The following is a 72,089-nucleotide window of genomic DNA, read 5'->3' on the forward strand; positions in this document are numbered from 1 at the left end:
CGGCACACGCCTGCAGGGGGTTTATGATGCAGTGAATGATAAATTGAATGAAGTTCTGTTCATCTGAGTTTTAGCCACGTTTTTACGCATATTGGCTATTTGTCACAGGAGATTGGCAATTTGAGTTGGGAAATTGCACAAGTAGCGCAGGATATGGCATGACTAACTTTTTTAAACACTACAGCTGAGAACAGGTGGGCAGAAAACAGGAAGATCAGGACTGAGTCGTGCTATTTAATTGTATTCGTCTGTCAGTGCACCAGTTGTTACACCTGATAATAAGGACAAAAGCAATATGGTTACTTCAACGTCATGTTCTTTGTTGCGACAGACAAGCTTTCACTGAAAGTGTGAAGGATAAGTTCACCTTCTACTCAGCCCTGTGACAATGAAAAGACTCGAAGCTAAGCCCTTCTTTGGAATAACTCCAAAAACATAACCTTGATTGTAATTGTGCCACCTTGAAGTCAATGAGTGTCATTTCCTGTTCCCAATTTTGGTGAATTGTGGCCTTACTGATTTTGCTCCAAGAACAGTCTGGACAGAATAATGTGGAGGACTTTGCACTTTTGACGCCATTATATACTATAGAGCATGATGTCCAGATTTAAAGGCGACATCAATAATTCAGCATCGTTTCATTTTCCAGAAAAGCTGGCTATTAGTGTTCTTTTGATTGACAAATTGTTTCGGCTCACAAAATATAACCTACTTTCTGTTTTTTGTAGCAAGTAATGGTATCAGATGTCATGTTGAACTGATGCGAGCCAGAGTTTCGCATTTTTTCAAGGTGATTAGGAAAACAAACACTTAAGAGTTGTTTACGTTTGTATGTTGACTTACATGAACGGCCGTGTCAGTCTCATCCCTGCTTGTCAATACTTTTCTACAAAAAAACAAAACACCCAGTTGTTATTTTTCAGGCTTTGCTGCAGGAGGATTACCAGGATTTTAAGAAATACTGAATTCACGAGAGTCCAAACTACCCCCAGAGCGATTTGACCAGAGACAATACAGAAAATCTGTGAATGATTTCACATGATTTATTCATTTAATGGTTTAATTATTTTGTATTATTCTTTCTGCCAGTTCTGTTTTCTTGACATCATGGCTGCAGCGCTGCCTCAAAGCCTTTCCTCAGGGACGCTAAAGCCTTTATCTGTTTGTCCTAACAGTAGCAGGAACTAATCAGACGGAGGACTTTCCTGTTTTGAATCTCTGAGAAACATTGGATTTACGGGTAATAATTGATGCTGAACCACTGCTGTGTGAACCCATTAACTCGATTTTCGTTTTTTTTCTACAGGTGCCATCGTGACAACCGCTCACACAAACCGAAAAATGTCTGAATGCGTTTGAGTTGGATCTTGCAGAATCCTGTCCGTCACGAGGCTTTTTACTTTGCTCGCTGGGACTTTAGACTGCAGCGCGAGGGGCCATAATTTTACATCCTCGCCCGGTTGATTGGCACCTCATTCTACTGTGTTTCACAGCTGCCATAATATCGGAAAAAATAGCTGATGAGATCTGACATCACGTTGTTAGAGTTTGCAAAGTGGAAGCGTTTCAATCTGTGCCGTCCGGTGCGGTGCGGTTTAGAAACAAGCCTGCAGGTATTTTTTTTCCCTCAGCCGTGTGTTTGCACTGTTTTTCTTATTCTAAGTGCACGAGGCACCATGTATATTAAATGAAATCTGACCTCGCCTGACAGTCATGTCTTCCTTTTTTCCGAGCCTCGGCTTCATCGTGCATGACCACAGACTATGCATGACATCTGTAGAGTGACTGACGGCTCGAAATCAGCAAGGTGATATAAAAACCTGTTTGTAGCTCACCGGTCGGACCTTGAATGATACATGATTCACACATGCACTGGGAGCCAGGTGGTTTCTCCACATCTGAGAAAGGCCATCAGTATGAATGAGGAGGCCGGCTTTTACATGTGTTTGCCCCGCGGTTACCTTTTGGGCTGTTCGTGAAAATCGCTGTGCGCTCTCATGTAGCATTAGAGAATCTCTTTTAAAGGAGCGTCCCTGTTGTTGGAAACAACAGAGGTTTTGACTGATAGCATGCAGGACATGTTAGCTTCATTATGTATCCACCCACTTGTGAATATTTGATAAGCACAATGTCAGCGGAGAGGTGATCCCTTTAGCTGAGACGCTCCCGGAGGACTGAGACCAGAATGCAAACAGCAGGCAGTCGGAGTCTGAGCTGATGGAGTCAGACACTCGCTGTGGCTGGATATTAACCAGAAATGGTTACACTGTGTTCTGCCTTGAACTCAAACAGAAACAGGATGCTGTCGGTGCTTTTAGAGAGCGGATCCAATATAAGATAGTGATTAGTCTTAAGTGACTCACCGAGAGACTAACAACACAGGCAGGCTCCCCTTTGACAATTTCCTTTTGTGAATGCAATTTCCTAAATATATTCTCTATTATCCTATCAATGTGTTATGCCTTTGTGTGTCGGAATAAAGTGCTGTCACTGTGCAAAACATAATGTATGCTAAATTATTCAAAAAAAAAAAAAAAGAAGTCAATAGGAGAGAAATCTTTTGTTCCAAAGATACCGTGTCCTATCAAGCTCCCATTTCACATTTTGCGCCGTCGCATCCTCTTTGCTTCATATGTTTGAGTTAAAACAGAATAGATTACAGAAACATACACACGAGGCTCCTTCATCTGCATTCAGAAACCTCTCCGAGAGGATATATTTTACTAAAGACATGTTTGAATCAATAATATACAACTGAGGCAGGGCTACACTTAAATTGAGTGAAATAGAAGGAACTACTTAAGGCCCATTACCCAGCAGGCAAATTACACTACTTAGACTTTTGAAGGAAACATTTGAAGTTCTCCGCGTAGTGCAATTTCAATTTGCATGCAAAGCTACCGGTAAATTTAAATGAAAGCGTGATGCAATATCTATTTGCTCTATGTCAGTTATTTGGTTCTGTACCCATGACATCGATTGCATGTCTGCCCATCCGGCAGAGCGACCCCTCCTCCATTTCTCCTCCTGAGGTTTCTTTAATTTCTTCCCATTAAAGAATTTTTCCGAGCGTTTTCCCTCATCTGAATTGAAGGTCTAAGGAAATAGACTGTCACATGTTATACAGCTCACAAAGTCCCTTAAGGAATAAGTTCACCCATAAATTAAAGTGTCGTCGTTATTTACACACCCTGAAGGAAACTGAAAGTCGAATTACGTTTCGTTGTCCACAAAACATTTCTGGAGCTTCACAGCAGAAATGTGTTGCAGCAAACTCAGAAACAAATTAACAAGATGTTGATTACTAATAAAAACAGAAAGGAAACATACAATGGCTCCACAGCTCATCAGTGTAATCCAAGTCTCTGGTGTCCCCAGAACACCAAACTTGACATTTATTTACATTACCAGTCAAAGGTTTGGACACACCTTCTCATTTAATGACTTTTCTTGATTTTCATGACTATTTACATTGTAGAACATTTTAAAACAAGTCTCCATCTAATTCATTTGTTAAGGAGAATCCTGCATCTTTGTTTTGCTGTGCAACTCCTGAAATGTTTTGTGGACTAAACCTGACTCTCCATCTGCATTTCTGGGTGATCTTATCCTTTAACAACTGTTGGATCGACTGTCGATCCTCTGACTTTTCCTCTAACACCAATGCAGGTTAAAATTTTTACAGAATTAGTCAATCTATAGTATGCATATGCTCATAATATTCCCTTAGCTCCACCGTGAGCTCACAATGTACGGATTTAATTGAAAAAAATGTATACGATAAATTGCTGGAAACTGCTTTGGAAATTTATAATAACAATCTTTTAACCCTTTCATGACCTTCCCATCAGCCTTAGCTGGGCTTTGTGTCAAGTGCAAATGGCTAATTAGCATGATATCATAAGTGTTGAACGTCAGCATGTTAACATTATAACTGTGAGCAGTGTTCACATGCCGATGTTAAAATTAAGCACAAAGCAGCACTGTGCCAGAGCCTCACAGGGGTGCTAGCATGACTGCTGGCTCTTCATAGTGTTCATTTTAAAGACAAAGATATGAAGAATTAAAAACACAGGATACGGACGGCAGCAGCAGCAGCAGTGTGATCTTTTCTCCTCTTTCATGCTCTTGCCTAGTCACTAAACTGACAACGTTTCTACTCACCGCACAGCGGTAATGATACAGACAGTACATCTGATCTCAAATCCCCTCAACAGTCACTCTAAAAATCCCCTAAATCTATTTGGTATCTGAATACAAATATGAAATGCTTCTCAGACTTGCGGTATGGCTTTTTCCTCGCAAAAAAGAGAATTTCCAAGCTGTTAAAATAACAGTTCCTTGTGTCTTTCAGCCCCTGAGCACCAGACCTCAGTCACTGCAGTTCAGCTTGTTAAACACAGGTGTAGCTAATGACAAGAATAATGGCTACTGACCTGTTTAAATTGAGTGGAGCAATCATTTATTGTATTAGTTACACCTGTGCTTTTATGACAACTGAAATTGTCTGCTGTGATGCATAAAGGCCTTTGAGTCACAGTTAGGTGGTTAAATTTAAATGTTGTTCTTTTAAAAAAGGGGGCAAGATTGTCATTTTTATTCAGATTAACAAAGTTCATTTTCTTTCTTTTTAGTTTTTTTTCCCCCCAGTTTTGTTGGACTACACAGAGGCCTGAGTGAAATTCCATCCCAAACCCATCTTTTTAGAATCAAATACTCATCACTTGAACAGACTTGAAAGGTTCACGATAAGAGCTGCTAATTTCATCCTTTGACTATGTTTGCTTTTGAAGCCCACCATTGAAAACGGAAGCAGTGTACAAAGCCAGCATTTATACCTCTGTGATGAAAGCAAATGACATTACACATAGAATAAGTGCCAAAAAAAAACAGTTTCGGGGTGCCTCGGCTCATCAGGTGAGAAGCTGTAGTGTCTAGTTGAGGAGGTTTTGGCGTCTGGTGGTGCATGGGAGGCATCCAAATTTCAGGAAAGCCTGGGGCGAACCTCCAAACAAGCTGGAGGGAGAAAATATCCCAGCTACCACGGCGATGCCTCAGGATGCCCAAGAATGCCCTCACACACTTGTTGTATTTTTTTCCTTTCATCCCTTTAACGTGCTGCTATTTTCAATTGTAGACTAACCCTGAACAAATAACATTTTCACAGTATTCATAATGTAGTACAGATATACTGACATGATGCTCTCTTTAAACTTCAAATGGTCATTGTCATTAATTTGAGCTTGTGTATGACCAGCAGTGATGAAGGAAGTATTCAGATCATTTATGTTATTAAAACTGGCAAAACCACAACAACCTGATGAATGTATCACCAATCACGAAATGTATTTAAAGGTCCACATTATAAGAAAGTTTATTCATAAAACAACAGATTCTAAACTCTCCATTTCCGATGTAACCATCTTAATAAATATTGGGTTAAGTTGGAGTTGCAGGAGGCTTCCTGGAGGTGTGCCTTTAATCTGCATCCTTTCTAAAGATCAGCAGGGGTGACTGCACTGGTTTCAAAAATAACACTGATTGTATGTAAGCTTATGAGAAAATGACCCTACTTCTCACTTGATTTATTACCTCTGCAAACAGTTTCCTAACAAGTTCAAGGTCTCAGTCATCTGAGGTTTATTTAGTTAATTATGGTCACTACAGTCATTGAAATAGGGTACACTTTTGGGTGGAGCTATCTTCTGAAGTCACTACCCAAATCCTAGAGTTGCATCATCAGAAGTTCAAAATGCTTGGTCGTCACATGAACCACAGAGACGTCAGTTCCAGGATGTTCACTGCGTACGATTTAACTCACTGAATACAAATTAATTTGATTATTTTCTGCTCTTTTTAAAGAGCATTTAGAAACTGTCTGGACTTGAGATTCTGCTGGACTTCTAGCATTTGCATTTAACTTCCGGGAGCTATTGAGATGCTCTGTGATCCGCCATTGCTTTTGGGATATCAGTCAGATGCAGGTCAGCTCAGTTCCAGATCAGGATATCATTTCCAGCTCCACCGTCTTGTTCAAATATGGGCTCTTCAGGCTCCAAAAAACCCAAGAAGGACACAAACATAATGTCAAAATCAAGGAAGAACTCAGTGGATCAAGCAGCGCGTCACATCACAGTGGGTTTACACTTGGATAAAAGACTCATGGTAGCTGCAGGTGTAGTTCAGGGAACTTGGGAGTTTGGATAATTCCCAGAACACTCACTTACCTGGGTCAGCCTGCCCCTCGTAATGAGCATGAAGTGTGAGCACGAGGTGAGAGAGGAGTGACTCACATCTATCACACATACTTATGAGCTGTCGCTGATGGAAACCTTTCCTCATTGCGCCCTTATAACGCAATAGAGAAGAAAGAAGGCTGCACATACTGTATGACTCTATTATCAGAGTATATTTTCTATCCCATGTACCGTATGTGTACGTGATAGCTTCACTGACATGTACTGTGATAAATGTGACGCAGCTGCTGTGAAATGAATTTATATTACATATTATATATATTTTCATTTACTTAGCTAAAGACCTCAGAGATAGAGTGTGATAATGCTGCATGAAAATCACCATATTAGCATATTATCGCTTGGGCCAATATTTTATTGTTGAAGTCATGAATTATTTATAGCATCTCACCAAGTTTTAAATAGATACATGAATTGTCTTTTTACTGACAGACAAACATAGACAGATCCTTTTCTCAAACCACACAAATGCATCGTGACATAACTCATCTATCTCTTAATCTGTGAGCAAGTTTCCCTCCCATTACTAATTCATTGATTCATCAGGCAGAATAAGCACCTCTGAGAGAATTTTGTATTGATTTTTAAATACATTAATTTTGTTATAGGATGAGTGGAACGTGAATTCTCTGTTGACGGACATGCGGCTATGAATTCTAATTCTGCCCTCTTCGTATCTGCATGCAAGAATGTCGGGCCCCGAGGCACTCCTGTCTCTTAACAACCACACTGTGCAATAGTCATTAAGAGGTACAGTTCTGGCGTGCTTTATCTGTCCTGGAGGCTTCTCAGACAAGATTTTCACTTTTGACACCCACAACGGCAGCAGGATCCCAGTCCTGACAGGATATTCAACCCGTAGGTTAAATCCTGACGTTTAATCACTCATTATAATTTAAATACTGCTCCTAATTAAAGGTGGAGAATCAGTTAATAAATGTATGTAGTAAGGGTGGCAATATTACCAAATCCCATGAAAACACAGTCTGTCCTCATCAGAAATATGACAATATAGGGCAAAAACACAAGCAGCTTATTGGGAGCATTTGTTGTTAGGCAGTAACCTCGAGCAGCTGTATTCATTAATACAGGAAAAGGAGGAAGTGAGGAGAAGTAGTATAAAAAGCAAAAAGGGCATATAGGGAGGAGGCCAGAGGCAACTCAGGTAATGTAGGTACATTGGTAATGAAGTAACAGAAGTAACATAGTGATTCTGACCCAATCTATGATGTTTTACGAAACCTAACCAAGTAGTTTTAGTGACTAAACCTAGCCAAGTAGTCGCAGTGATTAAACCTAACCAAATTGTTTTAGAGACTAAAACCAGCCAAATTATTTAGTGACTAAACCCAGTCAAGAGGTATTGTTCCCTAAACCTAACCAAGTAGTTTTGCTGCCTAAACCTAACCAGGTAGTTGTGTTACCTGAACTTAATCAAGAAGTATTGTTGACTAAACCTAACCAAATGTGAACATATGACAAAGGTCCGGTACGTGTGTTGCTGTTATGCTGCAAACAGTCTTGTTTATAAATGTTGTTTTTGGAGACGCTGACAATTGATCTATTCAGCTGTTTATCTATGAGGATGTTTTGAAAACACCAGAACAAACAATATGGTTGTAATGCTAACCTCTCTGTGGCTCTCAACCTCAAGTCCACTGTATTGTAATGGAGATGTAAATCTTTAAAAAATAGCCAATTAATTTACAGTAAACTTTCATTTCTTTCTTTCTTTTTTTGTATGAGGAATCTACTCCAAGCAGATCACAGTACACATGTTCACCGTAATGAAGACCCATGCAATCCAGGGCGTGTGAGTGTGATCCATTGATGTGTTGGAGGTCTAGGAATGAGCCAGAGTAGGCAACACAGAAAAAAAAAAAAAAAAAAAAACCTCTTCACAAATAAATAGTCTTTTCCTGTTTCTACCTCACAGCAACGTTCCATCTATTTGCATGTAGCTCTCCTGTATAACAAACCATTCGTATGTCAACATCAAAGCGGAGCCGTGGAGGGCTGCAGCGACTTCATCAGCCCTGTTTACTCTTTGATGACACACTAATTGAACACAACGTTGAAACAACAGTGGGCTGTAACCTGCTCCGGCAAATCACATAAATCTGTTATCATCCGGGGGAAACTGGAGAGAATTGCGTCTGAGACTTTGTTGCTGAAGTTGGAGTAATAAAAGCAGCAGCAGTCGGAGTTTCTGGGACTCAGTTTGGGAAATGAAGCCTCACTTGTGGTGGTTCAGTGTTTTCCCATCTGTGGAATGAGGTGCAACATCAGCACTAAGCTACCTTCCTGCACACTCACAGATGATTTAACAGCCAGCTCTTAAGCGCAGCCATGGATTAATAGAGCTTGACACAAAGCCTTTTCACTGGCTTTATCTGTTTCTTCTAAGCTCAGGGGAATTGAGCACTGGTGCTTTTCCCAGCGTGACACCAGTATCATTTGTGCTGTTTCACAGTACTTTTTCCCCCCTCAAACTTAGGGGTTTATGCTGTGTTGGCAAGCGTTGCCACTGACTATTGGCAATCTCTCTCCTCCGAGATTCAGATCAAAGAAGAATTGGCTCTTCTGCCCAAAGATTAGCCTAAATCAAGACCCAGTTTTTTTTTTCTTTTTTTGCAAAGCCTCTGTGGGTCATCTAAATTTGTCGAAGACCGTCAGATACAAGTGTTGGTGCTGATGCTCCATTGGATTATGGGAGGTTATCGAGGCTGACCTTGTAATCTGTTTGTTTACAAACACACTATGTAGGGACCCTAAGAGACAAATTGAGGTTTTGAAATTTGACACTCTTTGCAGTTATAAATATAAACGGTAAATTGGGAGAACATTCGGGGGGTTTGTGGTCTTTAAAGAAAATCTGGGGATGTGTGTTCAATCCATGTGCACCTGATGCCCTGTGTTTCCCATCAGGCTGTCAGCAGTCATGGTGATCAGATCCTTTAAGCCCTTTGACCATATAGCAAGGATGTTTTTCTTCTTTTTTTGTTATTTTTATGTGAGCCAGCACCTTTTTTCATTCACTCCCAATGAGGAGAGAGCGTATGCGGCTTCGCACGTATGACACCCAGCACTTTTTCAGACCACTCACTTATTTGGAACACAGTCTCACTCCCAGTTTGTCAGATATGGGAATGGGGTCACTAGGCGCATTAAAAAAAAAAAAAAAAAAAAAATGTAGACCTGCTTATTTTTTGGAAAAGTGGTAATAGAGTTAAGTTATCTAATAAACATGCAGTGTTATTTCTCTAACCTCACAAGCTATTCAGTCAATCTACAACAATGCAATGAAGTAATAAGCACAATATATCTCTCTAAAACAATTATGCAGTAGAAGTAAAAAGTATAAAGTTGCATATGCTGGATATACTTTAAAGTAGAAGAGCCTCAAAGTGCAGAGCTTGTAGTACTGTCCACTACTGGCCCTCAATGACCAAAGGATGATACGTGAAAAGGGTACTTGATTTCATTTTTTAGTCAGGTGTGTTGTACGCAGTCACAGGTAAAAACATCACATCAACCTGTTGTTGTCTGTCAGTGCGTTTGTGTTTTAAGTGCTGACTTAAAAAAGCCCCGACACTGAAGCTCCCGCAGGGATTTGACTTGAGAGCAACTCGTTGTAATAATAAATGTAAGTTAACTGGGGCTTTCTTTTTCCAAACACTTCTGGTCTCAACCTGCAGATGACCTTCCAAACTACAAAGTCAGACGAAAAGAAAGAAAAAAAAAAAAAAAACCCAGATCCATATTGAAGTTTTCACAAGAAAAGCCAGCCGGCCGGATGGATCTCTGCTGCTCAGAATGTGAATTAAGGCGCGTCGAAGGAGCCGGTGGAAAACGCTGCAGAGATTAAGCGCAGATTCTTCTGAGATGAAACGGAGGATTGTGCTCCTGTTAATTGTCTCCCGCAGGAAAAGAGTCAGCTTTTCTCTCCTTTCATTTTAAATCGCAGAATTCTTGTGACTTCCTCTGTGTTTGTATTTGGAAGTGATTTCCCAGTGAAATCTTGCAGAGTGACTAAACGTAGCTTCGGTGACCTGCGGCGTTCACCCGTACCTCTCGCAGTAGGTCGAAACAAATCACACGTGGTGGCTGCTGTCACTGTGTTTGCGCCATGACATGCACTTTGCTAATAGATCTGTATCTGTATTAATCATAACACTGTAAATGTTTCCAAACATTTCCTTTGAGCCGTGACCTCATGTCCCGTTAGCGGTCCTCTACCATCTGGTGACCCTGGCGGTTTAATCTTCCTTGCATGACACAGTCGGTCAGAAAATAGCCGGTTTATTTGTTTGGATTGAGCTGTGGGATGGTATACAGCACGGCGGTTTTTGTGGTGAAACTGAGAACAAATCCTCCTCTTTAATAATCCATGTTGAGATCAAAGGTAGAAATGGCAGCCGTGTTTCATAGAGACGCTCCTCTCACAGTAAAAAAAAAAAATAAAAAAAAATGTTTGTCTTTTTTCTCCAGCCTCCTTTTTTTTCCAGTGCTGTTCCTATGTTGTAGAAGCTCTCTGTGGACTTTTAGGTCTTATATTGACAGAAAAAAAAATACTGCCCGTTGCACGACTGACAGCGGAGGAATTTTTTTGACCTCAAAACAATTCTCTGCCAAACACACGATACGGAAACCTAGTGTGGATCATAAATGCCTGCAGCTAAAAGAAGGAGCCTCGGGGATCATCGACAAGCTGTCACCAAAATACAACGGAACAAGAAGGATTTTACACCAATTACTTAGAGTACCTGCTATAACCGGCTGGATAGTGCGGGATCTGTGGGAATCAGTCATCAAATCCACAGACATTTGTTCTAATTTTAAGACAAAGAAGAAGCGAGGAGGACACTTTCTGCTTGAGTGAAGCACAAGTGTCCTTATTATAACTGCAGTATCAGCGCTATCAAATTTTACGTCAAGTCTGACTTACTTCTTTTTTTTTTTTTTTTTAACCCAAATGTTTGATCCGATTTTCTTTTGGATTCATTAAAAGGTCACAGTGATGACAGTGTCATTCACTCCTACAAAAAGTCTGTCCATCCCTCCAAAAGATACTGAAATGAACCGTAAAAAAAGAGCTTGAAATTGAAATACTTGATACTTACTACTTGTTCTCCAAAAAAAAAACAAAAAAACAGAAAAATGGCACTTTCTTTCTCCGAGGTCAAAACTGCGGGTGCTCAAGTCCCCTCGAGGTCTATTTGTGCTCATGCAGGGTTGACTGTCTGCCTCAGCCGCCTGCAGAGGCCTCAGCGTCTCACAGGCTGATGGTGAACCACTTACAGTTTAATTGGTGTATACTTTGTTTGTTAGGATAATTTGCTCACTTCTCTTTCATTTGATCGCCTGAAATTTGCAGCCTCCGACTACACTGACTTTATTGTAGGGATTAACAGTGTCCCCACATGCAGCAGTGACTCACCATCAACACTCAACTAATCTGTGCAATGTTGTGTACTCAACCACCCTCCAGTGTACAGATGCATCTCACGAGTGACTCAGAGAGGTGACCTGTTATCAGCCACTGTGACACAGGTACGTCACTCCTCCTTCTCTATTCGATGTGGCAGCATTTTCTGAGCTCCGGTTCTCCCGGAAGCCAAAAAAACAAAAAAACAAAACAAAAAACCCCCCACAAAAATGCTAATCAGGCCCTTCAAGGCAGCGGTTCAGACGAAATGACCATCTCACGTCTCAAATGTTTTGAATGACTAAATTACAGGTGACTTCATTATGACGAAGCTATAAGAAATGAAAGGTGTCTGTAACTGAATTAGCAGAGCCACTTTGTTAGCTGTGATCTTCGATGGTACTGCGAGGATCGGGACAAACGTGTGGTGGAAATGGAAACTCTTCAGCTTTTGCCTCCTCCTCTTCCTCCTCCTCGTCAATTTTTGTACTCAGACAACTTTTCTGCTGGACCTCGGGGCCCCTGGGAACACCCAGGCTCCCTCTGCCTCATTATTGAGGGATCTGGATCATCATACCCTGGGCTCCGATGGATCGTTACTCTCTTCTGTTTTTTTTTTGGCCCGTCCTGTTCCAGGTCACCGCTGTGGAGTCGAGGTCGTACGACTCGGGGCAACACTTGGTTGACGCCTCGGCCTCCTCAGTCGTCCTGCTGGATCCGCACACTTCACATATAAATTACTGTCTCAGATTGCGGTCGATGATTTTGTTGTTCTGTTCTGTGCATGCAGCATCTATTGCGTGTCTGTCTGTCCTGGGAGAGGGATCCCTCCTCTGTGGCTCTTTTTTTCCCACTATTAAAAGTGTTTTTTTTCTCAATATGGCAAGTTTCCCCCACTGTAGAAATGTAACTCTGAGTTTTGGCTATATAAATATAATTGATTTGATTTGATTTGAAGTGCACTTATCTGTGATAAATGATTGATAAAGACCACATTATTTATATTTATTGTCTAATTTGACTGAAAGTGTGGCTAATTACGTCTTATCAGTGTATTTTAAAATAAAGTGCGACCCTTATGATTTATTTGGTCAACATTCCTTTTCTGTGTCCTAACGATGTGATGATTACAGGACGGCTGTGGACTGGAGTGGCTGAGCTCTCCCAGAATTGCCAATTTGGAGCGCCTGCTGGTGACCACATGAGCACACACACACACACACACACACACACACACACACACATACACAATGATCCGAGAGAGATGAGAGAGGCAATGTTTGTGTGTGTGTGTGACAGAGAGAGAGAGAGAGGGTAAGAAAGAAGGCGAGAGAACATCAATCTTGCCCAACATGATTTGCTGAGTGGATGAAAGCACTCCATCTGTCTTATGCTGTTTATTGGGAGAAAATTGGTTGAATTTAGCACAGTTGTTCCACAAACAGAGAGAAAAAAAAAAAAGATTAGGAGATGTCCTTGTCCACACCTGTATATGGGCAAAGGTATTTCAGCCTGAGGAAATCAAGAAAAAAACAAAAAAAAAACCCCAAAACCTTAGATATGACACTTTATAGATTATTACCTGGAATGTGTCTGTGAGTGTTTGGACGGCGGCACATTATATTTTGCTTTTGTTGTTCACATAACAACAAGGTTAAAGTGCTGACTCGCAGCGCTAAGTAAGTAATGTATTTTAGAAGCATTTTTGTCACATTTGTTGAATTTTGCCTTCCACCCCAGCAACATCAGTGAATCAAATGCTCAGACTAGAATAACAAAGAAAAAAAAAAAAGTCCATCAATCATTTCACCCGGCCTGAATGAAATGATTGGATGTCCTACCTGCGTAAGAGTACTATGTCCATTGTTACATGTTTGGTATTCTCCTATATGTGACCGGATGTCATCCGGATTCAATGGTAGCAGTTAATGTCTCTGCAGAACGACAGACTTGTCCGAGTTTGACATATCACGTTCACATTCAACGAAAACTTAAGCCGAACCGTGATGTTTTCCTAACCCTTACCAAGTGGATTACATGCCTTAACCTAAGCAGACCATATGCACAGTGTTGTGACAAGAGCCAAAATGAAACCTAAACAGATAGAAACATACAGACACATTAAGTTTCACTAAGCGAACATTTATCTAGTGATTTAGTTGAGGATAAATCTTGTGGTGATGATGATTCTGTGCTCCTCTTGGACGCAGGCCTGAAGGTAGGTGGTGGGCTTATTAAATTGGATTTTTTTTTTCCGATGGTTTCTCCGACATTACCAACCTCAGTTTTTAATTGGATTGTGGAGTTTCACAAAAGTACTTTTTTTTTAAAGTAGTCCTTGGTTTTGACCAGCACACCAGGGCACTGACAAGGTTCCAACTCCTACAATGTTCGTACCTTGTGAGGCAGCCAATCATACTTCGTTTTAGCAAAACGGGCAGGCACTTCCAATTTCTAAGTGTCTTTTCATATGGTTTTGTGAAACAAACTGGATCAAGTTAACAATATTCGGCCAATACAAGTCTCTTAAATGAAAATGGAAAAAGTCAGCAACCTCATTTCAGCTCTTGTTGCTCTTTATTCATTTCAGATCCCATGTGCTGAGCTGCAGAGCCAACACCACAGAAAACATCAGTCCAAATACTTACAGACTGAGCTGTATAATTGTTGACACGCAGCAACCAACCCTCATGCACTTAAATTACTTTTAGTCAAGATTGGAAGTGTAAAGAGCAATTGGGACATTTTTGCCTCCTCTTTGTGAAAGTTAATAAGTCAGCATGCAAGTGAGGTCACAGTGTCCAAATCGGTCTTACTGAACTTATTGGAGTCTGCTGTGTCAGCGCACTTAGACGAATTAACAAGACAAAGGTTGTGCCCTGCCAAGGCCCTAATCTGTGCCCACTCTCTGCCCTCGGCTGTGTGTGCCGGTCCATGACTGCTAAACGGCTTGCTCACAAAGTATTTTCGCCCTTGGAGCATTGAGGGAGCTTTCCACAGATTTTCTCTTGCTCTCAGAGTGAAACAGTGCAGATGAAGATGTTGTAACTGGGCGGTTTAGCGCACCAAGACAACCAACAGTGAAAAACCCAAAGATAAACATAATTAATGGTTTGGATAGACTGAAATAACTGTCATGTCTGTAAAATGAGATATAGCATGTTAATTTGTGAGGTTTAGATGTACTGGTAGGTGGATTTTCTTGCCTTTGGATCGCGCCAGTCTAGCTGTTCCCCCCTCTTCACAGTCTTTATGCTAAGCTAAGCTAACAGGCAGCAGACAGTACCTCCGTATTAACCTTCATGTCACTATTAGGATAAATTAATATGCCGCAAATTACAGATACTTCCTCGAACATCCAATATTAAGAATTGGCAACTTGTTGAAGTCATACAACAAATATTTGGTAACATATCACCAGGAGAACCGCAAACAGTAGCTGCCGTTAGCTAGTTAGCTCAGTTTGCCGTGCAGCTAGCGGTCTGAAGTGGGATGCTAAACATTGAAAGACAACACATAGACGTCATAACTTCAAAACTGTTGTTCCTCCACATTCTTTTGCTAAGTTTAGTGAAGTCTTGAATGTTTTCATTCACAAAGTGGCACGGCAGGCTTTTTTTTTTTTGCATGATAAATGATAACTATTGTTTAATGAATTTTCTAAGTGATGTACTGCTTAATAGTTTCAGCACTGATCTTCATCTTGAATCCTGGCCAGGGACAAAAAAGTCACTACTGATGATGATAATCAGGGATGATGATGATTAATATAATTAAAATAATTGATGATTGAAAGCTCGACGAAGCTTAAAGTCTAGCACTAACTCATGTGCTTGTCTGTCCATAAAGCTGTGAGCTACTCGATGTGGTCAGAACGTCCCATGATTAGCAGCATAATTACAGGTTGATAACTGTGCATCTTGTTTTGCAGCAGCTGTTTTGAAAATAAAAAAAGAGGACAGCGTTCTGTGAGGAGTTCGTCCAAGTGATCACAGACACAACAAATGTTTTGGCAGTTGGATTTCTCTTTCTGCATCACTCTGCTGGGATTTTGCCCCGGCCAAGTTTCTCTCTGCCCGGTTTCTTTGTCTAGTTTCTGCTGCTTAAGCACGTTTACACTCCAGCAGACACGGCGGTGGCTGGTCGTTGTTCACGACGAGCACACAGACTCGGCTTTTTAATTCCTCCTGGCGTAATTTAATGCACTGCTTCAGACAGCAGGACCAGAACGACTAGCCGCACTGTCAGTCGGCCTGACGGAGGGAGATGTGTTCTTTTTTTCTCTTTTGCCTGGCTTCATCATTTTGCAGGATATGAGACAGCACTCATCTTTGGTTGTTAGTTAAAATGAGGAAGGGATGTCATAAAGCTCATAGCAGGTGGCAGCCAGCCAGAGTCCCAGCAGAGTGAAATGTAGAGGTGTGACACTGCCTCTCTCGCTGGAAAAGAAAGGGAAAAAAAAAGGAAAGTTTACAATGAAATCAGGCAGCTTTAAACTCACTGCCTCTTTTCTCGTAAACAGAGTGGGCCGAACCACATCAACCTTGACTTCAATACACATCAGGGGTATTAATTACATTCTGTGCGTGCCAGATATCTCGCTGCTGTTTCTCATCACAAATTGAAATCTCAACTATTTAAAAGGTACCGTGATGATTTTTTTTTTTTTGACCGCTGGCGGTGCTGGAGAGCAATTCTCTGATGTGTGGCTCCTCAAACAGATGTGATTCATATTTCTGCAGGCTGCGGTATGAAAATGTGTAGAGGTGGATGTCTGGCTTTAGAGGAAGTAAAGATTACATTTGAGGACATATGAGTCAGCAACAAAATGAAAAGTTCAGCCCAAAAAATGAAATGTCAGTCATCATCAACTCCCAGGTGAAAATTTCAGGAGCTTCGAGGCAAAAGAGCACCGCAGCATTCTCCTCAACACCTGAAGAAGATTGGGACTATATTACCTACTGTGGCTAAAAATCAATATGGTGTTGTTTCGGGGGTTTGACAGAGGGTGACGTGGGAAAATGGGGCTCGGGCCGACTGTGCAAAGTTCAGTTCGGTTACCACTAACATTACATATGATACCTTACAGTTATATTGTTCTGAATCACATTGTTTTCCTGTGGCTTGGTAGCAAATGTTCTATCGGGAGGGCTGGGATTGGTTGTTGCTGGGATCATCAGATATAGCCGGTGGCCATGGCAGTGCCCTGCTGCTGCTCATTCAAAATACAGAGTAACAACAACTCTGAGCAGCAGACGAAGCTGCAGGAGCTCCCTGTCTGAAAGCACCTTGAGGCTGAGGCTGTCAAACATGGCTGCATGCATGTTTTGCAGTTGCCGTCCCAGGTGCGGGTGGTGGAACTTTTAATACGCTACATCCAGTTCCCTCCCGGAGAAGAATAAAGACATTAATGCACTTAGGTTTTCATATGATCTCCTGCTCATAGTGTCCTAGAGTAAACAGCAACTACTCTTCCAGAAGTCCGAGCCCCCCGCCGTGCCATACCTCCGGGTCAGGTATTAAATAGACATCAGAGGAGGACCTGGCTCCAGACTAACATGGCTACATGTGTGCCTCTCTGCCTGCAGGGGAAACACTCAGTCCACTAACATCAGTCTTTACCGGACACATCAGAGCACAGAGCAGCTGGAGGCGCCGAGAAGGAGCAGAGACCCGAGCAAAGCCAACTAACTCCAGGGAAAAGGCATTAATCTTACTCTTATTTTTTGCATTACATTCTATTTTTCTTTTACCTATTTTATATTTATAATTTTTTGGGGGGGATGTTAAAGTAAGAGAAATGATCAGTACCTCACACATCAACCATTTCCTGCCCGCTGCTGTATGATAACATCAAGGTCCAGCTCAGTCTGCAGGATGTGGGAAGTTAACATCGCTGTAAAACATGGATACGTCCATATATGCATGTCATACGCCTACGTGTCTTACTGACTTGATGGTCAGTAGTTAGCAAATTTTGCACGTGTTTGTGTGGGTTTCCTCTAGATACTCTAGTTTACACCCAACATCAAAACATGCACAAAAAGGTTGATTCCCTTGACCAAAGGCTCTGGCTAAGATCTGGAGTTAGTTCCTGGGCTAACTCGTGCCCACTGGTTAAATGCAGAGCACCAGTTTCACTATGTTGCATAGTGTTTGGTATGCAATCAAATAAAGATTCTTCTTCACATCATGCCTACATTACATGTTTATGATTACTGTCAAATTGTGAGATGGAGGGGATGCTAGTTAAGTTAAAGGGGAGAAGACTGCCAAGCCACTGACCACTGTTTGAGACTGTGTTTCAACATTAGTGCGTGTGACATCAATGGATATTGTTAATGAGACATTCGGACAATTTACAGCCATGTTTATTTTGACATAAAAACCCAACAAGAGACAGGTCCAGCTGTGTTTGTGACACAAAAACATGGTCTTTTTCCTCACCCCTAACCCTAACCAAATTCGTTTTGATGTGTAAACCTACACAAACTGTACAACAATGGCGCACGTGTCGCTGTTACTCTGACCCAGTTATGTCGTTTTGGGAGATGCTGAGAATCTACCTATTGAGTCATTTATGTACGACTATGTGTTAAATGATCCATTTATGACTATATAAACATGAGCCCCATGATACTGACTCAATGATATCACTTCTGCTAACATTGCTGCTGAGGATAACTGGTGAACTGAAGCTTTATTCAGCTTCAGATCCTTTTTAACCTTTTTTTCAAGCTTGAAAATATATCTTAGACAGCCAGGTGCAGGTTGGTCGGCCAGAGTGAGCTTAAGACGGCAACCCTATTTTCTAAATTCAGTCTGAAGAAACACTCCCTGCCACAGATTTAACTGTGGAAGCAGTTGAATATGGTTGAATATTCGAAATAGGAGGTGTCAGAGGTGACAGTGAGACTCACAGTGTCTCTGATCCAGGCGGAGGTTAAGTGGGATGAACCTAAATCACTGCCTGCATTCATGTCCAACCATGTGATGGCATTTGTTACTGAGGTTTTAGTAATACGATTGGTTCGGCGTGTGGACATGTTTCTGTGTTAGTGTGTGTTTGCAGTAAACGGGTGTTTTGTTCTGGTTCCAGCAGCAGCTCCGGGACTCCAGCAGAGGCTCATGCACACTGGGGAAAAGTCATTTGATGGATTCCGAGCCCTCCCAGGAATAACAATGCCGTTTCCTCTCCTCACATCATTGAGCCTATTTTGGTTTTTTATTTAGAGATGAAAATAATGACATGCAGCAGAGTTATTTACTCAATATCTATCTTTAATAGCCTGTCCGCCTTGTCCTTCCATTACAATGAAAAATCGAGTGCTTGACCCGTGATTTTTTTGCGATTTTGTGCTGCACTGGCAGGAGCACAAACAAACAAATGGGCGTTTATTTCAGTTATATTGGCCACTTATCTGAACACAAAGATAACACAATGTGTGTCAATAGGCACACTGATTCCTCTGTCTTAATTACAGAATTCCATTAGGAGCCAGAATGATCCTCAACACAAGTCTTCAAAGAGCGGAATGCAAATGAATGCAGAGACTAAGGGAGAGGAAACGGTGTTATTATAGTGGAGAGGAACGAATGCTGAGATTATGAGAGCTTTACTCGTCCAGGCCTCAAACTGTGTCTGTGAGAAAGGCTTCTCTGACGACAAGACTCACAGTGTAGCGCCATGTCCTTGCATTCATTTCCATAGCTATCTGGAATACTTCACAGAGAGGGGGGTGAGCTCTCCTCTTAGCCAAACACAGGAGCTTCATGCTCCTGCATAATTCACTGTCGTGTGCAGTAATCCACAGGGAAGCCGGAGAGAAACCGCAGAGCTTTTACCGGTTAGAAAGGCTGGAAGCTTTGGGGTCATGTGTCACTAATGACTGAGAGAATGGACGCGGACCAACGATTCTCTGATTGGTGAAAACCAACTCTATAATTTACAATGCAAATTACATTAACTCATTACTTGAATTGAATGTGTATAAGTGTGTGAGATGACACATCCTCCAAGTAACATAAAACAAGAGTTACTCTTCCAAATCTAACACAAGATAGACTGTGACGATCCAACGAGGAATAAAGAAATCAGCTTGCATTCTTATATAAATGTGCATTGTTCCTGCTTAAACTGTGTAAATGCGACTTAGCAGGTATATAAAGCAAGTCTTTACATGGATTTATACTCATACGATGAGGGATTATGCCATAGCTGACGTGCATCTCCTCAAAGTCTTACTATACATTAGGGCTACAGAGACATCACCATGATTACAACATGAAGCACGTTCCATAATTTATCTTCACACTCGCCTAACATTTCAAGAAGAACACGGCGGACTATACAGAAATCAAATCCTAAAATGCAGACATCCACACGAGGTTCCCCTCAAAGTATAAATCCAGCCTAAACGTCGCTGTACTGCGCAGCTGTACTGACACAGTCCAGTGGTGCTATGAGCTGAGTGCTGTGTCAACATGTTAACATGCTCACACTGACAATGCTAACACAGCGACGCTCAACAGGTAGTGTCCGTATACAGTAGTCGAATCAGTGCGAATAAAGGCTGATGGGAAATTTGGCAACATTTTTGTGTTCCCAATTTCATGGGAATTTGAATGAATATTTATCATAATGTTTTAGTCTAGACCACTCACCAACAAACATTTAATATTTTCCATCCATAGAGCCATGCAGACAGATCATATATCCAATTATGCCCACATTTTGCCAGATTTATAGCCATTTGATGCACTTTGCACCTAAAGGTCATGTTTCTGTATAAGCCAAGAGCTGAGTAGATGTGCCACAACTGATTTTTAGTGTAATGTACTTACTTGAGTCTTTAAAACGAATAGAGAGAGCAGTTTTTTACGCTGTATCTTTTACACAGCAGAATTTTGCAGCAGCACCGCACAGCTGGATGCACAAACAAAGTGTTATCATCTGTTTCACCTCTTCCGTCATCAGCTCTTCTTCTCAGCGAGCCGTGGCGTCAAGTCAGAGTTTACACCAACTGGAGCGTCAGTAAGAAAATTCCTCTAAGTGTGTGTCGTTCCCACCTTCAGACAACCTCAAAAGTGAAACCAGCTGTGAGTAACATGTGCTATCACAAGCCGGGAGAGTGAAAAATGAAACACGCGATCCGCTTGTTTATATATTTGTGCTTTCTTAAAACACAGAAAGAGCGGCGGCTGTCTGACAGCTGACATGTAAATACTGCCTTATTTTGCCGATGCAAATGGTCCGTGGACTCTTGCTAAGACGGGTGATAAATCCCAACGCAGCTCCTTTTTTTTTAAAACAAACCATTTACAGCTTTTTAGCTGTCACATACATAGTCCTTCTGGAGATTTGTTAGCACGTATGCTATCAATCCAAGAGATCAAAAAAATGAAAATAAAAGTAGGGTGACAGTTTCTCCACTGGGTCTGTCATGTTGTAATTATGGACTGAATGCATTAAAGATGTATCCATGAGGCAGTTTTGCAAAATATCATAAATCCTGCACAGATCTCAGGAGAAAAAAATTGGATGTTTTTCCATTGGCAGCTTTGGAAAATCTGCTTCTTTTTTTTTTTTAAAATCGCGGAGCATATTTATCCATACTAGTGCGCTGACACAATGCTGCTCACACACAGTCAAACAAAGGAAGTAACATATCGAGCCTCCGCCGTCTGAGGAGGATCATTATTTCTTTTGGTTTGAACTCTATGTAAACTCCGTGACTCACGCTCCCTCGCGTTCACTCCAATTTTCCAGCTCTCTGTCTCTCACTTCCACACACAAACACACACACTCTCCATCACACATACGTGCTCACCACATCTGTAGTCACGTCCGTGTTGTGTGTGTGTGTGTTTGTGACCAGACAGCGCAGACTCCAGTGTTCGCAGAACGATACAAATCTGAGATTCCTCGCGTCTGGCTGTGTGGGTGATGAGCGTTCAGCTCGAACCGACCGCTCCTCTCCTCCCGTTCTTACAGTGTGTGCCCTTCTCTCTTCTTCCATGTGTTAGTCTGTCATTTCCTCTGCTTGGTCCCTGCAGGAGTCAGGCTGTCTGCTCCTTAAATAGGCTTGACCTCAGTGCAGACTCTGGGGCTGCTTCAGTCTTTAACTCTGCACATGCCTCCCCGTATACATTATAGTGCGGTGGTTTCTGTGGGGGTGGGTGATTCTCTCCGCCTGAAGCCACACTCGCTGAGGCAACGGGTTGAGTATCTTTTTATGCCTCCTGAATGTTAAATTTTTAATTTCAAATCATTTCTTCACCATACGCTGTCAAGCGCTCGCTCTAAATGCTCATGTTGTATTCAATCACGAGTTCAGAGACAATGGAGGTTCACGCTCAACAACAAATCCACTTCATAACATCGCTATCATTCCACCAGGGAAATTTTAATAATGCATAATGGATACAGAAGAATAACAGAAACACATAAATAATAATAAAAATGGTAATAGCATGAAAACAAACCCAAGCCCTGTCAGGGACTAGTCCTTGAATGCAAGCGCTAATTTCTCATCACAAGCGGTACTTCCCCAAGAGAAACTACACAGAGAGATCAGCATGTAAAGACATACGGACCAGCACATCTATAAGAAATCAGAGTGGCTCCGGTGTTGGGTGGTGATACTTTTTTTTTGAATGATAGCAATCATACCACTGTGCAGTGCATGTGTAATCAATGACATGTCAATCCGAATCAATTGCTGCTCATTCTTTTGCAAAGCACCCTGAAGAGCAGCCACTGTTGTGGCTTGGTGAGCCTGTGGCTTAAGAACCGGTCAGTACAGAGAGTGGACTGGTGGATGCCATCATGTCCTTGGCACGTACCTATCAGCTGTGCACTCGAGACGAAACCACTTGTGTAAAACCCGGTTGTTGGTGGTTTACAAAGATAGCATATGAAATCTTTCTAGGTGTGTACTTTTTTTTTTTTTGTGTAGACACGTTTTATATAGTAACATTTGAATGGTTGTTTACTAGAAATGAATTCAAATACAACCAGAAGTTGAAATTAAAAAGTTAATTAAATAAAAAAAAAAACAAACAACAAAACTTTCAACTTTTTGAAAACCTCAAAAACAAAAAGGAGGCACGGTGCAGGAGAGAAGGGCACACCAGGAGCACCGGTCCATGAGAACAATGCTTTCTTCTTCCTCTTCTTCTTGGCCAGTCACTTGATACCAGCTGATCACATCTGCTGCTCACATCTATCCAACAGCACAGCGACACACCTTGTTAGCCTATCATCTAGCTGCACACCCCTCCTCCATGTCCCCATCACTGCCCAACCTTCGCTGATTCACTGGTCTCAGCAGAGTCGTCAGCCACCACCATCACTCAAATCGACTCCATGGGGGGGATTTTTCTCCGTGCTGCTCAGGGCAGACGACCCTTCGATCACAAAATCTTCCCGTAGACTTAATTATCCCGTATCAGCTGCTGTAATAAACATGCTATGTTTATGCTATGCCTCAATTGCTATGCTAACATGCTGATACAGCTAAAAAGGTAACATTAAGATATGATATTGCACAAATACAACACTGCAATGTGTTGTGGTGATGGCACTTACACTGCTGAGGACATCAGCATTCAGACAGCGTCTGAGGGAGAAATGAAACAATCATAAAACAAATAGTCTGACCTTTATTCCAACTCAATAATAAACTATTTATGTTAGATTTTGAGCAAAACACAAGTTGCCATCAGCTATTTTTATATATATAATCACACACTGTGAAATTGTTTGTAAGTGCTTCAGACGTACTCACTTTTGAAGGATACCTGAGTCCTGAAATCAATACGGCGTCTCAAGAGGAAAAAACATCTCTAAATGAAGGAGTTCCAATAATAACACCACAACTCTGGGGAGACTGAGCTTATTAAATACAAGAAGATTCATTTTTTTTAAACGCCTGATTTATGATGCAGGGTTTGCCAGGAGATGGAAGTGGAGGTGGACTCAACGCCGGCTGCACTGCTGCGGCTGGCTACGTGCTCACTGCCACTCCTGCTGCTCAATATAATGCCCTTTCATCAGTAATCTTGCCTGCCAAACAGTCCGCTCATGAGCTTCAGGATGACCTTATAGAGAGAATAATCAGGTTTACGGCTCATATCCTGCTCCTGTTGCTGGCAATGTACAGCGTTGATCATAGATCTCTCATTCTGATCTCCTGCCACAGAGAACAGCCAGAGGAAGGGTATCTGCAGGCAGTGCAGCAGCTTCTTATTAGTGTTATTTACTTTGAAAGGTAGAGCTCTGTGGCGGCCGTAATAAGATCATACTTTTGGGTCATTTTTGTCGGCTTTATTGCCAAGGCGCGTCTTAACGTGGTTACATGAGACTGCAGAAAATGGACTCCAAATGGTCTCAGCATGGAGTAATAACTAAATAAAAAAACAAAAACAAAAATAAATAACTTTCCAGTGGCCAAATCAATGTATCAATGAGACACAAACGCTCCTTGTGTTCCATTATGGTCACGCGCCCTGGTGTGAGTGCTTTCTAACAGCATGTTCTATCGAGTGTGCATCGAGTAAAAGCCCGATAGCTTATTTTCTGGTTTCACATATCACTTTAACCCAAACAAAATCAGGGAAGAGCTATGTATATAGAAAAGCCCCATCACCTCATCACATCTGCAGCGAACAGAGCCATTACATCATGATGAAAATCTTCTTTTTAGCTTTAATCGCTCTCTTAGCCCGCTGTTTTCATGGCACGTTGCTATTAAACTGTAGTAGCCAACAACATGAACCTCTTCAGGTCCCACCTGTTCAAAAATGTGTCACTACCACAGTTAAACCTCGGATTATTTTCAATGCCAACGGGGGAGCTCGGCTTCAGCTCATTCACATGTGATGGAGCGTAAGTGCGCGTAGGAAAAAAAAAAAAAGAGTGTTTACTTCATGAATTTTAAATGCTGCTGAAATGACTGGACATAAGCTCGGCAAAGACAGATCCTGTTAGGCAGCCTCCAGTGAGGTGAATCAGAAAGTTAGCTCATGAGTTACATCTGCTCCATAAGCTTATCACCGCTGGTAGGGATTGCCATAGAATTATATGCAAGACGCAGTGTTTACTTCGGCTGTGCCCCATTGATAAGGCAGAGGGGTGAGAGCGGCGGGGAGAAAAACTAAAAGCTCCAGAGAGACCAATAGTTTGTGGAGCGGGGCGGGAAAAAAGAAAAAGAGAAAAAAAAGAAAAAAGGCCTGCAGCTCAGGACCACACCATTACAAACGACACGGAGCAAAGCTGCGGACCGAGACCCCGAAGGGCAAGGAGGAGCTGAGCGATGACACTATATAATAATGAGTTTTAATGAAATATGTATGTGTCAAATAGGAAGGCCGTAATATAAAGCTAACCCAAGTTTCTGAGGATAATTGGGTCCTGGATATGAGAGCAAAATACCCTCAGAACAAAAAAAAAAAAAAGGAGCTTTTGATTTCCAGTGTCGGACGAAGTATTGAGATAATTTACTTAAGCGACAAGCTCTGATTCATGCATTGACACACACACACACACACACACACACACACACACACACACACTTTCTCTCCGTCTGCCTCTACGGCAAATTTCAGCTTCATAGATAGAAAGTTGTGGGTGCTATAGACCGAATCGCTGTTAGTTCTCAGTGAACAACAATCACTTCTGCATGAGCTCTGCCGGTGTTTCTGTGTTTTGGGTGTGCTGGAGGCGTGGCTGAGGGCGGTGACTGAGCAATAACGACATCACAACCTTACGGACGTCCTGACTAGAGGTGTACGAATCGTGACTCATCCGGGGCTTTAAAATAACCGCGAGTTGCGAATCTCTAGTATCATTAACTCGAATCACTTGATTGACAGTCCTACTACAATCAAATCTAAAATGATAAACCGCTTCACACAGAGCCGTATACATAGCAAGCTTGCAGCCCACTAGCTCATGAGCCTTCGATGCCGGAAACGCCCGTAGCTTGCGAGCCTGCGCCGTAAACACAGCAGCAGACTCGGAGCTCAGGACTCGGGTCAGAGCAGGGAAGTGCAAACAGCCGACTACATTTTGAATCAGTAGCAGGCGAGCGAGTGAAGTCTCTGGGTTAGACTTCCTCCAGTCAAAAGTATTTCTTGGTCCATCATCATTTATTAACTCTACTTTCATCGAAGGGAAACACTGCAGAAAACTCTGCTGTCACAGTAATTCCAGTAACATGGCAGACTCCAAAATAGCAGATCCAAAATAGTGAGTGCGTGTCTGCAGTGAGTGAATCCACAGAACTTCCTGTTACGTTAGTGGTTAAGAGACAATGGGCTAGGACTGAGTTTCAAAAAAAAAAACCATCATTGTGAAACATTCTGTGTATTATGTGTGCAGTTGTCATAATGGACCAATTGTCCGGCGTCTGAATCCGGCTCTACGCGCGCTCGCCATCTACTCCGACCGCATGCCTACAAGGGCTGTGCGGTACCAAAACGTAATAAAGACGAACCGCTGAGCAGAAATCCTGGTGACCGTTATTAATTATCTGATTTTTAATTTTTTTTTTAGCCATTTTAGTGAAGCAGAGTGGGGTGATAATTTGTCACTCACAGCGCCTACATTTGAGACTTCTCAATAGATGACGCTGTGTGGAAATAATTACAGTTCTCAAAAGCCGTTTTATATTCAGTCTTCGGTGGTTAATTACATTTCCGAGGTGTTGCTTACTACCTGGGGTGACGGGTGTTCAGCGGAAACTCTGCTTTCCCCCTGAACACAGACAAAGCTTCGAGATGGAACGTGGGTCCTGGAAGGTGGCATTAGCGACCCCGCTGAAACGAAATGGTGTCAGCCTCTGTCTTACCACATGACTGAATTTAATTTGTTTGATCCCCACGTCCTCAAACCAGTGGAGCAATCAAAAGGTGCTGCTGATGAAGCTCAAGGGCGTCCAAGAGGGCTGTTATGAACTGCGAGCGCCTATAATGAGACTGAGGGATTTTTGTTTGCCGGGGAAAAACAATAGTGTTCAAATGAGTGGTTTGCACATCAGCCAGATGACAATAAGGATAATGAACTGGAACTAAAAAAGAAACAGAACTGGGAGAGGAAATTGGGAAGAATGTAATCTCTAATTACAGCGAGTTTGTTTCTTTCGTGCGTTGTTCTAAAATATAAGTTTGTTGTTTCTTCGATGCTTGAGGAGGTTGGACTGTAATTGGCAAGAAAGCTGAAATCTATAACTACACAAGAACTAAACACAAAGTAAACAGAGGTTTTTGTCTAAAAATGCAATTTATTCTTATACAGAATATGCAGTGGCACTTGCAGACCTTTGACTGTGACAGAGCTCTCACTTCCCTCTAAAGAAACAGACTCAATAATAAACACATTGTGCTTTTGCGTCTCCACGCAGAGAAATGCCAAATAAGCTGAGGATCCAACATATTCTATGGCGATGAGGAAAATGCTGCCAAAAGAGAGACTGTTGTGTGTTTTTTTTGTTAATATTAAATCCATTAACGTGATTGTTGGAGCTCGACCGCACAGGAAACATTTGAGGAGCGCATCGCTGCTTTTTATTTTGAGAAACCTGCTCAGCCAGAAACTCTGGCAGCGTCCTTTTTTTTTTTTTTTTTTTTTTTTTTACTGTCACCAAGCAACAGTGGCATCAGCGGCTGTCAGTCATTTAGTCACCGTAACGGATGACATTAGCTGTCCAAATGTCCTTTAACAGCTAACTAAAAAAAACAAAAAAAAAGAAGGAAAACTAACTCCCAACACTTGAAGCCTGGAGCTGATTTTGACAGCTGATTAAACGAGCCGTGCAGAACGAGGCCCGCCTCTGTTTTCATCTGGCAGCAGAGAAAAAGACAAGGTTGACGCCTGGACACAAAAACATGCGTACACGTTTTTCCCTCACATACTTTAAAATGATATGCATAAAAAGTGGAACGTGTGAGGAGAATGTGTGCATCTCATGCATATTCAGGCCAGACGTATGCACAGCTCTGCAGAGTGACCCAAGAACGGAACGTTACGTACGGAGAAAGGTGTTTCTTTTGTTTTTTGCAGATTAAGCATCATTTTGAAAAATCAATCAAATGCTCGTTTAAAAACTTGATTTTCAATGAAACGCTTTGCTGTTTTCATTCTGTGCTTTACATTGGAATGATTGTTTTGTTTACCTGTGTTGACATCATTTTCATCCCATTCCTTATTGAGAAGGGCTCTGTAACGAATCAATATTTGATTATCTTCCTGATGTTTGATAATGATGATTGAGATGGCGGTTTTGCGCCCACGTGAGATGAATTCAAAAGGATCCAGCGCCACTGTACAAAGAGCCACATCAGTGCGCAATCGCAGCTTTTCTGCCGTCGTTGGAGAAACTGTGGCTGTTGGCAAAACTGCACGTCTTGTTTTTCCTCCTCGTTTCATTGACAGGTCTAATGAATACCGAAGCAGGTTGAGGTATTGATATGCAAACAAGTGATTAAAGGAATTGCTACATCCATTTTATGGCCAATTATGGGAAGGAAAGTAAAGGCCTGCGTATGCACCATTCTCAGCCATGACTGAGAATTATGAAACAAGACACTGCAGGCTGTACATGTGGCTATATGATGTCATCATGACCACCCATGACTTAACATTCTCTTATTATGTACAATAAAATAAATCGTAGACTCCTGGGGTCTGTCCTGATTGATTAATGTTACAAAAATAATGTGTCTGAGTGTTTCTGTCGTGCGTTGAATGCGTCTGCAGCAGTGAACAAATCGCTCCAAACTTTTGGAACACTTCTGTATTGATTTTCACAGAGATGATGTGCTTCGTGATTGCAGCTTGTTAGACTGTGATAATATAAATTGAAGTTTTTGTGCTTCATAAATAATCATAATTGTGTTCCCATCCTTAATTACTGTATGGATTTTATTTCATTGTTTTCTTTTCTAAGAAAATGAGCGCAGATGGTAGAAGCTGCATCTTCGTCATGCTTTGATGGAGATCTGTTTTAGCCATGAACACAGCAGATAGACAGGATTATTAAAAGGTACGGTATTAAAAGAAGACTCCTGTAAACACAGCACTGTAATAATAGCCAAGATGTTCACATCACTCGCATGTAAACAGATGCAGGTTTAACAACAGTGTAAACATTAAGCGACAGCGCTGCGCAGGAGGAAAAGCTTTATCTTCACTTCCCTGGAAGAATCGGTTTTGTTGCCTGGGTGCACAGCTTTTCTCAGCTTCCATCACAATAACAATTTACGAACAATAAAAGTGCATTGTGTGTAAAGACGGCACAGTGTGAGATGGTGCACAGACAGAGTTTTGAGAGAAGGGGTGTGTTGGAAGTTTCCTAACTAGTTTCATAAAGTACACGGCGATCGCTGCAAATTGCGTCGAAGAGGGAACGTCGGATTTCAACAGAACAAATGTCGTCTGGGATCCACCCACAGATACGCAACCGCTGCACTTTCTCTCTGCAGGTACGAATCCACCAACTCCATGAACTTTGAAACAGTTCATGAACAATGTTACCACCCCTGACCCCTCACAGGAGCTGCAGAGGGCCCTCCGTAGGCATTAGGTGGCGCTGGGACACCCACCTCACACGTCCTTAGGAGGTAATAATTAATGTCGCTCTGCCTGCTGCTCTCATCCTCACCCACACAATCAGACTGCCCTGGTTACATAACTGCTGAGATAACTGTTGCACTCGTTGAAAAAGCCTCAACAGGGAGAATTTACTAAATCATATTTTAATATGCACAGTGCGCAACAGATGCCTCTACTTATAACAGTGGAGTTACTAGTTAACTGTAATGTGTAACGAACCTACATTAAGATTTACATGAGCAGCTGAACTTCTTTTGTATTATTTTATTGAATTGTGCGGTTAATTAATCTCAAATGTTTCCCACAGAGGTAAAGGTGCGTTTCATTTAGTCGCCTGTTGCAGTAACTTCAGGGAGAGAATCAGAAAGTGAGGAAGAATTAAGGGAAGGTCACTAGATGTATAAAAAAAAACTTGTGTCATCAACACATTATGTTTTTTTTTTTGTGAAAATTTATGCCAGGGGCACGTCAGATGGATTTTCATTAGCAGTGGTGGTTGTTTAACAATGAAGACAACAACTCCCATGATGCCGCTCTACTTCTGCCTTTTGTTTTGTTTGGAAGGAGACACTCCTCGCAGCAGAAATGTCATATCGTCCATTTGAATAGATGCTGAACAGACTCTTTTATCGATTAGCAGTTGCTGTTGTTTCTGTGTTATGTCTAGGAGCAAATCCTCTGAGTTTGGTGTTGTTACACTTAATTTCTCGGTACTGAGAGCTTCATCAGGATATCTATGATGATTATTAATGTCAATAAGCTTAATTGCTAGTGAAGTGGACAGTGTGTGGGAGTCGTTTTCCTGATTATGTCGGCCTTCAGTCTTCTTCTACTCAACTCAACGTCGACCTTTAAGGTGTGCAAAAGCTGCAAGTAATGGGTTAAATTCTGCAAAACCCTGAATTTACATTTAGTGATGCTACAGCATAGTGCATTGGCAATATCTGTCATAATGCTGTTGGCAGAGTTTAGAGTTAAAATGCCTGTCATCTTCCAAAAAACAAGACAGTGGATGTAAAGATGGAGATTTAATTCCACAGTGAACCAGACAAGTGTGACTCATCAAGCCTGGCTGAGGTCAATGTTTGGATTAAAATCTATGGAACGAAAGGGAAAACCAATGGTTCGCTCACTTGCATAGACGTCTCACATCATGCAGATTTCATTTGTGATTGAACTAAGTATCATGTTGCTCTCATTGACTAATACTGAATACAGAATAGCAGGTAGCAGTAAGTAAAGCAATCTCGCCGTCCTCCTTTAAAGAAAGAGCAGCAGTGACTAAACAAATGCCACTAAAATGTCACAAATTGTGAATGAGACATGGTGTCACAGTGAGAGGCAACAGGGGCGGACACCCAGATGTAAACAAAGAAGACAGGCTGATACAGTTCAGGGATTTATTCTGTGGAGGCTTCTGGAATAATGAGGCAGGCAGGGATCGTAACCAGAAGCCCAAACAGGCAAACAATCCGAAAGGTGCAGGCAGGAACTCCAAGGTCAGGCAGTGGTTCACACTGGCAGGTAGCACGTTTCCAGGTCTCAGGAAACAGATAACAGAATACATAGGCTGGAATGCAAAGACGAGACTGAGTAACCTTGACAATCTGGCAGAATACGTGAGGAAGTGAACCAGTATATGTACTGCCGGGCTGATGAGGGAACATGGGATGCAGGCGAGCGGGTGGTGTGCTGGGGGGGAAGGTCAGGCGACTGAGGCTGGAGGGAAGGGGGGTGTGCAGGGCAGGAGGGAGAAGGGTGACTGAGGCCAGTCATTATAGTTAGTTTTTATTTTAATTTAGTGTAGTTTTATGATCTTTTTTTTTCTTTTATGATAGTGTACTTGTTGACCAAAGTCTCTTTACACCTCGTTTGAGTTTTAGTTTACTCTTAGATAATCATACGAACCCTAACTGGGAAGAGAGAAAAGTTTAGAGGGCATGGAGGAGGATGGCAGTGAACGGGTCTGAGGTATTCAACATGAAACAGTGGCAAAAAATTTGCTTACTTTTATATTTGGATGTGGAGGGAATAAGTTACAGTCGAAAAGGCTGCCAAGGGAGAATTTCAGGACAATTTCCAGCCGTGCATGATCTTTTGTTCCTAAACCTAACCGGTTTTCAAACATGAATGTGAACCTAAACAAACGTTAAAGGGATATTCCGGCGTAAGTTTAATCGATGGTCTAACACACCGTGACACAGAATGAGACCCCCCCTCAAGAGGTCAAGTTTTCTGACCACTAGCTTACGTAGTTTTGAACTTTGATGATTGCATTTCCATTAAGTAATAATCATGCATTTTCATCCATGAGCTGTGGAACTCTACTGCACTTAGTAATCGACTCGCAGGGCTTCCCCAAAACGAGCATGGATTAAACTTACGTCGGAATATCCCTTTAAGCTGCAACATACAGAATGTAATGTAATGATTCGACGAAGGTTTGCATAAATGCACACTGTGCCCTGGTGATTTGGTTGACCATTCATGTGACTGGACCGTGACTTTGGTTGACGGATGAGATTTGAAATGGATTTTTTTGGGGAGGTCGGCCCCAAAAATCTAATAACTCGTTGACCCTGAGCTGTTTGTGTGACAGAGGAAGGAAACCATTAGCCACCAAACAAATGTCAAGACTATTATTCTCCTGTGAACACGCTCTAAGAGTCAATCCGACAAGTGCTTACTCTGTCCTTTCTTTGCAGTCAAATCTCAAATATGAACACTTCACCATTTATTTTTCTCGAGGTGATTCATCACCTAGAATGAACTTTCAGTACAGTTTCAGTAAAACCTCACTCTGATGAGCTTGATTTTTCAGCGTGGTGACAAAAATACAAAGTTGGAGCTGCCGATGTCTTTGTTACAGTTTGTGTTGACAGGATCCCCGGGCTACGGCAAAGCAGAGCCGAGGAAGAAGGTCATGTCTGTCTGTTCTGCTCTCCCTCCTGAACTGAGCCTCTCCCGGGAAGAGCAAGTCTCTCTAGTTTTTTTTCGAGATGTGTCAGTATGGGGTCTGTGTGAGGGGAAAATGGATTTCCTTCATGTGCTCAGCGAATATTTGCATCAAAGGAAGCTTATACCGCTACTGGGGGGGAAGGGGGGGGCGCGCAGTGATGTCTGTTAATGCTGCCACTAAGGCAATCACCCATGACAAATTCTCCACAGACAGAGGAAGTCACAGATGCTGGGAAACTTTCAGGCTGATTCTGGGAACTTGTCAACCCGAACTGTCATCAGTGCTGACAAGGTCCATGCCACACAGACACTGTGTCTACACCAGCTGGTACCGAATCGTCACTGCCAAGCCAAACTATTCCTGTAATTTCTGCACATATTTCATACGAATCGCTTCCCGCCAGCCCTTGATTGCAGTTTGATGTCAGGGTGAGAGATCCACGTTACATATTTTAGCTTGATGTCTGACTATCCTGAAAGTGTTACATAATGTACACTGCAGCCAGGAAGTATTAGGACACTGGTTATTCTTTATGTCGTTTGGCTGTGCTCCACTTTGAAATTAAACGATGACAATGAGGGTAAAGTAAAGCCGACTGTAAGCTTTAAGGGGTTTGAAGGCTTCACATCCCTGCCTCCTAGAAATTACATTTACATAAAGCTAACGCGCGAAAAGCAAATATGTTTAGCAGTAACTGGATTCCATTTTGTATTTACATAATGAGGAAATGTTGTTTAAGCTGCTGTAAGCGTTATTTTCTCATTAAAATAAGTGTTAAATAGCTCTTTATTCCAACAGTAATCACAGTTACAGAGTGTTTGGTCAGTTTGTCACGGCTCTGCTCCTCCTGCAGTGGAAGAGAAGAGACGTTCTCTGCAATCACTGCTCACTTTACAGCAGGATCTTGCCGTTTAATGGCAACTTAAACACGGTGAGCAAAGAAATAGTTTGAAGAGAAAGAAAGAGGCAAAGAGATAAAGAAAGGAGTCGTGCAAGTGTGGTGACGAAGAGAGGAGGGAGGGGACTGCTACCTGCAAACCGGACAGGAAGTCAGCTAAGACGAAGACAGATTAAATCTCTCTTTATTCTATATAAAGGTTTTGTTTGTTTGTCCCTGTTCACAATCAGCTATAAAACTGTGGGTGCATTTTTTTAAGCATCACAACTTAGAGTGATTCTTTTCGTTTATGGAGTTTGATCCGTTTGGTCTGATACCATTATGGAAATTGTAAAAGAGCTGTGTGATTAAATGACTTTCTACCTCCAGGTCAAGTTAGCAGGGGGCTAAATGGGTAGTTGGAAGTCTTGAGTGCACATGTTCTGCGGGCAGCACCTTGCGGATGTGATGAGAAAAATCTGGGTAAATCTAAACCCCGGGAAGCTGAACTTTTTTGGGCTCATGCACCACCGAGCAGCTTTCATAGGACTAAACAGGCCTCGGCCTCTGATGCTGCATCCAATTCTCACTATATGTCCATGAGATGCAAAGGGGAGTGATGAAGAGCTGTCTGTGTCTGATGACGTTCCATCCATCTCCATTCCTAAAGGACAATATGTGACAGGATTCAAAATCCTCAGCAGAGCCTGAGCACTAATGAATCTTGTACAGAAAGTCACCTCCAGTTTGAATGGTCATTTACAATCCTAGAATTTAAATGAATTGCAAATGATGTTCAGACTTCTCCAAAAAAAGATGTTGTAAAACAAAAGAAAAGTAAGTATTTGACATTTAATATTTGGCTTCATTTGTTAAATCGGCGTTCCTGAATTGTAGCCTGACTGACGATCAAATATTTGCCATTATTTGATTGGCAAATTTGCAGAATAAGTCCCTGTTTCCATTAAAGAATTTAAGCAGATGTCATGTTTCTTTTTTTTTACTGCAGAAGTTTATACAATAATGGTGGATGTACGGTACCTGCTGTGCTGTATATGGCTTTAATGCAGTATGGAACTGGGGCATTGCACGAGTGTTGACAGAACTGACAGTCGATGATTTGGATACGTATTATGATGCCTGTACGTTCATGTTTCCCTGTTTAATGACCTTCTCTCCCCTAGAACTTCCCTTCTGCGTATAAAAAAAATACAATTCCTACACTGTTCATCTTATTTGGACGTACGGACACAATACCCATCAAACTGAAGTGGAGAGTCATCGCTTTTATCTCATGGAAGCTGTTTAATTGTAAATGCAAAGTGTTGGATTACAGAGCCAAAAAATAAAATATCTGTCACTGTCCTAATTCTTTCCGACGACACTATAGAATGACGATAAAAAGGAGAATGCGTGTGTGTTATACGGACGCCCCGGCACATCTTTCCTCTGGGAAATTTGCATTTAGACTGTAGGCTGTGTGGTGCAGCTCACATTCGCCGCCCTGCAAGAGCAATGCAGCAAGCCGACTGTAAACGATGTCAGCAGCAGATTAATGACAACCATCAGGATGAACTAATTAGCAGCACCACAGTAAAGCAACCTACCGATGCTATTGACTACCCCCCCCTCTCTTTTCCTCTGCGGGTGAGGAGAGAGGGGGGGTTGGAGTCTGTCCGGGTCTGATTAACGAACAGGAGAAAATATTGAAGCCTTATCTCTCCTTTCTCTGAGAGAAGTCATCACGGAAAATGATAACAGCCTCCGTGTGAGGAATCCCAAGTAGGAATGGCCTCAAAAAGTGGTACACAAACAAACAGCGGAAAATTGAGAAAAATATTTACCAAAAATGTCGGGTTGGCGAGGGCAGGAAAGCTGCTGAAAGCACAGCTGCAGAAGGAAAACTGACACATAATAACATGTATTTCTGCGATGACGGACACATTCACTAGCGTGAGTAATCGTGTGTCCTTGAAAATGCATCATTGATGATTTGAGGAAAAACAGGCCGCACCAAATATCGAAAATGTTGTTCAGCATCTTCTTTTCTAGACAATTTTGGTAATTAATAATGATAATAACTTTATTTATATAGCAATTGAGATCAAAGTTAAAAGTGCTTCACAAAAAAGCAAAGTACACAGTTCAAGAAATAAAACATAAAACATACACAGAAAATAATTTAAATACAAAAACCAGCAGGCACTGAAACTGAGTTTGCGTGCCTGCGGCAGGAGGTTCACAGCCGAGGGGCAAAAGCCCCGTCACCTTTAATGACTAGCTGAGACTTTGAGGCCATTAGCAGCACCCTGCCAGAGGATCTCAAGCAGAGACCAGACTCATAGGGAGCAGATCACAGATATAAGCAGAGACTGACTACTCAGGGCTTTAACAACAAGCAGTAAAATCTTAAAACTCTGAAATCCACTCGCAGGGCAGAAAGGGCCAGTGTGATGTAGTTGCTTCTCTCAGTACATGCTAAAAGCCTGGAGCCCAGGCTAGAGGACAGGCTGTTAGCTGGTGCTGAAGCCGGAGGGGTTATTATAGTTATTATCTCTGATTTTGACTGAGTCATTTAACTGCAGGAAATCTTTGGACATATAATGAGTGGAGATACAGAACAAGACCGCTGGTGGACCTGGTGAAGGAGACGGGCGAGAGATGAGGAGGCATCTCCAAGCAGAGAGGAGCCAGTCTAGCAACACGTCAAGGCCGGAAAACAGATTTAAGTGTAATAGAGGCTCATAAGGAAAAAAGTAATTTGTGTGGATGCAATTTTTCATATAAAGATACCACTTTAGAGATTAAGACACAGTTTTTCACTTAACACAGTGGGCTTCTTTTACAGGAGGCAGACGGTGGCATGTTTTAAAAAAAAAAAACTGCAGTGAAAAATGCCAGTAGGCAGAGAGCAGCTAATGATGGCTGAAATATCCAGACCCACTGTCTGGAGCTCAGACAATGCTAAAAACCTAGAGGGAATGCAGTCTGAAGGGAGTGTGGATGATTCTGAAAGTAAAACATGTTCTCGTCACTTTTGTACGGCCTGTGTGAGTCGATCACACACAAAACTTGTGCCAGTGTTTGTATTTTTAATGTCAGGAGGTTAGTGATGAAACTGTAATCACTGTGGCGACTGGCGACACCTCTGCATTTATGCTTGGAAATTGCATATTACCTTTCTTGGCTTAAGTAATGTTGAGGCGATCCAATAGATAACTTACAAATCGGGGGCGTGGTGGTAGGTGTAAATCTTGTCATGGTCAACATCTCACAATTAACGCCCCAAACCAGTGAATTAAGGCATCATTGTGATCGTCTGTGTAGCCAGACATCTGATATCTTGAGGTTTTATGCCATTCTGCTCGCCTATTGTTGACTAACTAGATCTTCAGCTGTCTGTAAACGTGGAAAGTTGCTTTCAGTCTAAGTCAGCCTGCGGGTGTAGTGGAGTTTAGTGCGACTGCCTGGCACTGGAGGTGAGCGGAAATGTTGAATTAAAGAACGGCTCAAGAGGCAGAAGAAAAAAGGAACAAAATAGCAAGGAAAGACATGAAAGAGTAAAAATCCAAGGGGTGAGGTAACAGAAATAAACACCTGAAATGCCACAGCCTCCCGGCAACCGTGTTGTGCCTCAGCGCCTTCAGTGAACGATAGTTCATGAACTCGTTCATATTTTAGGCGAACGTGAACTGAACGTACTGTATTCTGCCTGATGAACGTTACTGTGAACGTGTGCATGCTGGCGCTCTCTCACAGTTTTACTTCGTTCAAGAGAGTGCCAGATTTCCACAGAGCCTTTCAGGTGAAAACCCTGCTAAAACACCAAGTAAACAGGCCTTAATGTGCAGCGGAAAAACACCTAATCTGGCAACACCAGCCACCACAGAGTCGCACCGCAGCAGGTGTCATCAGAATGCAAAGCATGAAGGCAGCAGCACTACCTCAGACTCTGCCTCCACCATTAATACAGCATCTTCGTATGATTACTTAAAACCATTTTAGGAAAAGGTCAGTGATGATCCAGGTGGGAAAAATCTGACCTTTTTGTGTAAACTTCACCCGCCAGGTTTCAAGAAGCAACTCCGTATATCAGCATCAACAGAAGACCAGTGATGGCACATTGAACGAAAGAGTGGTATTCAGTCACATTAAACTCTAATTGCCACAGGTAAATAACAAATATATGACATGCAGAAAAGATTTAAATGTGAGTAACACAGCGGCTTTGATGAAACTTTTCCTCCCAGGGATGAGTTCACGCTCCCCCTCCTTCACTGACCAGCAGTTTCTGATCACACTAAGAAGTGAAGTCTTCTCAGCCCTCCCTTTCCTCTTCAGCCCTGATTGCCAATGACCAGAATGACACCAGCAAGGAAAAAAAACAAACAAAAAAAAACCGAGGAAAATCACAGTTAGAAAACATCACAGGGAATGTAACCTAGGTTAATTCACATCGCACAAAACAAACACAAAAAACCCGGTGAGGGGCTCACGTCTCATTTAACGCCTCGCAGGTTACATAAGAAATAATCCAACTAATTGAGGGCTCCACCCTGTGACCAGCCAGGCACGGCCAGCATCATTTCAGTGATTGCTGCAGGAAATGTTGGAAATCTGGCCATGTGAAAAAGATTTGGTAGAATGAACCTTTTCGCACTGAGCAACAAGTACAAAACACGTCTAAAACATCTCTATATAACACACGAGCCTGCATAAAACACGATGACATGTTGTGACTGCAGCAAGGCTTTATAACACACCACAGCTGCAGCTGTTATCTGCCAGAATATCCAGCGAATGCTCTCTGTTCAAAATGATTAGTTTGCGGAGTGCAAACACAAGGATGTAAGATGGCAAATGAGCCTTGCATAAATGTTAATAAATTAGCTGGTACAGTAGGCAGAGCTGCTGTAGTAATCCAGTCCGCTCCCCCGATGGTTTTTCTCTCAGCGTGGACTTTCCAGAGGCCTCGCGGGTGTTTTTATCTGACATGAGTTCTCGGCTGTGTCCGCACGTTCATGCTTAGCTTGAAACTGCGGAAGGTTGTGCAAGAATAGTTTGTTTCCAACATGATTAAAAAATGTAGTTAGAAAACATTAGTCGTTAGCATAGTTCTGTATTCCTATCACATACGGAGTGATTGAAGTCTATAATTTTCTCTCTCTCTCTCTCTCTCTTTTAGACTACTGAACATTTGGTTATAACACAAACTGACTTTGTTCCGGTCTGCTGAGTATCATACACACTCCCACCAGATCATCAAACACATCCAGACAGTACTAAGGTCGGGGTGGCATCCTACCATCAACAAGGCCTTTCTTCCAAAATAAAAGCATAGGGAAAGCATAATGCAGTGCAAACACACCCAGAAACACACAAACTCCATTTTGAGGGTAACATGTTTTCTGTAATGCAGACATGCGTCGGGGGTTCATATCACCCATATCTGCCTCTGCAATTTGAGCAAACCAGGAGCATATGGTGCTCTCAGTCAACTATCTAATTAAAACATATATTATGGTATATTAATATTCTCTCTGTGAGCACATCACATGATGCTCCCATATGATGAACCCATGTGTCTTGACGGATAACAGATGGAACTGCTCACAGAGAAAATCATAATTATTCTTGAGCTGCGTTAAGTCAGTTTGAATCTCTTGGTCATACAAAGTAAACAGGAAAGTAATGTCAAGAACAGCCATGAAATGTTTTACAGATATTTGTGGTTCCCAGAGGATGAACCCGACTGATTTTGATGCTCCCCTGATTCTTCTCTGTGTTGAGATTGACAACTTTGGTCTTGAATTAAATATCTCTACAGTTCTTGGATGGACTGTGCAGATATTCATGGTCCCCAGAGGATGAATGCTATTGACTTTGCTGATCCTTCAACTTTTTATGTGTCTCCACCACCAGGCTGTGAAAGTCTGCTGTGATCACAACATCACCTCAGTGGATAAAGCCGCTGACTTTTGCTCCGGTCCAAATCCAAAGCATCAGTTTTTAGGAATGACACTCAAAACTCTACTTTCCACACAAATAGCACCTTTAACAAAAGTGTTTAATTACTTTGTTAACTTAATTATCTCTGCCTGGTTAATTTAGTGAAGTTCATCTCCCTTCATAGCACTCCTCAGTGTTCACGATATTCAAGATTGTAGTTTAATAAAACCATAAATTCAGTAAAAGTAAGCCAGAAAGAAATTCATTTACGAAGAAACCAATTTTCAACCGAAGGAGAGGTCGAAAACTCCAGCAACACTGGACTACTTCTGGGAAATTTCGATCACTGAAAGGATGAAAAGAGTGATTTTCAGAAACCTGCTGCCAGTAAAAAAAAAAATCTACCCATAAACTATCCAACGCCATGCTAACTTTAATCTTGTCACGAACAACTCACAGAAACAAGTTGACACACACCCACTCTCTGGGGCTTGTTGAAAGTCATTTCGACTCCAAGCAGGAAATCACTGACTGGAGTCGAAGTAGATGAGGCTCGCTGAGTTAAAGTGAGTGCAACAAAAGGCAAATTACAGCACTTCATCACAAAAAAAAACTCCTAGAACACACCGAACGTCATAAATCAGCGTAGGCGTATCCGAGGGATATTTCAGCTCCTCTGAAGTTAATCGCCATCCATCAACATCTTCAAGGGATGAATTTAAGCTGTCAGCGTGGTCAAGATTCAGGAAACAGGGAATGCATTTCGAATTCCAACGGGGCGGGAAGTTCGCACCCCAACAGAAGAGCCATTATTGAAAGCCATTACCTTGAAGGATTACTGCTTTTGGAAAAACCTACATGCCAGATAATGTGTTCTCGGCTGACACGCTGAGGAAATAACCGGTTACAGGTGCGATATCGTGACCTTTTCTGTGTTGCTGCGTCTCGCTGATAACGGCTCAACTGCGATCCACCAGTCGGCATCGCTGCTGGTCACACAACAATATGGCTGTCAGTGTGACTGCGTGCGACAGCAGAGAGCATAGAGGATACCAGAGACGTCGCTGACACTATTGATTACCGCGTTGATGGAAACAGGTTGACTGACTTGACCGAATGCCAGCGTCTCCAGGCCTGAGTGGAGGCTCATGCAAGCTCGAGTCCATCACACGCCACTCTCCCCGCTCAACAGGGGGACATGTAACCTTCCGCTAACAGATGAGGTTGATGCGAGCTGAAAACATATACAGCGCGTGCCTGTTACACTGCCGGCGACTCTGCGACACCTCTCTTGGAACAAACGTAAGCCACGGCTGAAAAATGAGCGCGCGCTTGTACGTTTGCTCTTCTCCAAAATACGACACTGATCGAGCGCCTCCGCCCTGACGTCCATATACTTGCTGCTTCTAACCTTTTCTTTAACTCTTCCAGCAGTGAATTAACCTTTGCTTTCAAGCCTCTTTTCCACTGTAGTCTTTGTTAGCACATTTAAAATGCACCCGCCTCAAGATTGTGTGGTGCAAACACGCAAAGGATAGATAACGCAGACTGTACTGACCTTTTTGGAGCTGATTTCAAGAGATCAGTGGATTACTTTCTCTTGGCACTAAGCCACATCACAAATCACTAACTTGAATGAGCCAGTGTACAGCATCACTGGGTTACGCCAGCTGCTCACAAATCCATTGCTGTGTTTGCACAATCGCTCCTAGTGACTCATTTCTCTGGTGTTTAAAAGAAGACTAGCAGAGTAGTCTAACGTATGAGAACACAAGTCAAAACTGAACACAATTTGGGTCTCGATTTGAAACTGTCATTCAGATTCTTCAACGAGAATGGCAAACAGTAGATCACTTACAGTTCCCTTTATCTGCATCAAACTGTAATCACTGACAGATAACCATCTGCTTGTAGACCAAAGTTGTCAGCGGTCCTCGACTGATTCCCCCGATGATGCAGTCTCTGCCCGCTAGATCCACGATTCCAGGTTAAAGCTGCGCTATGTCATCAGTTTAAAATGCGGTGTCTATGTTTGAAAGTCAGTCCTAATGAATGGGGTGCAGCATGTTACCAGAGGAACTGCTGACTTCTGCTCACACCTCTTTGCTGTCGCTATCAATAGCTGAGGCTACTAGCTGCTGTTAGCTGGTTTGCTCAGTTAGCTCTGCAGCTAGTTGGCCTAAAGCAATTTTTTTTTTTTTTAAATGAGCCGTATTTTAGAATTACTTAAAAAAGCAAATAAGTTCCTTTTCAGAAAGTGCAGATGGTTGAATTTTACTCTTACAAGGGAAAATAAGAGTAAAGATATAATATTTATTGACATATTGTGAGTTTTTTAAAACAAATATATTAGATGATAAAAACTAAGAAAGCTTATGTAACCTAACACACTCACATTAATCTCCCAGCTGAAACCATCCAATGGGACCAAAGCCTCTTGAGGTCGGCTACAAAGAGGTATTATGAGACAGGATGGACCAGGGCTAGCTGGTTAGCATGGGTAACTTAAGTAGACATCTCTGTACATCAGTCCATAAATGTCCTTCCATTTGTCAAAACTGTTATTTCTTAACAATCTGAGAAAGTTGCAATTCTTGTTTTAAAGGAACTGGTCATATCACAGAGTTTAATGCTGTAGTTTTTTCTATCAGTGATGAACAACGGTCATTTTATTGGGTAATAATTATTTGGGTGAAGCATTTTAAATCCGAGTTTGGTTTCTTAACAACAGTGAAATGTTCAGAGATTTGGTGAAGTTATAGGAGAATAAAGAAAACAGTGATTATATTGTATTGCTGTGTTTTCTTTTTAGTGCAGTAAAAGATAAAATGATGAATCTCTCTGTGCATGATAAAAAACAAGACTTTTACTACCTTTGCAAGTGCAAAACTAAAATAAGAGCCCACACAGTTAATGCTGTGCCCTGAAACATACTTCCAGAATGCATTGCGGGATCAGTTTGTTTTGACTTCGGTCCTTATAAGAGGGTATTTTCCTAATTTCCATTATGATTGTCTAACCTCCTTCTCCAGCTACTTTAATGTCTCTCTTTACTTTATTCCTTTGTGTTCATCTTTTTATATCAGCTTTAGCAATCAAGAGTTTCCAGTGCCCATGGGATCACATGCTGCATATTCGTACAAGGCCACTTTTCTTGTCATTGGCCACTTGCCTAAGAAAAGTGTCCTCTCTTACACAGCAGTACAATTTCATAATTGTGTTTTTTTCAAGTCAGAGTGCCCCTTCATCCGCTATCGATGCATATATGTAATACATTCAGAAATCTAATATCCAGGGGTCGGGAGAATGAGTTTCTGGTCTCACAGTATTTTTTTCTCTCTAGTTTTTGTTCCTGTTCTTCTTTCTCAGAGGACAATTAAACTAATAGGTATGTTCAAGGTAAACGGTGAATTAAAGGTCACTGTAGCTGCACTTTTAAAACAGTGTACTCAAGTAAGTATATATATTGGCTGCTTCATCATACTAAAATAGATGTCACAAGGCTTCATGTGTTTTTCACACATCCCCTAAGACAAATTCTCACATTAGCCGTAGACCGCTTTGCTTTGAAAAGATGTTTTGCAGCATTCGACTTCATATTAAATCATTCCCTCTTTGTTTCTCTCAGAGTAAAATGCTGCTCGAGTGTCATCAGTGTCAGAATGAGAATTCCAGATTGGTCTTGAGTGCTGACAGGCCCTGCAGTGTCAGACCAGCATTAGAAATACTGAATTAAACAGGTTAATCAAAGAGAAACAGTACAGTGACAGTCCGTCATGTAGAAAGTCAACCCCCCCCCTCCCAGCTGCTTTTAACCTGATCACTGTCAGTCATCACACGTGATCGGGTGCACATACACACACATCAGTACAATGTTGAGTCGTTGCATGTGTGTGAGTGTGGGAGAAAAGGCAGATAACACAGGAGCAATGAGAGACAAAGGAAAGGTCAGAGGGAGCAGACTAAAAGCAGAAAAGTCTGGGAGGAAAGTGTCATCTAATGCTTGTAAAATTACTTCACAAGTAAGGCAAGAAAAAAAAAAAAAGAAACATCCTAGCAGGGAACTCTGCATCACGTCATACCACAACTATGTTTCCAGAGTTGATTCCATGTTTGAAAAAAAATCAATCAAGCTCTGTGGGAGAGCGGGAGATGCTGGCACGTGGAAAAAAAAAGACCTGTGCACTCCAGAGCTTCATGATGATACAAAAACTCCAAAAGGCAACAAATATGATATGTATTAGTATGTAATCAGGCTTTAATTACTCATCACTCACTGCCTCAATTGTTGAACTGATTTTTAAAACTACAGACACAGTGGTCTGTTGTGGATGGAGTGAATGTGGAGATCAGCCTGGATTGATGATCATGCTGGTCCAGCCCTCCAAAATGGAGCTAAATGAAGCATAAACAAGTGGCCCTATACAGGAATGTCAGGGACGTCAAACACGCAATTGATTAAATTTCACAAATGCACATATTCTTGCGGACGATTGGCATTAAACAGGTTGAAATTCATGTCAAGTTTGTCGTGTTAAGAAAGTAAATCTGATTTGGGAGCACTTGAACGAGCAGACGTCATAATCTTGCATGAAGTCCGGGGGTTTTAAAATATTTGCTTTCTACAACATCTGTACATGAACACAACAGTATTGGCCATCATATTATTGCAGATGGCACCAGTGTCACAACCTCATACATGGTGCTAACCCTATCTTCCACCTCATTACAAAAAAAAAAGGCACATTACCTCCCGCAGTGACTCTGAGGTTAATATATAATCTAAATCCTGAGGTGCTGATTTGATCCTGTGACCTCGACTTAAGACACCAATTACATTTTTTGGCACGAGGCTCGTGAGCTGCGCATATCTAACGACTGGCGTATGATAACACATTTCAAAATGGCCACCCGACGTAAGTGAACTACTGAGTCGTTTTCGGATCTTATCCCTTTCTTTTCCTGCCGTGTGCATTAGAGGCGCTTCCCCTCCATCCTGCTGCTGGCACAACATCTCAGATGTGCCTGTGAAGACGGCACACACAGACACTCTGTACCTCCGTGTTACCGGCTGTAAACTCTGTCTCGCTGCCTCCCACCACCTTGCCGCCTCTCTCTCTCTTCCTCTTTCTCTCTCACACACACACACACACGCACACACACACACACACACACCTTATTCCCAGCTCCGTGCGGCGCTCCGAGCAGCCTGCTGTCACTCCCCCCCCACCACCACAGAGCAGCACTCTCGTTCCCCCGCCTGGCCCTGCAGCGCTGAGTGCCCGAGCTTTCAGTCCTGCCTGTCAGAAGGAGTGAAAATGGAGACGCCAGGGTGGTAATGGAACCAGCTCTCACTTCGAGCATACATGACCAGCGCGCAAGACTTGTCCCCTGGACCCGGCTCTCTCTGAAGCCTCATGTTTATGCAGCGCATGTTCTTGTTTGTATGTTCTGTTCTTTCTCTAAAACTGACGTTGGAGGACTCTTCTCGCTCTCTTTTCCTTTCAAAAACAAAACACTAAATCAAACCGGCGGGAGCAGAGGGCGCTGTTAGCACGGTCCCTCATCTTATTTAAGCTGTGATTTACATAGCACAAGTGTTGGATAGCTTTCTGTTGGGCAATTTAACGTAGCATTTTGTCTTTGTTGTAAAAACAATTTTTTGAGACCATTACCAGTAAGGGCCATCAGATGACAAGCTGCCACTGTGTTGGTGGTTGATGCACTGACTGTGGGCACAGAGCATGATTACTCTTGAAGTGGGAGCGCTTCACACATCAGCCACAACCCTCCCAAGAGAGGCCATCTCTGAGCTTCCAGTGGTCGCTGAAGCACTGCTGAAGCACTTCTGAAGTGGCGGGTGGGGGGGCTACTCCATGTATCTGCTGCCCTCACAACTCACAAACATTAGCATCATATAGTGGAGAAGCCGTTTCATCATGGAGGCCGCACATTCTATACGGTCTGACTACAAAGGCTGCCCGTGCTCGAGATCCATGAGGGACAAACATGTCAAACTAAGCCAGCTTCTATTAACTAGTGCAGAATATCTCATCTGTGTGCTGCCTGTGTGAGCGAGCACGCTGGGGTCTGATTTGTTATCACTTCATGTGCAGACTCTGGTTACATCACGAGGTGCATCGAGTGTTTACAAAATCCTCGGAAAAGAGAAACAGTTGACGTGCTGTGCCTGGAGACCGAGCCACACCACTGTCTTGCATATTTAAACAAATCCGCGTCCATATCTAATACTCTGTAGAAAATTGTGTTTGCTGGTTTATGCAAAGTGGCAAAGCCGACGATGGACCTCACCTGGATCTCCACTATGATCTCCTGTTTTGCTTCACATTCTGTTTACTGATATGTAAATATATAATCACACAGTATCTGAGATGGCGATCAAAAGTGCGTGAAAATCAACACTGGGGACAAAATGTCTAAAAAAAATCCCATTGGATTCAGTGCAGAGACATGAGATGGATTATAACTGTATTTTTTTTTATTGTCTGTGTTTTTGATATCACATTTTCAGTAACATAAAAAACCTGAAAGGTTGATCGCGTGATTACTTGAAAAAAGTTGCTCAACGATCATTTTAATTTTAATTTTGCCTACTTAAATTCAGGAGGAGCTTTCAGTGTTTCTGCATATCTTTCATCAGCAGGCAAAGTTTGCTTAATTATCATTGAGGGTGACCAAGTTCCTTTACATTTACATTTAGGACTTTCATCAAATGCTTTTTGTCCAAAGCGACTGACAGTAATTCCTACATACATTCATACACTGATGGCTGTGGCTGCCATGTGAGGTGAAGACCAGCACATCAGGAACAGTTTGGGGTTCAGTATCTTGGCCAAGGACACTTGGAAGTGCAGACCAGGGGAATCGAACCAGCCACCTTCTGATAACAGGGCACTGGCTCTACCCCTGAGCCACAGCAGATTAATTTTTTTTTTTTTTATCTTTAAGGCCTTTATTAGCTATCCATGCAGAGGAGTACTTAGATGCACGTGATGGAGCATTGTCCTGCGCAATAATCATCGTCTTTTTGAAAGAAGACTTCTTCCTGTAGCACCGCTTGAAGAACATGTCTTCTAAAAACTGGCAGAAGGTTTGGGAGTTGATTTTGAGTTCATCTCCAACCCAACAAGGTCCAACCAGCTCATCTTTAATAATACCAGCCCACACCAGTACCCCACCTCCACCTTGCTGGTGTCTGACTCAAAGTGAAGCTCTGTGCCTGTTACTGATCCAGACAGGGGCCCATTCATCTGGTCAAGAGTCACTCTCATGTCATCAGTCCATAAAAATCTTTAAAAAATCTGTCTTCAGATATTTCTTGGCCCAGTCTAGATGCTTCAGCTTATGTGTCTTGTTCAGTGGTGGTTGGGTTTCAGCCATGTCTCTGAGCACTGAACATCTTGTACTTCTGGGTACTCCAGGTAGGTTGCAGTTATGGAACATGACAGAACTGGATGATAAAGGGTTTCTGGTAGCTTCACGCTTGATTCTTGATTCTCAAATCCTTGGCAGTTAATTTGCGTCTTTTTTTCTCAATGCGTTTCTTGTGACTCTGTTGACTATTTGCAACAAAACGTTTGATGGTTCTGTGATCACGCCCCAACATCTTAGCAATTTCAAGAGTGCTGCATCCCTCTGAGAGACTTATTGTAATTTTTCACTTGTCAGAGTCAGTTTAATCTCTTTTTTGGCCCATTTTATCTGAGGAGAAGAAGCTGCCTAATAATTATGCACACCTTGATATGGGGTGTTGGCCTCCTTAGGCCACACCCTCCCTCATTACACAGATACACATCACCTGCTATACTTAAATCCATTAAGCATTCAAGTTTATACAGCTTGGAGCTAGAAAATATGCATAAAAATGATGATATGGTCTTGCCTAGTAATTGTGCACACCGTGTATATAGAAATGTACATTATATTTAGGGAAAATAATCCTTCCAGCTCATGTTTTTCAAATGCAACTGAGGTGAAAGCAAAATTATGAAACTAACCATTTATGTGAATCATCAGGACACAGCAGCGTGGTTACCAAAGCCATTTAGATTTCAGATCCTGCAGCACCGAGATGAGAGCGCTGAGGCTCACAAACGGCCAGCAGAGTTTGAGAGCCACCGTCCATTTAAAGGCTTTTAAACTAGTTTGGATTTGCTCCAAAAAGTATCCAGCGCAGCGAAAACTTGTCACCACTGGTGCGAGCAGAGCACCGTCTTGATTGCTCTCTATCATTTTAGAAGCAGGACATACACACAGCCGTACAGCACAGCTGACAGGCTGCACGAATGGATCCTCAGAAAAGAGTTACATGTTCTCTGAACTGCTTCTTTATTTTGTCAGCTTTTAACCCTGTGGGGACAAACGCTTCCTACTGAAGAAGACATTTTCTAAAAATGAGGTCCATGTTTCCATGTTTCCAGACACTCAGACAAAGCCACTCAGGAAAACACAGACACGTGAACTAATCTCTTCAAAATGATGCAGAATTTTACTGGGTGTCTTACTATCCAGGTGAGAGACATTCATCAGCTCTAGACACGACTTTCATCTTAATCATGTCTGAGGAACACTGAGCCACTTCATTAAAAACATTTCAAGCTCGGCAATAATTAAAGGAGGTTATGTTTTCACCTTTGTTGGTTTGTTTGTTGGTTTGTTTGGAACTTGGATGGATTTTGGTCTGGATCCAGATTAACAGACAGATCCAGGATTTTTTCTCACTCTCTTTAAAATTGTCACACAGGGCATTTTTTGTTAATTTATCTACAGAAGACAGCATGGAACTTAATTTTGTGATCTTGAATTATGTGTAAGCTGCTGTGGGTGCTTGAAAATGTAGAGTGATAATATGGAGTTTGATTTTGGATCAGGCTTCGCTGGATTAAAGGGGATTGTTGGGCTTTGGTCGACATTTTCGTGTTACTGAGTGCCGTTCAAGTTTCAAAGTGAATTGTGGTTACTAGCCAGACGTTTAAGAGGTGATAATGCATCTGTCCCTCTCAGACACATATTTAATCTTTACTTCAACCATTATTTGGTCATAGAGGAAATAAACCTTAGAAACATTTGGAATCTTGTTTCACATTATGACAAGGTAAATAGCACATTGTTCCTCATCTAACGTTAGACTTGTTGTTTGATTTGCATCAGCTGCAATTCCATTACTTCAGTGGCCAACAGTGAGGCTCTGAAAACCCGCTAGACATGATATTTATGCTGATGTTACCTTTAGAGATTAAAGCACTGGGTTATTGTAAGTACACTTCTGGTGTATGTGCTCGGTATTTGATCAAGATGTGCCAGATCTTCACTACAAAGCATGAACCACAAGTCACAAGTTTATTTTAACTAAATATTAGGTGTTGTTTAAAATATAGAATTAGGAAATGTTCCAATCACCACAAAAATGACTGATGTTGTTTAAAGATATATTCCAACCATCTGTGATATGTTCCGTGTTTAGTTTAGTTTCCATGCATCATCATCATGTAGTTACGGTGTCTGGAGTGCTTCTAGAAAAACACAGCCATTAACCTGAAGGCAGTGGCAGCTGCATGTAGGCTGAACATCTGAATTTGCATGAAGGAATTTCTACGGTTCTCATCCTCGACCTGCATGTGGCGTATGACTGAAAACACCTGACACCGTCATGGCGGAGCATGTAATCTCACAGAGGGCATGACATCACCTGCCGCAGAGCTGTGGGCTGCCGGTGGAGTGTCGACGGCGGCGATGACGCACATAGCTGTAATGTGGCTACAAGCCCGGAGCCAGCAGCCGAGCAGATTAAATCCCACTTCATGTGGGATTTGTTTTTCAGGGACAATGTGCTAAAATAAGTGCTAACAAAGGCAATCTGCTCCTTGGAAATGTACGTGGGATGACACGTCACCGGGATGGTGGTTTCTGCTCCGTTTACAAGTTGTCATCACAACAAAACTGACCATGTGTGAAAGTGTTTAAGAACAGCTCCCCTGACCACACTTAACTCTAACACGCAGCGATATATCCCAGGCCCGCTGAGAACATATGAGACTATATCTAAATTGGTGGGAAGCCCAATCCCCCAGAAAACAACGTACTCGGTCGATCCCTTGTAGTGACTCAGGTTTCTTTACTGACAACACAATACCCAGTCTTTTTGGGCACCTGGAGAAAGCATTACTGTGTACTTTAACAACAAATCTGTCATGAATCATCCTCCCTGACACCTGCTGTGATACCTAACCGGCTGCTGTGAGTGTGTTTTTCTTATTTCCTGTCTTTTTTTTTGGATGACTGCAGTGTTGGTTGAGTTTGGTTGTCTTTTCTATTTGTTCTCCCCTCTTGCACCCCGTCTCTGTGCGCTTGTTCCTTATCAGCAATCAGCAGCCCTACCAACCATCAACTCATCACCTCCCGAGTGTCACAAGTCTGCACCGAGTGTGTGTCAGGCCACATTTGTTTGTCTAAGCGCTTTTTCTCCAGCTCCATTATCTGCTTGGCTTAGCTGAGCCAAAACAGACAAGGCCAAAAAGCCAAAAAAAAAGAATAGATATTGGAGTTAACACCTTAACTATAATTAATGCAAATGTTGTTCTGTTTTCAGCCAGTTTTAGACAGTTGAAAGGTAATTATGTACTTTTTTGTTTTGTTTCACGCCCCTCCAAAATGGCAAAAATAAAACTATTAATTAAATCCAAAACATGCCTTCCACCTCTCTTTGTATTTTTCTCTGATGAGTTAAAGACATTTAAATGCTTTATTCAAGCTGAAAAAGCAAAGACTCCTTAACATTTAGCACTTTGTCTTTCTTTGGCTCTGTAAAACACAAACACACTATCTTGATCGTCTCGCAGCGACATGCTTAATGGGGCCTACAGTTCGTACGTGGTTCAGTGATGACTATCAGCCAGTGACATCCCATCCTCAACCTTTCTCATGCTAATTACCTCTCCAGAGCGGGGGAGATGGATTTGGTGTGTTTCTGCGCACACTGGCATGAGCTCAGGGTCTTGGTGGTGAATAATGGCTTTCTAATGGCAATATTAACCTTCCGAACAGACAAAAGTACTTAATGTCTCCTATGATTAAGCCATGAGAGCTGTGATGTCAGAGGTCAGATGCTCCAGGCGATGAGTGGAATTATCAAGACAATGTGCGGGTGATGATTTAAGCACAGAAAGAATCGAGGCCAGTTTGAACAGTGTTCTGATCTAAACTGCAGAGTGATACTTCCCCCCCCAACAGTAGCTCATTGCATCAGCCGACAGTTAGTGATGTAGTGAGTTATGAGAGCACAGTTTCCTACTTTTCCTTACTCATTTTGGGATGAAAAAAATCTATTTAGGTTCATCTTTATGCCCTAAATGCACTCCTAACATATAGTGTAGGTGCCATACATTCAAATTGACACGTTCTGTTGCATATTGCTCATGTTGCAATTATGTCTTAGTTTTATGTTGTGACAAGGCTTTGGCTATGAGGTTTGGGCACAAAATAAAGAACACATTGGTTTCATTTAGTATGTTTCATTCTTGTGTGTCATGTGTTTGTTTGTTTTTTGTTTTAAACTTCCTCTCTTTGTCTTTTTTACCGTCAAGGTTTATAAAGAGGACCCAAACACAAGACACCAAGGCAGGCGAGCTTTAATGATCTGAAGCGGTAGTCCAAACAGCAAATGCAGGCAACAAAATGCAAGAGTGAAACTGAACATGGGATGAAAACCAGGAAGACATGAGGAACACGAGCAGGTAAAACACAAGGAGCAAAACAGGACCGGATTGTAGAAGAACCGACAAAGAGTGAGGAGAAACACTGACTTAAATACACAAGGACTCATTAACTAATGTAACAGGTGAACAGGACAAAAAGGCGGGAAAAGGACAAAGACAGGAAGCATAAAAAAAAGACACATGAGGACAAAACCTACAAAATAAAACAGGAAGAGCTAAAACCAGAAACCCCAAAAAAGAAAATATCACGTTCAGTCCCAGCTCAGCTTGGCTGGAAACTGTCCTAATAACTCGCCACATATACCTGGTTGTGTTGCCACTAACACGGTTGTCACGCCACCATCATCCCCTCCTCCAACAGACAGGAAAATGTTCACACTCACTTACATGCAACATGAATGTGACATGATATATAGCAGAGACATATTATACTTCATGTCATACATATTTGTACGATATTTTTTTTCCTCTGCACATTGCACAATCAATTATGCCATCATTTACGATAACTGGACCATTGTGTGACACTAAGCGTCATAGTTGGTTTTGGTCAGTGCTGTGTCACTTCAAATCATTTCCATAAATCAGAACAGCAGAATATAAATCCTGCGTTGGTGCAGGCACTGATGATGAGCATGATTTCTGTGTCGTCTGTGCTCGACTTAAAGACGTGGCTTGTACAGTCACGCTGCGTTCAAGTCGAGTTGCAAATGCTCAGGTGGACGACAATCATTTCTGAAAGTTTTAAAAGTTTTTTTTTTTATCACAAATAATTAGCATTCAATCAAATAGAACAGAATTACATAGCATACTACAGGGAGATAGAGAGCTTCCACATGGAGCTAATCTACCTAGCAAAAAAAACAGACGCACACCCTCAGAGAATATAGAAAAAAAAAAAAATTAGATCAGAGCTTAATTAATTTAGAAAATTAATTAGAACTATAAATGGTGGAATAATTGAATTGGCCAAATCAAACAGGGAAGGCAAACAGAGCAGGTAACAAACAGAATGGTAAGATGTGTGACGGCGGGTAGTGACGGAGGAATGAAAAAAGAATACCGAGGAGGTGAGATCCACACGATCAGCACAGACACAGCCAGTCAACATGCACATCATACAGACAGCAGACACAGATTGAGTGTCAAGATGCAGCAAACACTGCGTCTCCAGCGACGTGTTTCTGCATCACCGTCATCAAGAAAGAGGACTGTATTACACTGATGCTCTCTTCATGCCTCAAGGAACGAGGCCACAACAACAATCCAAAACAACAACTGGTGGGCAGGCGGATGTGGGGTGTCCTCAAATAGCAAAGAGGAGGAGTAGGAAGTAAAATTACAAAAAATGTGCACAGCATTGAAATTTCATCAAGACTTCCTATATGACTCGCTCAGAGGTTGATCACAAACAGATTTTTGACACATATTTGTTCAACGGCCAGTGAGACATAAAGTGTTTTTGTAGCAGATTCAAACAAAATGCTGGATTTTCAGACGGTACAGGAAGCGTAGCGCGACAGCTGTTGCAAAGATGACTGGATGAAATTTAAAGAAGGTTTAACATGATGAAAAAAATAAAGAAAAGAGGAAGCTCGATGGAGGAGCGGTAACTGAGAATGCTCAGGTGCATCCTTTTTCCAACGCCTTTCTCCTCCTGTCTCTTCCTCTCCTCCTCCACATGATTTAAAATGGGACAGACTAAGATGCGAGGAGGGGAGGCGAGGAAACAAATCGAGGCTGCACAAAATGTGAAACGAGACGAGAGCTGGGTCCAGAGAGGGCCTTAAGGAGGAGGGCTGTTCAGCTGGACGCGACCTGCAACCTCACTGCTAGATGCAACTAAATCCGACACACTGGACCTTTAAGTTTATGTTTATGTCTGTGTTCCTCTCATTTGTAAGAAGCGAATGGGGCTCATTCGAAACACATGAAGTCAAATTAATTGCATGCACTGATTGGGAATTAGCGTCTATCATAACTTAAACTGTTCCGATAACGTTAGTAGTGTCAACATTGCCTCCAATTCTGCCTGAAGTGCAGGGTCAGGCATCTATAAGTACATGAGGCATACAAAAGCATCGGTGCATCACCATTAAATGCAAAATAAAACTCTGAAACAAAGCTCTCGGGGGCTCAGGCAGCGTCTCTGCTGTGCAGTGATTGCTGCGGGCCTGTAGCACGCTAAGAGCCAACAGAAGTTATCAACCTGTGTTTTCTAAAGGCAAAAGGGCTTCTTCAGGGATTATACGTCTCTGTGTGTCAGGTTATGTTACATCAGTGTTGTAAACAAACGCAAATCTGATCCTGAGTAGCCACTTATCCCGCAGGACATCTCACGCAGTTTTCAAAAAAAAAACAAAAACAAAAACCCACAAACACTACAGACAACAAATGGAATTGTGATGCGTAAATAAGCTCCCACTGCTCATCGCTCGCCTTCACAGTTGAGCCAACACAAGAGTTAGAAATTAACCTACATGTTTCCATTATTTGTTGTTTGAAAATGTGACATCAGTGCGCCATTTCCTGTTTGTTTTTCATCTCTCTGGGGAATCAGACGGAGAGACAAATTGAATCCTTTTTGTATATTCATAAAACGCTGTTCTCACAGGCTCAGAGTGTCAGTGCGACTATTTAATATCTGTGCTCTTACTGAGACATTGTGATGCAGTGAGATGAATAAAATTAATCTACAAAGGTAATTTATCCTGTGCTCAGCCCTTTGAAATTCACTTGTCAGGTCAAGAATGTGCTGCTTTCAAAAAATTCATCATGAGGTCGTGAAAAGGAAGCCCACTTTAGATTCATGAAAGAGAAACTACAATCAGATCCCCTCAGTTGTGAGACTGCGAGCAGATGTGTGGAGCCAGAGATGACATTTTACATAAACAAATAAATTGAATTTCTTGCACGCTGCATCTTTCTGTCTTTTCTGAGAGATAAAGACACATTTCCTCTCATGCACAAATGTCAATGGAAAAATAATATTCAATCTGAAAGACTTACAGTCAACAAAGGGATTTATTGTGCTCCGGCTCAGGGAAGAAATGGCGGATATGAGAATCTGCTGCTTTAGCAGCCAGCTTCATTGAACTGATTCACTGTTTCTTTGACACACAGGCAGACGGTACAGGAGCTGCTCGCAAGCCCAAAGCAGACCAACCGTGCAGCTCCCCAACATGTCTCTCAATATTTTTGCTGCACATAATAAACACGCTTCAAACTCGCTGGAAGGAACAGATTTGGAAATAGAGTTAGATTAGTGGTTTGCCACTGTCATATCTGTCTGTTAATTGTGAAGCTAAAGCTAGGAGATGGCTAGCTTAGCTTGAGTCAGACCAGCTGTATTACCATCTAGTCTGCATGCCAAGCTATCTGTATCTGTCCTGGCTGCAGCTGACTGAAAGTGTTTCCTTTTTCTTCTGTTTCTTTTTGTTCCTGTCATGGATAAGTCACCTCTCTGATCAAGATTATTTCCAGCAGCAGCAGACGGCTGTTTTTATTAAAAAAAAAGGGGAGAACTCCCTGCACAGTACCTGCCCGGCACCAAATGGCACCCAGACACAATTAGCTGGTGAACATAATGGAAACAGAGCTAGAAAAAAAAAAAAAAAAAAAAAAAAACACAGAACACTGAACTTGCATTCATTAGGTAAACACAAAAACACAAGTGATTAATGCTGGTGTTACTCTGTGTCTGCTGGATGTAGATACAGGCAGCTGCTTGCGTCACCAGATCAACTTAATAGGGAGAAATTTGTGTTTACAGCTTGTTGTTGAAACTATAAATGCAGGTTTAATCCACTCTACATCCTTAAAGCTGAGGTTTTTTTGTTGAAATATATTAATACGGGCCTCAAAACATTCATTCTTTTTACAGTTGTTCTTAATTTTCAGGCAAACAGTACCATTTTTCCCTTGGAGTCTAACTTTAATTATTTAGAAAAGTAGTTCTGATTCGTTAACAATGCCCCTGATCAACTTGAATAACGGAATGAAATAGCTTCAGGAAATACAGGCTGTTTTGTGGGCAGACTGGAGCAGCGAGTCTCCGATCGCATGCAAAGTTTCCCGACTACCAAATCTTAACGATCCACAGGAACACACGCGCGCGCGCACGCGCGCACACACACACACACACACACACACACACACACACACACACACACACACACACACACACTCTTCTCTGAGAGGTATTGAGCTTGACAGAGAGCCAGGAGACACAACTGTGATTTCTTTGTGTGCAGTTCCAGACTCCCCAAAACAGACCACCATCCCTGACTGTAACAATAACAACAGCAATAAAATGGTTTTAATTAATTTCCTTGGTTTGACGCACAACAACAGGCACTGACACAACGAGGGAGCAGAAGAAGCTGGAAACTACGAAGAACAGAAATGATCAAAATGTGACTAAAACTAATAGTCTTGTTACTGTTCACATCTGCAGAGTTAAAGCATGCAGTGACTTTGTTGTTGCACACACCTCTGAATGTCCCTCTGACTTCATCAGTCTGCTCTGACATCAACTTCTCTGCTCTTTCATTCACACATGATGAGTTAAAATAATCTGAAACCAAAATCCATTATGATACTGTTGTATTAAAGCTGGGTCAGTAATTCTCCAAGACTCTTGTTATGTTCTCTTAAATTCATGCACCAAATATCTGTTGTGAGGCTGCTACAGATTTTGTGTCTTGCGTTTCTCCCCACCAGAGCAGGAAATGCGGTGTGCACTGATGAATGGCGGCGTGTTCGGGCGTCTGGTATTGACATGAAGTCGGCTCAGCCACAGAGCAGGAAAATGGAAAATAAGGGGGTGGAGGGTCAATGAATTATTAATGCCCTGCTCTGCCCACTATATGGCCTATGTGTCATGTTGATGGTCTGCCTTAACAGTTCCTGTTTCATGCTGCAACACGTTCCCGAGAACATCAGTTCACAGTGTCCTGCTCCTCCTTTTATTCTTTTTTTTTTCACCCGCAATATTGGATATTACCCTTATCCAGGCACCATACAATATCTACATTCAGCGCTAAGGTCAGAGTAGTTTTTCAAATATTAGCCAACACTCAAGTATATCACAGAGCCACCAACACACCAAAGCAATGACCTTTCCTGTGCTAAATTACTTTAATTCAATTTTCCAGTCAGTCAATCATTACAAGGAAAACAAAAGTGACTGCATTGAGCCACAAGTTGCACATCGCCTCCCTCCCCCCCACCCCCGACCCCCGCCCTGCTGTTACAAATGTGACTCCAGGCACCTTTTCCCACGGAGCAATAACAGAGGGGCAGAGGAGAGGAAGAGATTTCGATGCAGTAATTAAACTTTGCAGCACTACACTTTCATGCCACAAGTTCGGGATGTACAGGGACATCCAGGCGCTGGAAGACGGTCTAATGTCTGGGCAGCAGATGTCTGAAATGCCGATTTCAGTCTGAGGCTTAGATGCCACACATCACAGTATGACAAGCAGCACAAGACTCTGCAAGTGAGCAAGCTGTGAGGTGACTGAGGTGAAGTTAAGACAAACATTTTCACCACCATTCCGTAACCACTAAAAACAATTCCAACCATCCGCAAATGAACGTAAACTGTCCAAAAATCAAAAACTTGGTCCCTATACGTTGTGATTTTCATGTGTAGATCTTAGTTAAACGTTGTCAACGTATCAGCAGTCAAAATAACGTTGCCTCCAAACTGACCTCAGAACATCTATTTATTGTAAAGATGTTGGGTTGTCACATTACTGCAGTTCACCGGGTGGTGCTTCATGTTCCTCCGAACAGAAACCCTCAGTCCTGCTGTGTGTTTAGCTCTTTCAGTCACGTTAGCTGAGTTCTGTGACCCATCGGATGCTAAGGGGTAAGTATCTCTCCTCCTGATGGTTCCAATGCAGATCTTTTGTTCACAGTGTTGCATTATGAAGAAGCTTTAGTTTTGGAGCGTCCCTCGTCAGTAGTGAGGTTGTGTGTTTGATTAGCCATCTAATGGCAGTAACCTTAGCAACAACACGGTAAAACTCAGTTATACATAGATACAAAAAATACCTTTCATTCCAGATGCATCCCAGCAGAGTTTGTTTGTCCCTCAGACTTTTTCTATTGCTCCCCGTGACAAAGGGCCATTGTAAGTCTCAAGCCCTGAAGATCACTATTCTGACATTATACAGACAGCCAACAAAGCATAATATGTGGTGTTGGTAATTGGTAATAAGCCAGACGAATGCTCACCGATAGCTGTGGTCAAAGCCTGTGAACTGTGGGTCTCTATAAATGGATGTAAATAGGAGTTTAGTGGAGTGTATTCGAAAGGTAGCAGGAAGGAGAGAATGAATAATTCACACGGTCTCTCTCCCTCATCTTTTCATTCTCTACTGGCATTTGACATTACACACGCGTACGCACACACACACACACACACACACACACACACACACACACACACACACACACACACACACACACACACTTTGGTCTAGAAATATCATGACAACAATTGAATGACTTGCCACGAGGACACTGGGACTCACATTCACGTCCCTCCACGGCAAAAATGTAATAACTTTGTTGAATCCTCATCTTTTCCTTGACCACCATCATCAGGTCTCATCTTTGGCGAAATTCATCTTTAGCGTGGACGTTATGTCAAAAAAGCCTACAGCGTAAAGTCCTGAAGTTTGCATGCTAACCAGCTAGCCATAGCCTGAGGACCGAGTCGAGCTGGCTAACTTCCTGTTTAGCGCCTGGCTAACTAAAATGGGGATGAAATAATAAGCGTAAGCCACTCAAGAATTTCCAAATTCTGTTGGACCTAAAGGCTCTAATTATGACGGTCAAAGGATCATATACAATGTTAGCTTATGGGAGAAAGTCTTTTTGGGCTGCAGTGCATCAGGTGACGATGTAATGACACAGTTTGGCGTGACGCTTCTCCTGGGGGATGGATGACAACTAGCATGGTAGCCAGTCGCTACAGCCAAAGATATCTACAGCAAAAAGAAAGTAGGAAGTTCAGTATAATAAGCAGCAGCAGGCAGTTATGCTGCCCTCATATAGTTGGTTTTCATTTAAGCTGACTTTCATTTAAGTTTGGTACAAACATGCCAATAAAATATTGCTTTTTTGTCCAAAGTGCCTAATGGAAGTACTCGGTGTATTGTTTGCGTCCTCTGACAGCCACTTATCTGGCAAAGGCTTTTAAGATGACAACATTGATTTCAAATTCATTTTCACGGTATTGTGCACTGTAGAGACACGGAGGAATCAACTTCTCCCCTCTTGTGAAAAGTAAGTCATTCAGGGTCGGTCAGCCCAAGAGAGCAGGCAGGAGTGCACACGAGGCTAACTGCATGCAGTCCTCTGTTTTCAGTGTTGTTATACTACACACACTGCTCGGCATCCTGCATAAAAGCTGCTGAAAGCTTCAGAGATGTTTGTGAGCACCAACCATGCCTTTTTAAAAAATGATGGCTTGAGTGTTTGTTGTGGGAAACCAGACACGTCTTATTTGTCACCTCCATGTTTGTTGTCAAACACTCAGCACATTGTGTGCGCTTGTGCCCGTTGTCAATTTCCCATGTTTGGGTTTGATCCCGTCTTTTCATGTCTTTGTGTTCTTTGCCACCGGGAGGATTCTCAGTGGCCTTGTCAACCGAGTGGCGGGCCAGTGTTACAAATGCAAAGTGTAAAAAGGCAAATCAAAGTGAAAAAACAGCGTGAGGCAGCCGGAACATGATGTTATGATCTCTGCCTGTCTTCACACATGATTGCTTACACGCACATCACATCAATGCAACGGTCAGACAGTACATGGATCGCACAAAGACAAACAGCGAAAACAAAGACAGCGCAGGTGAGAGAGAGGTTTAGAGGAAGAGAAAAGGTAAAGAATTAAAAGGACAGAGGCCCTGGAGAAAATTGCAGCATAATGCTACGAAATTACAGAGATGCTCTGAAGCAAGGTACCAGTGCTTGTAAAATAACAACAACATGCCAGCAGGCCCGCCTTCAGCTCCTCATCATAACACAACTTTCCTTCCCAAGCGGATCCTGTGATTTAAAAAACTAATGAAAGCATTAATACTTTTTCTTGTGCCATGTAGTGAAGCAGGAGAACAATGTCTGGAAATAATCATGGAAATAAAGACCGGTACACTCATTTCTGTCAGCTGGAAGTACTTCCAGTAACTCAGAGCTACCAGAACTTCGTAATGATGAGGTCCATGCAGAGCTTTTAGAAAATGCTAAATGCAAAACAAAAACTTCAAAGGTGCGATAAAATAACAGGAGTGTTTATCCCTGTAATTTTATTTATGCAAGTACAATTGACTTTTATTGAACATTTGTGTTTAATTACAAAAGAAGCATAAAAAGTAAACAAGTAATCGTTCAAGAAAATGGTTACAGAATACGTGGCCTGTTGTTGGATTCACTGTCTGAGTTATAATCCCAGTCGGTCCCTTCTCTCTCTTCAGAGACGATGAATGAACACAACTAGAGAAAGGAAGAAAAAAAAAAGCGGACTAGAGGAGAAATCTGCAAAACTCAGCTTAATGAAACCCGTGGACGTCCCAGGCTTCACATTTTGCCTCATTATTTTGATACAAGGCTTAAATATGTTCCGACTGAATGTTGATTTAGTATGTAAGAATGCCCCCAATGTGACGCTATTTCTTCAACTGAAAATGTTTCAGTGAGGATACGGCTGCATTAAAAACATTTCAGGACATTATTATTTCAATGCAACTGTTATCTTATTTTTTAAAGTGGAATATTCAGAGGCGTGTGCAGCCTCATCTGAACTCCAGTGTTTAATTATTCTCTGTGTGAGAGCTGACGTATCCCAGAAAACCTCTCATCCCAGCTGGTTGGGAAGTTGGTTTAAAAAAAACAAAAAAAAAACAGTTTGTTTTGAATCTAATCTGTATTTTCTTTATTTCGCCTATGCACCTCTAGTTATAACAGTACTTTGGCACAAACCATGCATGGGAATCATACAATTTTAACCAGACGGTGATCGAAGAAGTCGAGAAATAATGAGTGATTAGAGTGAATCCTGTAGGGACGTTGCCATCCATCTATTGGCTGCTGAAATGTTCCACTTAAAACAACAAATGTGAAACACGGGGTGGTTCTAGAGATTTCCAAACAGCAGAGTACATATAGCGAGTAACGGCATGCACCAAGGGTGTGTTTGAATTCAGGTAAATCACTAAACGCAGCACTCACTACACACTAGAGTTCTCTTTCTTCTCTCCCCCTGCCCCCCTCTGTAACGTTGCATTCATTAAGCTCGAGTCGATTGTGAACGTCACAGTATACAAACACCCGACGATAATGTTCCACTTTTTAATCCTGAATGTTTGAAAGTAACGTCTGAGCTCTCCTCCCGTCGGTTAACGACTCCGAGTCAGAGCATAATCCGATGTGACTCAGTGTGTTTATTCCTCCAGATGGTTTGGCTCTTCACCCGACTCTCTCCTCCTGGGAGCAGCTGAGCAGTGGCTATTCCCCCGACGCTCCACCCAACTGTCCCCACACATCAGTAGGCAATCATCTTTTGTTGTGTTTGGACAGAGAGACTCTCTCTCTAGGTGCCATTTTGCATGAGAAGAAGCATTAACGTCTTTTTCAATATGGAAATCAAAAAGAAAAAAAAAATTGCTCACACATTACACTCATGTGTCAGGTAATTAGCTTAACATTGCCATCACAAACTGAAAATCCTTTCAAGGCATTTAAAGGAAAAAAAACAAGGTGTTATCATGTAAATAAAAATAGCAAGTCAAGAAAGGGAAAACACATTCTGTTGTAGAGAAATTTCAAATTGAGGAATAACTCAGAGTGGAGAAGGTGAATCAAGTAGCTTTCTGGAAAAAAAAACAACAAAAAAACTTGTTAACAGGAAGGTCAGAAAGAAGGTCATTCATCCGTCATGCGATGCCAGGAGGGAGAAGAGTTCAGACTATATGGAGCGATAACAGGTAGGAGGGCAGCTAAGTGGCCTCTGAAGGCAGAACAGCACCTGTGAGGTTGTGGAGGTTTTGATACGAGCAGCCACAGTGGAGGCTGCAGGAGGAGAGCGACGACGGACAGTTAATGATGGCTGAGTTGAGGCACAGCTCCCCGGATGACTTGTTGGTGTTGAAGGGGATCTTTTGGGAGGATGGCAAAGAGATGATGGGCTAGAAAAACGAGCTGAGCATTGAGAGGGCGAGTCTGAGTCGAAGGGGAAGTTGTACAGAGATTACTGTTGTTTGTCTTTACTTTGACTTTGGTTCAAACGTACAAGTTTTATTTTTTTATTTTTATTTTTTTCTAAATCTATATAATGCACTGTTCAAAGGCTCACAGCAGAAAAACCCAGTAACGAGGCGGTGTGGACACAAGTTAAACCTACAATACAAGGGGAGCAACCTCACAACCTTATCTCAGAAGTACGTGAGGTCATCCATCCTCAGACTGTGCTCACAGTGGATATTTCAGCCAGCGTTCACTCTCAAACTGAACAGGGTGAGACAGTTTCTCCTTCTGGTAGCGAATACATCTCGGGGGAGGTGGGTTGGGATTAAGCTCTCATTCAGAAAGTATCGATTGTTTGTATCCTTGTTTATACAACCGAACAGCAAAAACAATACAGGTAGCAGAGAGAACGGACGCTGGGAACTACTGGGATACATCGCCATGGTAACTCGAGTTGCACACCTAATATGCTCCGGAGCAGGTCTGAGTTTGAAATCACAGATCAGGATAAGAAGAAGATGTCCTGGGAATGCTGAGCATAGCAGTGCATGTCTCTGGTCTAAAACATGAAACCAATACAAAATTCATGACTTCAGAAAGTGGTTTCCTAATGAGTTTATTAGGTCTCAGTCACTATCAAGTCTCAGTACAGCACGATGTTTATACTAGAAAGTGTGGTCCGATTTTAGAGTAGAGGTATGCTCGCGGGCAATGCTACCTTCTCGTTACCAAGTCACTACCACAGCATATCTATTGTGTTTAGTCACATTTAATTTCTTTGTTCGGCGGTGACCTCTAGTGGCCATTGAAATTATGATAGCAGCAAAGGAGGAAGTCGGGCAGTATAGCCTAAGGACCGTAGATCTATGACAAAACTTGACATGCCCATTGTGCGACCAAAAGTAAATGTCTTTGTTAGTTTAACTTACTAATGTAGTTAACTCACCACATACACAATGTAACTGCAGTTACGTACAAAACAAAGGTGGTACATTTCCATGCAAGTAACCTTTGCTGGGTAGAATCCACTCCGACCGCAGCTTCATGATTATGAAGCGTGAGTTATTCCACCTCAACAGGTGAGAACGAGGTAGACGTCAATCACAGCCCTGAAATGAGAACTAATGTGGCAAAACAGGCGAGAAAACCTGTTTGGTGTAATGTGCGTAAAGTTTGTGTCAGTGCATAATTCACTTCGAAAGTTCTGACAGGATCTTGACAACATTAATAAACCAATTAGTATTCCACAATATTTTTTTAGACCGAAAAAAAAAGAAATAAAATAAAAGTGTCAGGGTACACTGTGTACTGTGACTGCCAGAAACGAGCAGAAACAGCGATGTTGTGTGGACGGCCAACAAGCTCGTCAACTGAGTGAAAGTGGCAACGGAATTAGCAAGTCTATCAACCAGTCTTGTCCCTGCAGTGATGTGATTTCACATTCTCAAAATTGCTTGACAAGTGCTAAATGATGAGGAAGCTGATTACAGCCGTCCAGAGCTTGAGTAGGATCATAACCCCACTTTTATTTATATCTTCTGATGATAAGCTTCATTGCTTTGATTTTCTGCTGGTGCTGTTTTGAGTTTGCGTTGTGTCACTCAGACTTGAGCGCTGGCGCTGATGTGGCTGTTCATAGAGTTTGCTCTCGACTTTACTTTTAAGGATCTTCTTTATCCAGGCTTTGATGTCTTATGCAAATCTTTCCACAAAGGTGTATTCCGGCGCTGAAATACAATACGTTTTATCTTCCTGTTGTAAAAAATAAATAAATCCAAAAAAACGACTTTCATTCGCACCCTCCTGTTTGGGAATCTTAATGAATGAGATTTGTTTTTGTTTTGGCTCCATGTGGTACGTAATGGAGCTGTTACAAAAGGTCATTGCTTAACTTTCTATATGCATTTTACAAAGTTAATCAGACCGCTCCTCTCTGATTTTAATTGAATGTTTCAGCATGTGGCGCTAGTTGACAAAAGGTCGATTACATAATTAGTGAAAATAAGTTCATTGGCTCTGATATACATCTTGATTAATGACTCCTCAGTTTGTGTTTTTTTTTTTTTTTTCTCCCTCTCTCCACTTTTGCTGTGAAAAATGAAACACAGAGTCGGTGATTGCATCAGATTTTGCAGATACGGTTATTTCAAACCAAGCTTTGAAATTATAAATATTAAAAGGAAATTATCTCTGTTTTTCCTCAAAATGATTACAGCAGTGTGACACTTTGTGGATTTAGGAAAATGTATTTGATTATTAATAAAATTGACTTGCTGTCAAGATGTATCATGACTGGGCCACTTGGAAGAGGAGACATTCCTCGGCTGGTGTAAATTTAGCTCTATCTATCTATCTATCTATCTATCTATCTATCTATCTATCTATCTATCTATCTATCTATCTATCTATCTAACTATCTAGTTTTGTATCTTACATAATAGAATTATTTTACTCTGATACTTTAGTCTCTAACAACAACATCACATTAACCAGAATGACTTTCCTATACCCAATGCTAATTAGCTGCTAGCACACTAAAATAATCAACATTTTATATGACTGCTGCTGATAAGCGATGTTAGCACTTAGTTAGCATTCAGCTCAAAACATCACTTTGCTCACGAACAGTGTCACAACATGGCTAAAAGTCAAGGCCAGCATCTGTTCTTCGCCTTCCGAATGACAATCGAAATATCCAGGTTGCTGTAGTTTTCCAGTGTTCCTTCTGAGTAGATGAATTTGAGAGCACATTAAGGAAAGATGTTTCTAAATTGGAGGAGCCAAGCCGGAGTACACGTCGTACAAATTAGGTGCCGAGTTCAGTATGTCCTGCTCATGGGGTAGGAAAGGGAAAAAACACGTGAACCAGATGTCTCCGCTGGAGTTCATTAGCAGATCCCCTGGACAGAGACATCACAGGAAACCAGCGCTCTCCTATAGTTTCTGTTGTAAAGCATGTAAAAGACATCAGGAGTGCATTGCAGATCTACCACTTCTGTCGGAAATACACGTATTGTGTTTTCTCGACAGACATTATTCTGACATTGATGACGAAGAGCTCGAATGTTGTAGAAACCATCATTATTAACAACAGCCTCCATATTTAAAGAGTCAGGGAAATGTGGTGATCGCTCCGTGGAGATAATGAACACAATTACATGCTGATTTTCATGTTTTAAAGAACAATCATTATTTCTCCTTCCGCTCCACAAAAGACATCTTGTTTTAATCTTGAACTTGACCCCACTTTGCTCTTGCTCAGTGGCCATCTCAGATGGATCATCATGGCTGATTGCATCGCTTCATCACTTCAGCCTCGAATCATGTCAGAGGCTGAGAAGAGGGTAAACCTGAAGTTTTGATTCCCATGCAGAACCTGTTCTACTGCTCACCACTGTGGATTGTTAGGGGGACCAACCGATGACGTTCACATGTTTTCTGGTTTTCTTGTATTTATATATACAGTATTTCAACAGTTTGATGTCAGAATAATTATTTCAGGGGTCAACATCACCAAAAAAAAAAAAAATAAAATAAAAAAAAAAAGCTGAGTCCTGAGTTAGATGACGTCTGTTCAGAAAAATCATGCCAACGACTACAAATGGGGGGAGGGGGAGGAGATAGGTTGGCTCTGTCTAATAATTACTGGATTATATCGATTGTTTGTAATCCATTCACACCTAAAAGGAAAATTTGGCAAGCTTTCCCCCTGTTTTAAGTCTCCTGGCTACTGCCGCCTGTTTACAGGACAGACAGTAAAGTGGTTGCAGTTTTCTCTTCTAACTCTCTGCATGACAGGGAACAGGTGTTTTTCCTAAAGCAGTCATTCCCAGAGACTGGATCAAAAATGAATATTTCTTCCATTTACGATTCATATCTGCAGGTGTATCTGTGGCTCATGTGAGTGGAGCTACATTCTCTGCCTGGTTGGGTGGAGAGGAAAAGTTGCAGAAGGCATCAAAAATCCTCAGCACCTGTATCACATTGGACGACACCTTGGCGCTAGCTGTTAAATCTTCACAAAGTCAAACAAAGCTGTCGTCACAAACAGAGTGTGATTTTACATGTATTAATCAGAGCATTCTTAATAATCACTCAAAATCAGCAGGGAGAGGTGCGTAGGAAACAGCTGTTTATGGTTTGCTGTGCGCTTTTCTCTGTCTCTCTTTCAAACTGATTAGCCCGTCACTTTCCTGTTGTTTCTCCTACGCCTGTGGTTTGCTGCCATGGCGGGGAGAAATAGAATGAGGGTTTTAGTTCCAACCAGGAAAAGCAAGCAGGCAAAAAAAAAAGATGACAACTAACTAACAAGTAAGTGTCAAGTTCAAACTGTTTTTGGGCTTCACAATCTGTCCAGTACGATAAAGGTCAATAAACTAGTGGACAGTATGCGTAAGTCTCTTCCTTGATTTTGTCGGCCTTCCGTCTTCTCCTGCGCACCCGTCGACCCTAAGGTGTGCAAAAGCTGCACTCTCCAAACAATAATAAAAAGAGGAAGAAACCAACGGACTAGCCACAGAGGAGGGATCCGTCCCCCAGGAGAGACAATCAGACATGCAATAGATGTCCCGGGTACAGAACAGAACAACAAAATCACAGAGTGTACAGACCTTAAAGTGAAGCACAGAAGTCACGCTTCAGGTGCCACTGCGTGACCTGACTGCTCTCTCTCTCTCTCTCTCTCTCTCTCTCTCTCTCTCTCTCTCTCTCTCTCTCTCTCTCTCTCTCTTTTTCTTATGGAAATAAGGAAGACAAAAAGTCAGCTTCCTGACCCAAACTTCCTCTTTGGTTTGGGAAATGCTGGCAATCTATTCAGGCGGGAAAGACAAACTGGAAAGAGGACAGAGGTGTGACTGTTTTAGCATCTGGTTGGAGCACAAGTGTTGTTAGAATTTAAATATTATGTGAAAATGGATGATTTGGATACATTTCAAAATGTGTGGTATTATAAGGGCAAACCATTCTATTTGAAGGGCTGTCGGGTTTTGTTTTATATTGTAGAATGTGAATGTCTGTGCAGACATATTATCACTTGTTTATTTATTTATTTTATAAAATCTGAATTAAAATGGATCCAAAATAGGCAAACAAGCTATTCATGAGTAACTTACATGGGAAATAAAAGATGGAAGCATTGTATTGAACAAGTATTGAACATGTTTATGTGTATGTTTTTCAGTAACACTTGCATGAAGCAAAGTTGAACTTTATCAAAGTATCTCCTTGAAATGACTGGTCTGATGATTCAAGACACCTTAAGGAGTTGCAATGGTTTGTCATTTTGAAACTGTCCTAGACTCTCGCACTTTTCCTTTAAACAATAATTCAGTATGAAGGAGAGGTTGTGCATTTATGCAATGAGGGCACAACAACGCGAGGGATTTACTAGCCCACTGCTTTGGTCAATAAAAATAGACGAAACATGAAGGAGGAGGATTTTGGAATTTATCTGCATCTGGTTCTGAGTCACCAGAGACAGTGATTGTGTAACTCCACTATTCATACTCAGAATGATTTTACAGTCCAACAGCAAAAAAAAACAAAAAAACAAAACAAAAAAAAGAAAAAACGAGCTCAGCATATCTGTGAGGGTTGGTTGGGCTCCTGATCAATAGAAACGACCGGGCGCTGAGATTTCTGGCTGTTAACAAGTCAGACTCGTACCCGTCAGCCAAAAAACTCAAATGACAAAACATCATCATTGTCCTCTGTGACTTCTTCACCTGACAGTTCTGTGTTAAATCTCTGCAATTATCATGTTCCCATTTTTTTTTTTTTGTTTAATTGTTAAAACGTGTTAACTGTGAGCGCCATGCCAAACACCTGTTGATGTTAAAACCAGCTGGTCATTTGTTTGGAGGAAAAAAGAGAATTGCTCCTTTTTTTTCACTCTTTTTTTTTTTTTTGTTCCAAAAAGTGACACAGCAGACAAGGTCCCAGCAAACTACTGGAGGGAAACATCAATATAATCCTCTCAGGGATAATTTCAGGAAGCTTCGCTCTGCAACTGCAGGTTTATTTTGGTTACATAAAAATGAAATAAAAATCCAGCAGGGGATTTTCTGCAGCACACCTAGAGGATTTATCTCCAGCGGTACATTCACAACCCAGATTTTTCCAAAAGGTATTGTGCAGCCTACGTAGCTGACAGTGAAATGTCTGAATTCCAACCGACAGTAACATCTTCGGTCTTGTGGGAACATACATTATCAAACATGAATTAATATACATAATTTTTTCACATTAATGCAATGTGCATCTCACTGGAGGATAAGAGCGCGATCATTAAAAGGATTAAGGGGGTCGGCTCCTTTATTGCCTGTGTTCCACCTCCCCCGGAGGTCAGCACGGAGCAAAGGAGTTGGCGGTAGGTGCGGATTATTATTCATAACGGATAACTCTGTTTCTCGCACCTTTAAAGATCAGCTTGACTTAAGATATTTTCTGCATATTATTTTATTACATTATCTATTCTGTAAAAGATTGTGAGAATGCGACTGTGAGTAGCAAATAATACAGTTGTAGAAATACCACATCTACCACTTGTAAGTCGAAGGTGTTTATTGGCGTTCTGATGTTCGTGGTGCATTCACAGCTTGTGTCACCTCCACCAGCTCCTCAAGCAGCTCATCTTCACCATCAGTGACACTCTCTCGCTCTGTCACTGACACTTCCCCTCACTCTGTCAAGGCATTTTCTCCCGGCGCTCCTCTATCTCTATCCCCGAAGTCACTGTCACCGCTTTCAACTTCAGCCGGGAAGAAAAGGCGCTTCAGGTCGCATGAGTTATGAATTCTAGGTGACCGTCAGATGTTATATCTGAGCACGGGACTTTCCTGAAAACTGTCTGAAAGGTGTCGGTTTTGACAGCGGGGGAGAAAGAGGAACACCACAGAAAACGATTTGACAGAGTGAGAGATGGAAGCGTCAGCGATCGCGGGGATTGGCGAGAAGAGGGTCAAGGGTGCGTGGCAGGTTTCAGATCAGTTTCAATGCTGTAGCACAGTGCTAAATGGGATCATAAGAATATTTTAAGTTGCTGGCTTGACACTTCATTGTTTGGCTCTTTGATGAAGTGGACTTGTAACCTAAGGTTATATCAGGTAATGACTTAAATGTATGAATTACATTTTACTGTCAATCATTCAGTGGCTTTCTCCCTGTCTTCATGACATTTCCATTAAAATATCAGACAAGATAGAAACAAATGAACAAAACATTTAAAACTTTAACATAAGCAGCAGAAAAGTGAGCGGACATGAGTTAATACTGAGAGGTATTTTTTTTCCAATGTCCTGTGAAAGTGTGGGGGCGAAGACAGCAGATGAAAGATTTTCCCTCATTTTAAGATGAGCGATGGGATTACTCATGAAAACAGATATCAAAGGTGTTATATGTAAATGAAAAAGCTCAATAAATGACTCAGTTATAGCTTTTGTTGAGTTGCGTGCTGACATTGAATTTGCGTTGGGTGACAGGATGGTGATGATGACATTTTCAACATTTTCAAAATTAAAAGCTGGACATCTCACAGACACTATGAATCAGCTTTGACCGAGTTCTAGCACTGAGCATCAATGTAGTAAAGACAGAGTCCACCTCTTTGTCCCGTGCTGTGTCGGCCTGTATCACTGTCCGCTCATTGTGTACAAAAGTTAAACGTGGTGGGGACAGGTCTCTGTAAAGGTGTGGGCTTAACAGTCTCTTCTTTCCCATTGCTTGGCCAGCCTTAGTCCCATTTGTGGGGCTCTCCGGAAAGATGCCAGTTATTCGTCAACCTCTATTCACCATCGCTTATGTTTGTGTGATGGTGTTTATTGGATGTACATTCGCAGACTGGGTGTACCGAAAGTTTCAGTTGAGCTGGGATCAGAGTTTTTTCAGCAAGTCAGTGGCCACAGGTGGATTAAACCTTTGCAGAAAAGCAGATGGCAGACCAGATTGACAATCCTGCGATAATTGCCTGCGAAAGACAAAATAGAGAGGGCAGTGTCGCCGCTCCTAAGCCATGTCTGACAACCTCACAGTGTCAGATTCTTCCAGGAGAAATATGACCAAAGGAAAGGAAATTCTGTTTGCATCAGAATAAGGAAGGGGAAAAAAAATAGCACACTGGATGATAAAACTGCTGCTCTGATCCCAGTTGCTGCTGCCTCAGGTTGATAAGAAGACAGGGGGGAGAGGAAAAAAAAAAAAAAAACCCACACGACCACATACATCCATCATAATCTCTCCACCGTGCAGCTGGTGGTTCTGACAGTGTATGTGTGTATTCATGGGACTTACTGATAAAAGTGCTGCAAAATCTACAAGCACTTCATGCTAAGAGCTGTTATTTGCAATTTCTGGTCAAAGCTGCTCATGGCTGACAAAACACAGTTACACATTTTTTTAACTGAATCGTTATCTAATACATTTGTAACAACATTTGTAACATTTGTTCCCCCCTCTTTACTTTGTCTTCTCACTTTTTTTCCCCTGTAGTTTATGTCATTGTAAATGTAATACCTTTTGACTCTGGACTGCTGATCAGAAAAAAATAAGCAATTTCAAGATGTCACCTTGGGCTCCAGGCAACCTTGAGGAGCCTTTTCTCACTACTTTATGCCCCGGAAAAACAGATGGACTGGACTAAAATAGGCTATTTCTATGATAAACTACTCCCGCATTATAATAGTGTGAAAAATGCAATCTCACAAATGTATCGATCGAACGAGCTATTCGGTCCGATGATGAAATCTTTGACCATTAGTGTCAATAGTCTGCTGCATTTAGGGCGTCAGCCCGAGAGTGTAACACTGGACAACAGTCTGACAAGCAGTGTACACAGTGATGGCAGGTCCTCAGAGAGAACCAGGAGGCACTGTGGAAGTCAGGGTCCTATTACATTTTGACATTCATCAGGGCTGGCAGGTGGGCTGATTATTTTCTAGTGGCTGCGAAATTAAATAAATGCTGCAATCTGTCCTTTGTATGGCAAGTCCAAGTCAGTATTTCAACAATTTTCATCCTAATAACACAGACTGGGTAAAATAATTGCCACAGTCCAGTCAGGTCTGTGCCTGTGTTTGTATGTGTGAACAACAAACACACAAAGTGCCTCACTTGACACTGTACGAAGGCCTGTCTTCCACAATTTGTCGAAGTGAATATGTATTTGCAATAACCTTGAACATTTCAAAAGCTCTACAGCAAAAAAAAGAAAAGAAGGAAGAAGAAGAAGGAAGTGGATGTTTCAAGGGTGTTGGGTTTTGTTGTTAACAGGAGGCAGGAAAACTCTGTTGCACATTGTATAATCACGTTTCATGCAGTTCTATTCAATGATCTATGACTGTATTTTCTTTTTAAACACACGTGGATGTTCTATGTAGATCACTCCTAGAGCTGCATTTAACTTGTGTTGCCTGTGAAAAAGCAGAACATGCTCCAAAATACACAACAACCAACATGTCTTTTTATAAAGTCCCTAGAGACTACACTTTCACGTTGCTGTTTCGCTCCACTTATCCCAGAACATCTCACACTGGTGGAAAAACAGTAGGGACGTCTCCGCCGCTGACCTGAGGACCCTTGCTTTCCCCACGCCTCGTCCTTCCTCCTCAGCCAAAAGCAGGAATTCCCCTGTTCTGCCCCCATCGGCCAGATCTCTGTCCTCCGTCTTGAGTTTGGTGTATGTAACTTATTGATACAACTGGGTCTTTTCCTCTGCCCTTTCATAGCACTGAGATCAGGGATTCTAGGTCAGTTTTGGATACTCATGGTTGTCCTTTTGCTTTGGGCAGTAGTCAGACCCAAACCAAGTTGCTAAAAGTCCTACCTAAATACACATTCAACAGAACCAGATCAACAAGGACATCTCAGCAAAGCCCTCTTTGCCTCTCCACCTCGCCAATATTTACCCACATTTTCATTTGATCAGCCGCCTCCCGGGAAAACCTTCTGTTGACTGTTTGACAGTTTCGGGTCACTTCAAGTCTTTCTTAGTCATTTGCCCCTTTATTGGTGTGTGGCAAGCTTGCATTTGGCTGGTGCATTCGAAATTGACTCATATAGACATACCAAGGGACCCAAGTAATAAACCAAGAGTGGCTGATAGCTGCTAGATCCACACAGCGGGCTGTCGATTCTCAGTGGGATCAGCACTATTTCAGACACGTCTGGTCTTCCTCTATGTATGTCATTTGTCCGATGGTGGAGAACAGGCAAACCCCCACCTGGACATCCACACTCTGATATCCTATGAGAATTAAGAAAAAAAAGAAAGAAAGGAAAAAAAAAAAAGATGGCTTTGCTTCAACTTACCTTCTGCCTCTTATATCGAGATATAAATATCACTTCGGACAGGACCGGTTGAGGATTGGGACAAGATAGGATGCAAATTATCAACGAAGTGTAGCTTAATTATACTGTAGAATAGCTGCTCACAAAATACATCACAAAAGAAGGCACAGACAGAACAGTGGAGAGAAGAATTACAAGTCAAAGTCATTGTTTCTGGCCTGCACACTGCGAGTCTCCAGCAGCTCTGAGATCAACAATCCGGCCACTACCAGCCAACTCTGTGCCGGCTCTGACCATGTGGCTGCCAGCAGCAGCAGCAGCAGCAGCAGCAGCAGCAGCAGCAGCAGCAGCAGATCTGACATTTGACGATAATGCTTCAAAGTGAATTGTAGCTCCTAATATGCTTAATATCTAAATGTACACATAACCAAATTGGACAACTGCATGGTAACAATTGAAAATGTCACTGTATTTATTACACATTCATTAAAAATCCAATCCAGTTTCAAATAATCCACATTTTCAGATACAGACATTTCATCTCACGTGTTGTTCTTCCTTCATTATTTTTCCTGATACGGAACAAAAGAGAGTTAAAAGAGGCGTCATCAAACAGCACCGCCTGTAACCAAGTATCATTTAATTGGTGTTAATTGTCATCTGCTGAGTGCTAACAAAGCAAATGTTCTCAAGTAAATGCAAGAAGCAAGAACAGCCCTAAAATTAAACTTACAC

The 72,089-nt window shown here is 41.9% G+C and overlaps 1 long non-coding RNA gene across 2 annotated transcripts; it reads right to left on the reverse strand.

Moving 5' to 3' along the window:
* Window positions 1-22,061: 22,061 nt before the first annotated feature.
* LOC119023147 lies at window positions 22,062-28,324 on the reverse strand. 2 transcript variants are annotated; one of them, XR_005076181.1, is made up of 3 exons: window positions 23,475-25,022; window positions 23,276-23,306; window positions 22,062-23,142 (listed from the first exon to the last, which is right to left on the reverse strand). It is a non-coding gene; the product is annotated as an uncharacterized LOC119023147 (long non-coding RNA). The 2 variants fall into 2 exon arrangements; XR_005076182.1 differs by lacking the exon at window positions 23,475-25,022 and adding an exon at window positions 27,862-28,324 and having other exon boundaries at window positions 22,062-23,306.
* Window positions 28,325-72,089: the final 43,765 nt, after the last annotated feature.

The sequence above is a fragment of the Acanthopagrus latus genome, chromosome 1, assembly GCF_904848185.1.
Source record: "Acanthopagrus latus isolate v.2019 chromosome 1, fAcaLat1.1, whole genome shotgun sequence".
NCBI lineage: Eukaryota > Metazoa > Chordata > Actinopteri > Spariformes > Sparidae > Acanthopagrus > Acanthopagrus latus.